General features: G+C 44.7%; 1 protein-coding gene across 3 annotated transcripts; it reads right to left on the reverse strand.

The window, feature by feature from the left end:
- Positions 1–1,113: 1,113 nt before the first annotated feature.
- Psen1 (presenilin 1) lies at positions 1,114–49,561 on the reverse strand. 3 transcript variants are annotated; one of them, XM_052739361.1, is made up of 12 exons: positions 49,431–49,560; positions 38,866–38,936; positions 38,639–38,778; positions 24,021–24,274; positions 21,856–21,997; positions 18,613–18,680; positions 15,188–15,408; positions 10,561–10,659; positions 10,055–10,141; positions 7,385–7,558; positions 3,935–4,053; positions 1,114–2,241 (listed from the first exon to the last, which is right to left on the reverse strand). In XM_052739361.1, the coding sequence occupies exons 3-12, from the start codon at positions 38,723–38,725 to the stop codon at positions 2,086–2,088; spliced, it is 1,407 nt and encodes a 468-aa protein (XP_052595321.1). In that variant the 5' UTR covers positions 38,726–38,778; positions 38,866–38,936; positions 49,431–49,560; the 3' UTR covers positions 1,114–2,085. The 3 variants fall into 3 exon arrangements, with proteins under 3 accessions (XP_052595321.1, XP_052595322.1, XP_052595323.1); XM_052739363.1 differs by lacking the exon at positions 1,114–2,241 and adding an exon at positions 2,248–2,357; XM_052739362.1 differs by lacking the exon at positions 38,866–38,936 and having other exon boundaries at positions 49,431–49,561.
- Between the last annotated feature and the right edge of the window lie 1,107 nt (positions 49,562–50,668).

Genomic DNA, 50,668 nt, shown 5'->3' on the forward strand with positions numbered 1-50,668 from the left:
TGTGCACAGTAAAATGGACAGAACCGTTGACCACAAGCCCCCTTTTCTCCCTTGTGTGGCCTATTTCCCTTTCTTTTCACCAGCTGAGATGAGCCTGTTTGGGCTTACAGTCTTTAACTACAGTCTGGGAACTGAACCAGGGCCCCGAGGATGCTGAGCGCATCATGCTTTACCAAAGAGCTACGCCCTCAGCTCCTCTTTTCCGTGTGTGTATGCACGGGCACTGCTCCTCAGGAGCTGTCACCTTGCCTTTGGACACAGCGTCCTTCATTGCCTAGACCTCATGAGGCTCGGCTGGCTGGCCAGCTAGCCCAGGCAGCCACCTGTCTCCACCTCACCAGTGAGGGTTGTTAGGCCTGACTCCTAGAGTCAAATTCTTACTAGGATTATCCGGGCCCAGTGAAGTGTGAAGTGTAGCTCGTTAGTGGAGCACTTGCTAGCATGCCCCAAACCCCAGGTTTGTTCAACAGTCACACACACACCCCAGTACTATTGTGTGACCCCAAATCTCTAAAGAGAAGCCCAAACTGGTTCATAGGCTAGTCCGGGAGAGAGCCAGCAGGCCTCCTTTCGAGGTTTCTGACGTTTCCCAGCCCATCCCCTGGCTGAGGCAGCTGCCACATGCACTGGGAACTCCTATTCAGTCTGTGCATGCTGCCTAACTGACCCACAGCACCCGAGCTCACCTGTAACCTCCACAGCCTCCACAGCACGGCCACCGCCCACTTCACACAGTGGTCGCTTCTGAGGTTCCTGAGAGCACACCTGGCCCTTCACACCGGTCTGTGTGGTGAGCACACTGCCCCACGGCTGTGGGAGGCCCTGCTCTGGGCAGCTCCAGTCGACTCCAGGGTCTCCCATAGCTAACCAAGAACCAGCTTTTCTCCAGATTCTTGCTCTGGTACAGACACAACTGGTTCATGAACTGACAAGCTACCAGAACTGGACATTAATTCAAATTCTGTACTTTTATTTTTTTCCCCCAATGCTGGGGATTGAACCCAGGGCCTTGCTAGACAAACATTCTACCACTGAGTTATATCCCAGCCCCTAGTTTAAATTCTGACCCCGACAGTGGGCTGTAGTGATAAAAGAAAAACCAGGACAGAGCGCTTCACCAGCCACTTTACGCTTTAATTCTTTGGGAACACATCCTATTTGCCACCAAAGGAGTCACGACAGGCAGGCTGCGGCACTGATTAGAAATGTATTATTTGCATCGTATGAGGATGTGACTCTGGGTCATCAGGGCCACTTATGCCCCAGAGCTGCCTTGTCTGCTGTCAACGAGAACTGCTGTGGGGACAAGAGAGGGGAAGGGAGAGGAAGCATCCGGGGCAAAAGTAAGCTTGCAAGTATGTCTGAAAACGAGGAGATTGTGGAAAATCCAGAATTGACTTAAGGATGACAGGGGACTGTTGAACAAGTTCCATCATTTCTAGAAATTATAAACTTTGGAACCTGGGGTTGACTCTCAGGATAAAGCAACTCCAAATACATCCAGACTGGCCTTGGGAAGAAGTGATAACCACAGATGATCATGAGCGTCAGTGCTTGAGACAGAAATGGGGCTTGTGGGGTGGTGTCCTTATTTAAAACTTACAAGCGGGCATCAAAAGAGGCTCAGAGTGAGGCCCAGGCCCAGTGCCACCTCCTCACAGAACCTCCTGGACAGTGCAGGATTCAGCTAACACATGTTTTATTTCCAACATGGTGTGCATGACGGAAGTTCTGTTCAGCCTCCCGAGAGTTCCCAGGATTGGTAGAACCTCCGTGCCCAGGGTCACACCCGCTGGCAGAGCACAACTTCTTGGTGCAGCACGTTTTCTGGTCCTTGTCCCTCCAATCCGGTAGTTGCTGCACTGAGGGACATCTGTCCACCTAATGATGAATGTTGGAAACCGTTTTCTGTAGACACCTCCTTCCAAAGTCCAACAGTGCAGGTGGCCAGGGAAATTTGGAAGGAAGCTGCCAAAGTCCAGCTGGAGTCTTGATGTCGTTAGAGGACACGGAGAAGTCACCCTGTCCTCCTCAGGTATTTAATCATCAGAGAGGAAACATCCGCGGGTTCTAACTGCAGACGGGCTAGATATAAAACTGATGGAATGCAAGCTGGTCCATGAAGGGCTGCACGAGATAGTCTGTGGCGAAGTAGAAAACCAGCCCAAAGGTGATGGAGATGGGAAGAGCCGGCAGCGCCTTCTTGAAGATGGCGAGTAGCAGTAGCGTAAGGCACAGGCCCTGTGGGACGGAGGGTGCACACTCAGGACTGTCAGCATCCCACCCAGAGCGGTTCAGCACCACATGCGGTGAATACCCTCTCAGGCTTAACTTTGACCACACAAGTTTCATGAAATCTAGAAGCATGAGAGAAAAATGTAGCTTCGGGAACTGGACCTGCTAGCACATGCCAGCTACTAAGGAGGCTGAGGCAGGATTACCTGAGCCCAGAAGCTTGAGACCAGCCTGGGCAACACAGTGAACACTGGTTCAAGAGAAAGGGAGGAAAGGGGAGCTGGGAGGGGGTGGGAGGGGCCGGGAGGGGAGAACCAGTCTGTGCTGGAGATGGCCATGGCCCTGTGCATGCCGAGTGTGGTCCTCTATGGAAATGCAGTTGCTGCTTTTTTTGTTCACTTATATACACAGCCCAGACTGGCCTCAAACTGTCTATCCTCCTGCCTCAGTCTCCTAAGTGCCAGGCCATAAGTGTGCACGATGCCTGAATTAAATAGAATTTATTTTTTAGACCATCACATGTAACCTTGGGGGGGGGGGCTCAAATCCCTATACAGCTAAGAATAACCTTGAACTTCTGGTCCTTCTCCTTCTGTCTCCACAGTGCTGGGATGTGCCACCATGCCTGTTTTATGTGGTCAGGGACGGAATGCCGGGTGTGGTATATGCCAGGCAGGCACTCTAACAACTTCACTATGTAGACATCTCAACGCCAAGCAGTAAGAAAGAGTTCTCCATTATTAGTTCAGTCGGATTTTGTTTTGAGACAGGATCTCACTATGTAGCCTAGAATTTAACCAGGCAGAGATCCACCCACCTTTGCCTCCAGAACACCAGGATTAGAGGTGTATAGCAACACACCCAGCTTTCTGTTTTGAAAGGCACAGGCATTAAGCATGATGGGGTCATGCACTGGGCTAGCCTCTCTCGCTCCACACCTGCTGCCCAAAGCAACCCTGTTGCAGACCGAGCATCAGTGGAAAAGCACTGAACTCCACGGCTCAGCACACGGGTCAGGAGAGTCCTTCTTGACCCCTGTGCTGCTGGGCTCTCGACGTGGTGTCCAAGACAAGTACGATTTCCTGGAGAATCTTTAAGAACTACTCACAACAAAGCAGCTATTCTATCTCGGGGGACAAAGACAAGCAAGGACTGGTATCAGGAGCTAGTGCAGGAAGAGCGCACAGCAAGTGCACAAGGCCTTAGCTCATTAGACTCAGGCGAGGCCTAGCTAGGCTGGAAGCATCCAGCGATTTTAGTGTGTGGCCAGAGTGGACAACTACTCAGGTCTAATGATCCATTTTTAAAAAGCTTCTCAAGGGACTGGAATTCTCAGCCTATCTGGAGTCTAAAGAAATTGTTAGGGCCAGGAAGATGGTTCAGCAGGTGAAGAAGGCACTAGCCACGTGAGCCTGACGAGCTGTTTGACCCGGGGGAGCTCGGTGAAAAGCTGGGGGTGGGGGGCACACCTGCAGTCCCTGCACTCCTATGGAGAGATGGAGGTGGAGACAGGACAGACAGGAGGACAGACAGGAGTGCACAAGTCGGTGGCAGACACTAGAGCGCCCTCCCTCAGCTGGAAAGAAGGCCCCAGCTCCCCAACACTGCTCTGCCCTGCACTCGCACAACCGCTCGGGGAAGACACTTCTGCAGGTGTGCAGGGCCCGCGCTCGGCCCCTCTTCTGCAGGGCATACTTACGATCAGTATGGCTACAAAGCAGGCGATGGTGGTGTTCCAGTCCCCACTGGCGGTCGCCGAGGCTTTACCAACCAGAACACTGTAGAAAATGAAATCCCCCAGTCCCAGTTTCACGCCCCCTAAAATGAGAAAGAGCAAAGATGTCAGGAAGTCTGTCATTCTTTCCCAGGCTTTTCTTTTTTCAGACAGGGTGTGTTATGTTGCCCACGCTGGCCTTGAACTTGTGAACCTCCTGCCTCTGCCACTCAAGCTCTAGGACTACGAGTATGTGCCACTACACCCAACTGCTGTGATTTCATAATTCAGATGTATGGCCCCAAGCTGGGCATGGTGACATGCACCTGCACTCTGAGCTACTTAGGGACTGAGTGGGATGGCTTAAGACCAGGAGCGTGAGGCCTGCCTCACATGGTGAGACTCTGTCTCAAAAACCAAAGCCAAATGAATCAAAAAACACAGTCCCACACTAACTGAGAAGTCAGTAAACGATATACACAATTCAGGCTTCAGAAAGATTTCTTTCTGTCTGTTTTTTCTACACCAGGAGTTTTAAATTCTTTATGACTGGAGTCCCAAGTGATGCTGCTGTTCCATCTCAGTAACCACAAAAACTTAATTAATAATAACATAACTGACTTCTACTTAATGCCGAGCTTACCCAGAATGTACATCACTGAATTCTTATAGGACCTCGTATACACCTGATGGAGGTCCAACCCATGAAACCCTTCTGTAAGGACGTGACGCAATGACCGTGAAAGTTCAGAGTGAATGACTGTCATCACAATCCACACTGGACCATGCCCTAAGGCACCACATGCCACTGCCCCAAACCCAAGACCCTTTTTTCTCTTTTCTTTGTGAGACAGTCTCACTCTGTAGTTCTGGCTGTCCTGGAACTCACAGAGATCACCCTGCCTCTGCCTCCTGAGTACTGGGATTAAAAGTCATCATCTTTTTGGTTTTGGTTTTGTTCTCTTATTTTCTATTTGTATGAATTTGTATTTCCTAGACGTTTCATACACATATAAAATGATGTTTTTAGTGATTAGATTACATACTGACCTTTAAAAAGCTGTTTTGAGCTGAGCAGTGGTGGGACACACCTTTAATCTCAGCACTCTGGAGGCAGAGGCAGATGGATCTTTGTGAGTTCGAGGCTAGCATAGTCTACAGACAGAGAGTTCCAGGACAGCCTGGGCTGCACAGAGAAACCCTGTCTTGAAAAACCATCAAAAAGTTGTTTGGAGCTGGAGAGGTGGTTCAGTGGGTAAACTGCCTGCAAAGCAAGCACGAGGACCCGAGTTCGATCCTCAGCGCCCTGCAAGCTGGATGAGGTGCATATCCGTAACCCCGGTGCTGGGGGAAGGAGACAGAGACAGGTGGATCCTCGGTGCCCTGCAAGCTGGATGTGGTACGTATCCGTAACCCCGGTGATGGGGACGGAGACAGAGACAGGTGGATCCAGGAGCGCACTAACCAGCCAGCTTAGCCAGCATGGCCAGCCAGCTTCTGATTCAGTTAGAGACTTTGTCTCAAAAAAATAAGACTGTAAGCCGGGCGGTGGTGGCGCACGCCTTTAATCCCAGCACTTGGGAGGCACAGCACTTGGGAGGCAGAGCCAGGTGGATCTCTGTGAGTTCGAGGACAGCCTGGGCTACCAAGTGAGTTCCAGGAAAAGGCGCAAAGCTACACAGAGAAACCCTGTCTCGAAAAAAACCAAAAAAAAAAAAAAAAAAAAAAAGACTGTAGATGCCAAGAACCCAGCAGAGAAAAGAAGCTGCATAAAGTACTGAAGCCTGCTTCATCCGCAGGACAAATAGAGACCGCCCATCTCAGCAAAGAGTGCTCAGAGGTCAGTGAGTCGGAGAGAAAGACACCTCACACTGACCTTCAGCTTCCATCTTCACTCCCACGGGGGGCACGTGCGCGCACACACACACACACACACACACACACACACACACACACACGCACGCATACCTCCCCCCCACATGCATACCTCCTACACACACACACACACACACACACACACACACACACACACACACGCACGCACGCATACCTCCCCCCACATGCATACCTCCTACACACACACACACACACACACACACACACACACACACACACACGCACGCACGCACACCTCCCCCCCACATGCATACCTCCTACACACACACACACACACACATGCATGCATACCTCCCACAAACACACCTGCACACACACACACATACATGCATGCATACCTCCCACACAAACACACCTGCACACACACACACACACACACACACACACACACACACACACACACACACATGCATACCTCCCACCCCCACACATGTATACTTCCCACCCCCCCACATGTACACCTGCACACACACACATGCATACCTCATACACACACACAGGAAAAGCTTGGGAAGACATATGTATGTGCCTTTTAGAATCAAAATTCTAGAGTAAACAGCCTTTTGTAAGTAACCATGTCTGCTTTAACAAACTATCACAATCAGATATGGATTAAGAATGTGCTGGATACTTGGTTGTTCAAGAATGTGTCAATTAGCTGCCATAAAATAGGGGTCAAGGGAGAATTAAAAATCCATGAAGGAGGCTGGAGAGATGGCTCAGCAGTGAAGAGCAATGGCTGTTCTTCCAGAGGACCTGGGTTCAATTCCCAGCACCCACATGGCAGCTCACAACAGTCTGTAACTTCAAGATCTGACACCCTCACACAGGCATACATGCAGGCAAAATGCCAATGCATATGAAATACAAATAAATAAAAACAAAAAACCACAAAGGGCTGGGTGTGGTGACGCGCCATTAATGTCAGAAGTCAGGAGGAAAAGGCAGGCACATCTCTGTGAGTTCTAGGCCAGACAGAGCTACACAGTGAGACATCCCCCACAAAAAACAAACAAACAAGCAAAAACAAAACAGAAAAAGTCTTAAAGGCCGGAACGTAACAATTAACAAACTTAGCACCTTAGCTATAAAAATCCACTGACTGTTGATGGCACCTCCCGCTAAGCGCTACAGCACCACCCAGCACTGTCTGCTTAGGTTCTCAATTCTCTGTACTCTCGCTTTCCTGTGTACGTATTCAAAGAGGGACCTGGGTGTGTGTGCATGTGCACAGGGTGTAGAGGCCAAAGGTGTCTTCTTCAGGGGTTCTCCATCTTAGTTTTGGAGACGGTCCCACTGGCCCTGAAACGACTTCAGTCCAGTCAGCAAGCCCCAGGGACCCTCCTGTCTCTCCCTCCCCAGTGCTGGGATCACGAATGTATAAGGCTGTGCTGACCTTTTTTTTCTGTTTCTTAAAATCTGAGTGTTGGAGAGGGAACTCAGGCCCTCCTGCTTGTGTGGCAAACACCCACATAAGCAATTTCCCCTGAACAATTCAATGAAGAAACCCATGACTTCAGACAGAGATGACTCACGTACTTTCCTCCGGGTCTTCACTAGTGAGGATACTGCCGGAGAGTTCCTGGACAGCAGCTCTTGACTCGGGAGTGGAGCGATGAGGCCCCAGGTGACTGTCCCTTTGGGCTTCCCATTCCTCACTGAAGCCACCATCATCGTTCCCAGTACTAGTGTCCTGTGTCTCACTTTCTGCTCCTTTAAGAGAGAAGGTAGCCGTTAGAGCTCTAACACTTGGAGCCATCTCCTCCATATTCCAGAGGGCAGAGTCTCGGTTAAGACACGCACAGCAATTCTTCCATTCTCTTTTCTCCAAGTTCTACAGCTGAGGAACTGTGACTTGGTACTGACTATGAGTGGTGACATTTCCCCCTTTCTTTCCTCTTTTTAAGGAAGGAAGGAATGGCTTCCACCTTCCCTGCATGCAGTCGGGATCTAATGCCCAGTACTCCAACTGTCAGGATCACAAGGAGATGAAAGCGGAGTATGTCAAAGGTGGCGAGCAGGAAATGGTAAAGAACCCGCTCCCTTGTGAACACCAACAGGGAATGTCTTGTTCAGTACACTATCCCCACAGCTTAGGAAAGCACCTAGTGATAAGTCAGCATTTGTTGAAAGAATAAAATCTTTTTTTTTTTTTTTTTTGGTTTTTTGAGACAGGGTTTCTCTGTGTAGCTTTGCGCCTTTCCTGGATCTCACTCTGTAGACCAGGCTGGCCTCGAACTCACAAAGATCTGCCTGGCTCTTGCCTCCCGAGTGCTGGGATTAAAGGCGACCGCCCGGCTGAAAGAATAAAATCTTAACACACCAAAAAATGCTCATACTTGTATAACATACAGTGTGCTGAATGCGTTTACGTCAACTTGTCACAAGCTAGAGTCATCAGAGAGGAAGGAGCCTCAATTGAGAAAATGCTTCCATAAAATTAGGCTGTAGGTAAGCCTGTAGGGCATTTTCTTAATTAGTGATCAATGGGAGAGAGCCCAGCCCATTGTAGGTGGTGCCATCCCTGGGCTGGTGGTCCTGGGTTCTATAAGAAAGCAAGCTGAGCAAGCCACAAGGAACAAGTCAGTAAGCAGAACCCCTCCAAGGCCTCTGCATCAGCTCCTGCCTCCGGGATCCTGTCCTGTTTGAGTTTCTGTCTTGAACAGTGATGTGGAAGTGTAAGCTGGATAAACCCTTTCCACCCCAAGTTTCTCTGGTCATGGTGTTTCTTCACAGCAATAGAAACCCTGACTAAGACATACAGTCACAACTTTTTCCTTTAGCTCAATGTGATACCCAGACTTGGGGCTGCAGAGATGGCTCTTCCAAAGGACTTGGGTTTGGCTCCCAGCACCTACATGGTGGCTCACAAACATCCGTAAGTCCATGGAATCTGACGCCCTCTGCTGACCTCCACGGGTACCAACCATGCATGTGCACATACATACATGCAGGCCAAATACTCAAACACATAAAAATTATATATATTTACATATACTATATAGATTTTAAAGTTAGGCTTTTAGCAACCATTTTTAATACTTCCTCTCTTGCCTTTGATCTGTTATTGGTCAAATGGCACCTTGCTCTGCTGCCTCACTCTGAGGAAAGGAGCTCTGACACTGGGAGCCTCAGATCTGAGTTCCCAGCCTCAAGTCTCCTCTTACAAGCACCCACATCAGTTCCTCTGCCTCTGTAACTAAACAGCAGTGCGGCCAAGGCCCACTGTTCTCTCTGAACTGTCATTTCTTCTTTCTCTTTCAACTTCCTAAGGTTAGCCCTTCGTCTTTTTAAGAAATCCCCTTTCTGCTTTACTTTTACACCACACCATTCTTCAACTCTTTTTATTATTATTATTATTATTATTTGTTTTATTTGTATTGGTGTTTTGCCTGCATGTATGTCTGTGTGAGGGTGTTAGATTTTGGAGTTACAGACAGTTGTCAGCTGCCATTTGGGTGCTGGGAATTGAACCCAGGTCCTGTGGAAGCACAGTCAGTGCTCTTAACCACTGAGCCGTCTCTCCAGCCCCTGTTCTTCAATTCTTTCTGACACAGCTTCTAACTGATTATCCTTAGTGTCTTCCGTAGTATTCACAATCCTTGGTCATCACCATCATCCAGTCCACTGAGGTACTTGACCTTCTTAGTGCAAGCATCACACCTCTCATCAGATATTTTCAGTCACCCTGGACATGCTGGACAAGAGTCCAGACCCCGCCCCCCTTTGGTGACAGGCTCTCCCTACACAGTCAAGGCTGGCTTGAACTCACAATCCTCTAGCCTCTGCCTCCAGTGCTGAGATTACAGACATTCTGACTACACCCAGTTAAGGTTCTCATTTTTTTTCTATTTGGAGGGTGGGGAAGAAGAGCGAGCTTCGTTTTTTAAAAAGCATTTTTTAAAAAATTACCCATTAACAGCAGCATCTTAGCCCAGTATGGACTGGTGACTTAGCAAGTATTTCAGCTCCTTAAATAGTTCTATGTGCATCTACTGGGGATGGCCAATTTTTCTGGGAGATTCTCTGTGACATCTTTCCTTGCCACACATCCCCCTATGTCCAGGGCTTCTCAAATGGCAGGCAAGTGCACTGGCCTAGAGCTCTAGCAAGACAGGGTTGAAATTACGGCTTTATAACCTCAACTATTTATCTACAAATGACAATGAACCTGTAAAGCTAAGACAATTACAAATGAGCGCCACCTACTTTGTGTGCTATACTTGGGGTTTTTGGGTACCCTTCTTTGGGCTTCTGGGTCTCCTTCAGCCATATTCACCAACCACACCATTGTTGCTGTTGAGAAAGACAAAACTGAAGGTCAGTTCTCCAAGCCCAGGACACTGTGTTAGCAAGCAAAAGGCCATTACTTCTGTACAGTTTGAAAACACTGGTCTTTGTGATGTTACCTCATATGCTAAAATAATCAGAAATAAATGAAGATTTAAAAAAAACAAAAAACGATAAAAGAACAGGTTAAAAAACAAATATAAAACTGAATGTACTGGGGCTGGAGAGATGGCTCAGCGGTTAAGAGCCATGGATGCACTGGCTTCTCTTGCAGAGGACCTGGGTTCGATTCCCAGCACCCACACAATTGCTCAAAACCATCCATAAATCCAGTTCCAGGGATCCAATGTTCTCTTCTGACTTCTGACCTCCAAGGGCACCTTAAAACTGAATGCACTAACACAGTATTGCTCCAGCATACTTACAGGAATAGATAAGAGCTGGGAAGAGAGTTTCATTTCTTTCCTGAGCTGTTTCAACCAGCATACGAAGTGGACCTTTGGGGCATAAAACAGCCACCAAATCTAGAAAGAGAAAAATAAAAAAGACACCCAATAAAATATATTGACTGAAATGTGTAAATGAGTACATGCTAGGGAAGACTTAATGTATTTTTACAAAAGGATGCTGGGAAAATATCGAAATACTTGCAGTTAAGAAACTAAGAAAAAGAGCAACCTAAACAAAATAGAATCCACAGAAGACTTGTGCAAATTACACTTTGGCCTTCCTGCTGTGTGCTCAGTCTACAGTGTATGATTACTGGGGTCTAGACACGACTCCTCTTAGTTGGAAGGAAAGAGGCAAGAAGAGCAAGACAGAACTACTCTAGAGTAGTTCTCAATCTGTGACGAACAGAATGGGAGGGAGTGCTTTTCAAATAATTCCACCTATAAATTACAAACGGACACTTGACTGGACCTACAAGAGCAGAGTGGAGACAGTGTGGATGGGGTGCTGTGGTGGCACACGTGCACAGCCTGGGAAGCCTGCACCCAGTCCCCAGCTCCACAAAGCAAGTACGCATAATGAAGGAGCTTGCAATAAGAGGGCAACACATTTAAATAAAATGATAGCTTCTTCGCATGACAAAGTTTCCATTTTTTCAGTTTCCAGTCAAATAGAGTACTAAGTTCACAAATATTTAGGTATCAGAATATATGTGGTGCTAAAAATTGACCTATTTCACAAAAATAGCAGCTCAGAGAGGAAGCAATACACCTAAATTATATCTGATTCTGACACCACTTTCTTCCATGAACTACAATTTTTCTTATTTTCTGTGTCATTTAAAACATCAAGCAGGGAGAGCTGAGACTGTAAGGAGACTTGAGAGCTGGCATCACTGACATCGGATGGCCTTCCGTGCTCATGTCCCTCTACAATAGTAGGAACAGGACAGCAGCAACTCTCCCCCACTTTTCCACTTAGATCTGTTCAAGTGAGAAAAGGGAAATGTCCTGTACTTGCAACTAATGGGATCTTCAGCTGGCTTAAAGCTCCACATCCTGCCACTATTTTGGTTTTATGACATGTTTCCCCTTATAGAATTTTGAAATGAATAGATTCAGTTATTTTTAGGGCAATTGAAATGAATGACAATTAGTGTACTTAGAAGTTTGCGGAGCACTTCTGACAAAACATCTTGATGAGAGTCACTCTATCTAAACCCTGGGTACCCAGCTTTTCCACACTCAGAAGACCCAAGCTCTGAGGAGCTCTCACCTGTGCTATGAGCGGAGGGTTGAGAGTCACAGAGAGAATAATACAGGCTTAGAATTCAGTCTAGGTCAAGCCACATGAGATCAGGCAAATATTTTACCTCTGTAACCTTCAAGCTGCTTAGCAATTAAAAAACAACAACAACCAACCTGTGGTGACTACATTGCTGACCTCTCAGGATGGTAGTTCAAATTACACTGTTTACCATGCTACCTTGCATGAGTGGACAGCTTGCGCAGGAACTGGTTCTCTCCTATCACCACGTGGCTTCTGGAGACTGAACTCAGGGTGTCTGGCTTGGTGGTAAGAGCCTTCACAGGCTGAGCCATCTCACTAGCTCAAAACTGGCCTTCCTGACCTCAGCTATGCAGGGACAGACGGCAGATTCACCAACATTAGTAAGATGAGGTTACCATGGGAGTGAAGCAGGGAGTATGTGACTTTCAAGTCTGACTAGTTGCTCGAGTAACCAACAGGACCAGCTGCGTTCTATTCCCACAGGCTACTCTCCATCAATTAAAGCGGATGACAGTTTCCAGTTACAGGTCACCACATATTTGCATGCTCTTTAGAATGGTGACCACTGAGTAATCTGTGAGAAGGGATCTCTTTTTGGCTTTCATGTGGGGCAAGAGCTGCAGGATAAAGCCAGTCCACCTGTTACTCGTTACTAGAGTATTATTGTGACTTTTTCAGGATCCATGTCACAGCAGTAGTTAAAGAATTGAAATCTTTAGTTGTCCAAAAGCATGCTTACGCCGGGCGGTGGTGGCGCACGCCTTTAATCCCAGCACTCGGGAGGCAGAGCCAGGCGGATCTCTGTGAGTTCGAGGCCAGCCTGGGCTACCACGTGAGTCCCAGGAAAGGCGCAAAGCTACACAGAGAAACCCTGTCTCGAAAAACCAAAAAAAAAAAAAAAAAAAAAAAAAAAAAAAAAAAAAAAAGCATGCTTACAATTTTTTAAATTTAAATTTCAATTATGCGTATGTATGTGTATCTATATGGCTGCATGTATGTGGGTGTTGTGAACTGAGCTCTGGGTCTCTGCAGGAGTAGTATGCACCTTTAACTACTGAGCCATCTCTCCAGTCCCAAAGGTTTGCTTTTATTATTGAAATGATAGGGGTTTTTGTTTGTTTTGGTTTCTCTATGTAGCCCTGGCTGTCCTGAACTCCCTCTGGAGACCAGGATGGCCTCAAGTTCAGAGATCTGCCTGCCTCTGCCTTCTGCGCCACCACATCTGGCTGCAAAATGATAGGTTTTTTTATTGAGAACTTTTATGCCAGTTATTGTTGGGGGCACAGAGGTCCTTGTACTCACAGAGAAGCACTAAGAACCAGAAATGTTAATCATACAAGGATGTCTACTCAATGGAGGAGATAAAAAAATCAAATGCCTGCGATTCCATCCAGAAAGCTGAGAGTGGATTTGTTAATGACCTAGTGACCTTTATCTGTGGCGGCAGACCACACCCTAATTCCCCAGAATGATTATTCCAGACTCTTCCCTCCTTAGACCATCACACACTATTAGCAGAGATGTCCTGAGTACTTTACGGCCTGCTGACCTCTATGCTATCAGTCAGAGAGCACACTAGATTCCAGGCCTTTTAGCTACAGAACCCACTCTCAGGGTCACACGGACTGTGTAAAAGTTTCTATGTAATCACACCTTAAGCTTCATTGGACACCTGGAATTAGACTGATTGTTGCCTGGAAACCTTTACCCAAAGTGTACTGTGTTCTAAATGAACTGGCATTAGACTCCCCGAAGTCTGACCCAGGTTGATGAAGTCAATCTGCACCGGGTTTTCATTCTCATCTCTTTGTGGTTCACTTCCGTGAATGACACCCGCAGGGACCCCTCCAGTTACGGTTCTATCCACAGGTCTTTCTGTGGACTTAACTTCAAATAAATAAAGAAACAGGTATTGGGCTTATTTTACCTCATTCTCCGATTTTGTTTTGTTTGTTTTTGAAAAAGGGTTTAAAGTGGCCCAGGTTGGTTTTAAACTTACTATATTGGCTATGGATAACCTTGAAACTGCTGGTCCTCCTACCTCTGCCCCCCCCCCCCCCCCCCCCCCGAGTGCTGAGATCACAGGTGTGTGGACAACAGTTATCAGGAAAAAATAAATCTTGAAAGGGGTGATGCCACTCAAGTTGCTGTATGATTTTGATTTTACAAATGAATTGAGGAGGGGCTGGAGAGATAGTTCAGAGGTTAAGAGCACTGACCGCTCTTCCAGAGGACCTGGGTTCAATTTCCAATACCCACATGGCAGCTCACAACTGTCTGTAACTTCAGTTCTAGGAGACCCAACACCTTCACTCAGACATACATGAGGCAAAATACCAATGTATATAAAATAAAAATAAATTATTTTAAAAAATGAATTGAGGAAGGGCTGAAAGGTGGCTGCTCAGAGGTTAAGAGCACTGCCTGCTCTTCTAGAGGACCTGGGTTCAAGTCTCAGGACCCACACAGCAGCTCACAACTGGATGTAAATCCAGTTCCAGAGGATACGACACCCTCTTCTGGCCTCTGTGGGCACAAAACATGCATGTAGTACATAGACATACTTAAAGGCAAAACATTCATACACATGAAATAAAAATCTGAAAGAACAAAAATGAATTGAGGGCAGTGAGATGGCTCAGTGAAGGTATCTTTATGCCACCGAGCCTGACCATCTGAGTTCATTCAGTCCCCAGCACCTACATGAAGGAAGGAGACCATTGATCTGTAAGTAGTTCTCTGACCTCTACACTCATGCCATGACACACGCCCTTGCCCCAAAAAATATTATACAAATTTTTAAATAAACTGAACATTCTACATGCGTCAGGTACTCTGCTAGCACGTCTCAGTATATATTCAATTCACTGAACCCTGCACACTTGTTCTCACTTACAGGAAATCAAAACTCAATAAAACTATTGACAAAAGATGTTATTTTTCTGTTTTGTTAAATGTGGTCTGGGGACTAAAGCCAGGGCCTCACATATGCTAAGAGAAAGTTTTGAATCTAAGTCTTCTGACCAGCAAACTATGGCTCCTCCCATCAATCCAGCGTTGAGTTAAAACTGGAAGTTGTAATAAACATTTTACAAGTCCTCACTCGCAGGGCTGGAGATGGGCTCATGGCATAGTACTGGCCTAGCACCAACTAGTTCCAAGTACAGTCCTCAGCACTGTAAAAGGAAAAGCACTAAAGAGCTATGGGAAATAACCAGTAAGAGTTTCCTTAAATCAAGAGAACTAGAAGAGGAAGGAAAACACACCAGTGAGTATTTCTGTGATGAACAAAGTGTCAGTCTTGAGTTTTACCATATACTGAAATCACAGCCAAGATGAGCCATGCGGTCCACTCAGGGAGGTACTTGATAAATACCAGGGCCATCAGGGCACTGATCATAATAAGATACGCCTGCTGCAGTCGAAGTGGGCCTTTCCAGTGAATGGCAATCATCCCCACCACACCAAAATTCCAGATCAGGAGTGCAACTGTAATGTAGTCCACAGCAACATTGTAGGTCTTAAATACTTCCCTGAAAAAGATTAAACAAGGATCTGAAGTGACTTCTGTGCAATAATTCTCATGTGCATGTTGTTTAGAACTAAGATTCTGAAACATTATTCAAACCCCGTGTTTATGTTTTTACTATGCCTATGCTGTGCAGTTATTTATTTTTTTAAAATTTTTAAAAAATCACATTTTCCTCAAGCAGAACTTATTTTAACAGGTACTACACTGTCCACATTAATGAGTGAATTTTTACAGGTTATACCTGTACCTATAAAAATAAAAACAAAAACTAAAAAGAAGTAAGTCATATCACCTACAATACCATACTATACTGTATGAAATCCTAGTTTAAAGTAACTAAAACTAGAAAAAAAATGGACCAATAAGCTTTATAGCAGAAACATAAATATTTTCATAATGAAACTTAAGGTATCCATTACAAAACCTAATTTTTATACACACACACACACACACACACACACACACACACACACACACACATGCGCGTATAGAATAGTGTGACACATTGTTGCTACAGAAACAAAGAAACAAACTCCAATCCCACTGATGAGAATCTTGTCTAAGAATATAGCTAGAAGCCGGGCAGTGTGGTGCATGCAAACAAAAAAACAAAACAAGCAGACAATAAAGAATAGAGCTGGAGATTTATCTATTAATCTCTAGAAGGATGACTGGACTCTCATTCATTCATTCATTCATTTATTTATTTTGGTTTTTTGAGACAAGGTTTCTTTGTGTAGCCCTGGTTGTCCTGGAACTCACTTTGTAGACCAGGCTGGCCTAGAACTCACAGTCTGCCTCTGCCTCCCAAGTGCTAGGGTAAAAGACGTGTGCCATTACGCCCAGATTACCTTTATTCTTATAAAATGCCTTTTATTTAGTGTCTCTGTGAGCTCGAGGAAGCTCACCCACTCTGGACTGACAGCTAGGGAGCCTGCACAGGACCGACCTAGGCCTTCTGCATGTGTGTAACAGTTGTATAACTTGATCTGTTTGTGGAACTCCTAGCAGTGGGATCAGGACCTGTCCCTGGTGCTTGAACTGACTTTTGGGAACCATTCCCCATGCTGGGTTGCCTCACCCAACTTGATGCAGGGGGAGGAGCTTGGTCCTGCCTCAACTTGATGTGCCATGCTTTGTTGACTCCCATGGGAAGCTTGCCCCTTTCTGAATGGAGACAGGAGGAGTGGATTGGCAACGGGGGAAGTAGAAGGGAGGTAGTAGGGGGAGGGAATGGGAGGAGAGGGAAGAGAAACTGTTGTCAGTATGTAAAATTAATAAAAATTAATAAAAAAAATATAATAGTGTCTGTGTGGTGCCGGGATGAAATGTAAGGCCTCATGCATACTAAGCACGTACTCCACCACTGATTTAGAGCCCTAGCCCACTCTAATAAAAAGAATGTTTAGCACTCTGTGTGTGGTGTGTGTGGGTGAGTTTGCCCACAAGGGCATAAGTAGAGGCCAGGAGCTGACCTTATTTTTGAGACGTCTCTCTTTGAACTTGGTGCTTGTTGTTTTGGCTAGCCTGACTGGCCAGTAAGTCCATGGGATCTGTCTCTTTCTGTATCCCACTGCTGGGGTTATAGGAGCTTGCCACTGTATCTGGCTTCTATGTGGGGTCTGGGTATCCAAACCCAGGCCCCCATGCTTGACCAGCACACACTGCCACATGAGCCAACTCCCCAGACCCTGCTTAACATTTTTAGATGAAGAAAACTACCATTTTAACTTCTGGAGAACAAAATCTATTAGCTAAAGAGACTATAACCACGGGAGATGTCCTAAGTAGCTATAGAGAAAGAATATATTTAAGCACAAACTGTGGGCCAAGAGGACTATCCAGGAAGATGATTTTTCTATTTAGAAATTCTAAAACAAAGTAAAATGTCGAAATTTCTGAATGAGGTTGAAATGTATATTATACTAAACATTTCAAGTATACTAAAATCAAACTAACCTCAACTCTTAGGGAGGTATGCATAAATTAATGACTCCATCCCTTCTGCCCTACAGTTCTGCTCTCCAGGGAAAACACTGCAGTAGTATATATTTTATGTTATCCTTCCCTGGTCTGTCTAATGTATACTTCTTTATTTTCACACAGGGTTGAAGATGGGCCCCAGAACTTCTGATCCTCCTGCTGTACATCAGGGTCATGTGGTGGTAGAGATGGAACCCACGGCTTTATGCATACTGAGCAAACATTCTAACAACTGAGCTACTTCTCCAGCCCCAAATACATGCATTCTGTATTAGATATAAATGACAGTCTATTACACACAGTTCTATGACAAGGGTTTTTCTCTAAATAAATTATGTGTATGAGTGTTTTGTCTGCATGTATGTTATGTGTCCTGGTATGTGGACCTGGTGCCTGAGGAAGTTGCAAGAGGATGGTGGGTCCTGGGAACGGTGTTACAGATGGCTGTGAGCCACCATGGGGATGCTGGGAACCAAACCTGGGTCCTCTGCAGAAGAGCCAGGGCTACTGACTGCTGAGACAGCTCTCCAGCCCCAGCTGTGAGTCTCCTTACTGCAAACAGGGCAGGACAATCCCCACTGAAGGGCTGTTGAGATAACTCGGCAGATATGGACCTAATCGGTGGAAGCAGAGGACTGACCCCCAAGTTGTCCTCGGACTACCACATACACTGGGGCACGAGGTTCCCACCTCACTATTTGGCCAGCACGATGGCTCAGTGGGTGAAGGCAAGCCTGACTACCTTAAGTTTGACCCACAGAACCTGGCTGGGGTGGAAGGAGAAAATGAACTCCTAAAAGCTGTCCTCTGGCCTTTATACGGGTGCTTGCACTCATGTACATACAAACAGTAAGTTGTTGTTGTTTTTTTTAAGAAGATATCCCTATCAATCAACTCATTTAAAAAAATGACTTATTTATTTTTATTTTATGTGCATTTGTCTCTGTGAAGGTGTCAGAAGGCCTGGAACTGGAGTTATATTCAGTGGTGAGCTATGTGGGTGCTGGGAATTGAACCTGGGGTCCTCTGGAAGAGCAGCCAGTGCTCTTAACATCTGAGCCACCTTTCCAGCTCCCCAACTCATTTTTTATATTCCAGTTAAGACATAGTATGTGGAAAAAATGGTTAACTGAAGAGTAACTCACCAACAAGGTACACAGCTCTAAGGGTAGTGATGGATGCCAGAGTGAATGAAAAGAGACCAAAACACTGTATTACTTACCCTAAGTAAATGAATGAAAAAAAGAACAGCAACAGCAGAGATGAAACAATAAGCCAGGCATGGATGACCTAGAAAAGAGACAATTCAAATATAACCAATAGATTCTCGTTTATTAGCCGTCACTATCCCTCCTAACCTCTCTGTTCAGGTATTTCTGAAAGAGGGTAATGGGAGGGAGTATTAAAACTTTTATAAAATAGGCCAGGCATGGTGGCACATGGCCTTTAATCCATGTGAGCCTGAGGCTAGCCTGGTCTACATATAGTGACCTACAGGACAGTCAGAGCTATAGAGTGAGAACTTATCTCAAAAAAAACAAACAACAATAAAAGAAACCAAGAGATGGAGTCTCTTTGTTTTTGTGGTATATGAAATCAAGCTAAGGGAGTGAACAGAAAGGGCTGGCCTGGAGGAGCCTGCAAAAGGAAGTGACTGGTAGGAAAGAAGGCAACAGATGAACATGATCACTACATTAAAAGCTGGCAAAGAAGAACTGCTGAGGGCAAGGGGGTGGGAGAAAGGTAATCAGTTCAATGTATATGTTCTCAGGATCCGAGCAGAATTATGTGTTAAGGAAAACAACCAACAAACCATGGGTCCAGTAAGCAATGACTTCTAGGCTTAAATACTGAACTGAAAGTTGTGTTTGAGATAGCAAGACAGCTTGGCTGGTGAAGGCACTTGCTGCCAAGCACGACAGTAGAGTTGGATCCTCTTGTATGGAATTACTTCCCTCTGATTTTAAAGGTTCCCTTAAGAGGCGGGTGATTGATGGGTGGCAGTGGCGCACGCCTTTAATCCCAGCACTCGGGATGCAGAGCCAGGAGGATCTCTGTGAGTTCGAGGCCAGCCTGGTCTATTGAGTGAGATCTAGGACAGCCACCAAAACTACACAGAGAAACCCTGTCTTCTGTTCGAAAAACCAAAAACACAAAACAAGAAGTGGGTGATCATGAACCACAGAAAATAAGTCAAAGGCTTCATATCTGAGAGAACAGAACTTGCAGATTCGTGGGGGCTACCCTCCAACAATATAAAAAGGAGTAAACAATTGCTTGGGGGTGAAGATTCTGACCAGCCCAAGTACAGAAAGAAAGATATTTGGACAGCGGCCCACAAGTTGTGCAAGGAGCTCCAGGGTTGCAGCTCTGAGAATCGTCACCTATGCTGGGGTGGCCTTCTCAGCGACACATCTGCTTTGGAATCATCGCTGTCCCTTGTAAGTAACCTCTCAGTATACTACTGTTAGTGACCCCAGTAAAAACTCACTGGTTCACTAAATAGACATTGGCTTGTTATTTTGGTATGTCATAGGTCCCCTCTGCGGTGAGCAGATGTGTGTTGGAGGAAAAGTCTGTCACACAAAAGGAAGGAGAGAACTTACTCCCGCAAACTGACCTCTGACTTTTCCACATATGAGCCATGGCACATACATGCCTACATACATACCTGTACATACACATACATACAGACATACACTAAGTAAACATGATTTTAAAGTTGTATCTGAGGGTACAAAATTATGCCTGAGATTAAATGATTTTCTTTTTTAAAGATTTATCTTCACTTTATGTGTAAGCATGTTCTCCCTGACTGTGTATGTGTATGCAGTAAATGCACTGGTGCCTGGTGCCCCAGGAGCCAGAAGAGGTTGTTGGATCCCCTGGAACTGGAGTTAAGGGCGACTATGAGCCGCAATGCAGGTGCAGGGAACTAAACTCACGTCCTCTGAGAGAGCAGCCAGTGTTTCTACTGATGAACCATTTCTCCAGCCCTACTGGGATTTTCTAAGAAATCAGGGAAAGGAGAAATTCCAGTGCCTGGGACTGGGGTTGATGAGCTTTAGGGGACTGTGAAGGAATGTAACCAAAGTCAGAAAGCACAGTAAGAGAACAGAAGCCAATGGCAAGAAGGTCCAGAAAGCTAAGTTCTACAGGGGCAGCAGATATAACCAGGAAGGACTGTCGAGCATGGGCAGTTTCCACGAGGCACAGAAAGAGAAGGCACAGTTGTCAGGAATCGAGGACTAGATTGGAGAAGATTTTTACATGATGGCAGTCACTCAGAGAGAGAGAGAGAAAAGGAGGGAGGGAGGAGAGGCTGGAGGTTGGCCCGAATCACTGCTGCGCCTTCTCCCTGTGCCCAGTGGCCAGGGCAAAAGACCAATCACATAAATGATACTGACAGTTCTCAGGTGCACTGGCCAGTCACTGCTGAGTTCAGCAACAGCATCTGAAGGCGGCTTTATGGGACACTTACATCGTATAGTGCTATTTGTCAGGAAGGATATACACAAAAGCCTTAGGGCACATCCCTGTGGAATGCCACAGGCACAATATAAACTGAAATACTGAAACTACATCATCTTTTGTTTTTGTTTTTTTTTTTTTTTTTGGTTTTTCGAGACAGGGTTTCTCTGTGTAGCTTTGCGCCTTTCCTGGATCTCGCGCTGTAGACCAGGCTGGCCTTGAACTCACAGAGATCCGCCTAGCTCTGCCTCCCGAGTGCTGGGATTAAAGGCGTGTGCCACCACCGCCCGGCTTCGTTTTGTTTTATTCTTTTTTTTGAGACAGGGTTTCTCTGTGTAGCCCTAGCTGTCTTGGAACTCACTCCGTAGTGAGTTCAGGCTGACCTCAAACTCACCGAGACCTGCCTGCCTCTGCCTCTGCCTCCTGAGCTGGGATTACAGGCACGTGCCACCACCACTGTGCTACATGATCTTACATGAAAACATTTGTTTCTCAGTTATGTCTTCTGGTACTTTAAACATGCTCCAGAATGAAAGGAAAAACAGCCAAAACTTAGATCCAAATATAAGGCACTTTTTTCTTTACTAGACCAAGTCAAGTATATAACAAGACAAGAAGGCTGTGGGGCAGCTCGTGAGGCAAGTGTTCACAACCCTGAGGCCTGGATATCTAGAACCCAAGAAAAAAATGGAGAAAACAAGTTATCCTCTCAACTGTGCATGAAGACTCTGGCAAGCACAGGCCTGCTCTTGCCTCTTGCGTGCTCTCTCTTTCTGGATCTCTCTCCCTCCCTCCCTCCCTCCCTCCCTCCCTCCCTCCCTCTCTCTCTCTGTCTCTCTCTCTCTCTCTCTCTCTCACACACACACACACACACACACACACACACTCTCCCTACCTCTCTCTTCTCCTCGCATATATAATAACAACAAGTCTGGAAAAGGAGGACAGTCGACAAGCAGGTCAAGGCGGAACCCAAGCGGCCTCCCATGCTCACCTTGTAGCACCTGTATTTATAGAGGACCACCAGGAGGATGGTCATAACCACAATGACGCTGATCATGATGGCCGCGTTCAGAATGGAGTGCAGGGCTCTTTGGCCTACGGTTTCAGTGTCTTCCGTGAATGGGGTGTAGATTCTAGAGGGAGGGAGGGAGGGAGGGAAGATAGAAAACAACAGTACAAGAAACATCAACAGTGTTAATGGATATCTCAAACCAGATGCTCCCTTTAAAAGGGTACTTAATTGTGAGGTCTTTGATTTACTGAGTGCCTTAGAATGTACCTTTCGCAGTTAGTCAACTAAGAATTTTTTTTGTTTGATTAGTTTTTTGAGACAGAATCTAGTAAACAACCCCAAGCTAGCCTGGAACTCACTATGCAGCCCAGGCTGTACTTGAACAGGTGACCTTCCTGCCTTTGCTTTCCAAGTGTGGGGATTAAAAGGCTGTACTACCCTGGCTCTAACTAATAATTTTTAAAACTACACACATATACACTATTATTTTAAATTGTATGTGCATGTGTGTGCCCTCATGCATGTGTACAGACGTCCATGAAGGGCAGAGGCCTCCAATCCCCTGGAGCTGTAGCCTGATGGGGGTGTTACGAATCACACTCAGGACTTCACAAGAGCAGTACAGTCTCTTCACCGCCGTGCCGTCTCTCCACACCTCTGGCTAAGAATGTTTAACCTAAGGAAAATGCTGCCCTCTAAAATGACTGCTCCAAAGTAAAAGGAAACAGCCAGACTCCGGAGAGACAAACTCACACCGGAGACAGACGGGCACTTGCTCCATCTAGTGGATGATTTGTACTGAAATAGTCATCTCACCCAGTGTTTTCCCAGAGCTCATTAGGATCTGTTAAATAACTGGATTTGCACATAAACTCCCCAGGCTGAACAACATCATCAGAGGGAGGTGACAGGGTTGGAACTATTGTCTTTTATCTGTGGAGTGATTACAACTGGAGCTATCCTCTCCTTGCTTTTCATTTACATAAAAATACCTTTATTCCTGGTGCCAAGGCTCTTGGCCCAATGGCTTTCCTTCTGCCCCTTACAGCAGGTGTGGTCATGAGACTAAATAATGGCCAAGGAACTTTGAATACATGTTTATAAGGAAGTTCTTGAAAGGAGTGCCCTCTGCTAAGTGATGACTAAGTCCTTCTCAACTCCCTCCTGCTGTCCGAATGAAGGCTGAGGCTCTAAGTCTGGACCCCCTAGGAACCTAGAGGACAGAAGTGGAAGAAAGGAGGCAAGGTGCTTCATGAATAGAAGACTAGTAGACCAATCTGGACTTCTCCCCTGTACTACTCTGTGGGAGAAAGACAGAAAAGTCTGTCGTTTGAGTTTCTATAACAGGGTCATAAAGCTGGGTATGGTGACACACACTTGGAATCCTAGCACTCAGGAGGCTGAAGCAGGAGGATCGAAAATTTGTGGCTAGCCAAGACTACACAGTAAATTCCAGACCAGCCTGAAATATAGTGAAAACAACTAGGAAGGATCTAGTTCTAGAAGAAGATGCAGGTAGTTAGAGTTAAAGATTGAATAGGCAAGCCAAGAGGAGAAGGACAGTAAGAATTTTGTTGTTTTCAGACAGGCTGGCCTGGAATTTGCATAAAGCAGAAGATGGCCTTGAGTTCCTGACTGTTCCTTCTCCACCCACAAGTGTTAAGATTACAGGCATATGCCACCATGCTTGTGTCTCAAACACCACATGCTGATCCCCCACATCCAGGCTTCCTCAGTCTCTAAACTCCCATGAGCCATTTCCCAAGTGCTAGGATTTCAGGCTCATGCCACCATGACTGGGCAAAAAGTAAGCATTCAATTCAAAATAGAACAACAACAAAAAGGCTCCTGCATTCCAGGAGGAAGGACGACGGCCCCAGTGGTCCTGAGACAGGAAAGAGTACTGCCACCCTGCTCAGTCCACATCAGTTCAACCCTACCCATGACCGCATCCTGGGAATAATTCCACGGCCTTCTTTTCGTCACTTCAGCATCAAGTACCCAATTACCATCATCTCCACTAGCCCAGCCATCAGAGAAGAGGGATCTACCGTGCTCTATGACCACAGAGGTCTCAAGAGGATAACAACATGCTACGATGTGGAAAAGCCACACTGGCCTTGAGAATGAAACATTATACATACAGCTGTCCGTCTTTCCGGGTATAGAAGCTGACTGATTTGATGGTGGCCACGACTACCACCATACAGAGGGTCACAGGGACAAAGAGCATGATGACATGCTTGGCTCCATATTTCAATGTCAGCTCTTCATCTTCTTCCTCATCTTGTTCCACCACCTGCCGTGAGTTACTCTGGGGTCGACCGTTAGATACCGGCTGCTCAGGGTTGTCAAGTCTCCGCCTGTCATGGTGCTGGTGCCGTTCTTGACTGTCACTCTAAAAAGCACAGGAAAACCATTCAGTGAATCCCTCTCAGCACAGCCAAGGCAGTCTGTATAGTAATGGGTCCGTCAGTACTCAGGTTAGCTTACAGACAGTGTAAGGGTGTAAGGGCTTTCTTTCTAGGGCTTCTCTTTATAACCTCGGTTGTTCTAGAACTGCTTCTATAGACGAGGTTAGCCTCGAACTCCCGTCTACCTCTGCCTCCCAAGCACCAGGATCCATTATTAACAAGATTTTAAATTATACATAGTAATGTTCAAGTATCTCTCTGTATCCTTTCTCATACTGCCACATAAGACTAAAATCATTTAAAAATATTTAGTTGAGCCGGGCGGTGGTGGCGCACGCCTTTAATCCCAGCACTCGGGAGGCAGAGGCAGGCGGATCTTTGTGAGTTCGAGGCCAGCCTGGTCTCCAAAGCGAGTTCCAGGAAAGGCGCAAAGCTACACAGAGAAACCCTGTCTCGAAAAACCAAAAAAAAAAAAAAAAAATATTTAGTTGAAATAAATTCTTCCAGTCAGGCCTAATGCTTAAATCTGGCACTTGAGAGTTCATGCTGGCCTATTCTATGTATGAGTTCCAGGCCAGCCAGCATTACATAGAGGAACTCTGACTCAAAAACAAATAATCAAGCAATCTCATGGACAGCAAATGGTCTTACACAATTCTGACGTTCCATGTCCTCACCTTCCCAACCTTCACTGAGCCTGATCCAGCAGAGAAAACACGGCCACTCGATGAATGGACAATGAGTTTGCAATCTTCTAAGATCCCACTGTCCTTGGTTAAACCCAGGCAGGGGTCATCTTGTTATGCTTACTTCTAGTCTATGCTTAGGGTTAACAGCCCCTTTCTTTTGTCTGTGATGCAGGAGACTGAACCCAGGGCCTCACACCTCACACATGCTCAGCAGGTGCTCTGCCATTACCACGCCACAGTCTCAACTCCTGGCTTTACTGTGATTCTGTATGTTCATGCGTGCACATGCATGCGCGTGTCTGTCGGTCTGTGTGTCTGTGTATGTACAGGTACAAACTTGGGTCATCAGGCCTGGAGGCATGTGCCCTTATTCAATGATCCATCTCATTGACCCCTGGCTTTATTTTCTTATTTTTCAAGTTTTACTTTTGTTTTGGTATTTCCTGTTTATTTTTAGCAAATGAACTTAAATTTTGTCAATGGTAAAATGACTGAAAAGAGCATTCACAGACAGGCGAGATGGCTCAGTGGGCAAAGGCACTTGTTGGCAAACTCAACAATCTAAATTCAATTCCCTGAGACTACATGATGGAAGGGAAGAGCCAACTCCCACTGTTAATATAGTCACTGTTGGTAAGTGAAGACTGACTAAGCCAACTTCTCGCAGGATGATGATTTGAAAACAAGCTACCCTCAAATCTCAGTTCCAACTACAGAGTGTGTATTACTGTGGAGTATTACGACCATTCATTGAAAACACATTCCATGGGCAAGATGACTCAGCAAGTAAAGGGACCCGCCACCCAATGAAGCAAGCCTGACAAGCTGACTTTCAACCCTGGAACTCATGGAAAGGTGGAGGAAGAACCAACTCTACAACACTGTCCTCTGACCTCCACAAGCATGCCACGCCACGCATGTTCACACACAGTGCAGAGTAATAATAATACATCCCACGTTGAGTAACAACATCCAACTATTCCTGTGAAACAAGAACTACGACCTGTGCAAACCTTTAATTTCCAGTCACTCTGTTTATTACCATCACTTCAGAGCCGAGGAAACAGACAGCTAGTGAGTGTCAGAGGGTCTCAACCCAGGTCAGCGTGCCACCAGAAAAAAAGTTCCCCATTGCTGGGCGGTCGTGGCGCACGCCTTTAATCCCAGCACTCGGGAGGCAGAGGCAGGTGGATCTTTGTAAGTTCGAGGCCAGCCTGGTCTACAGAGCGAGATCCAGGAAAGGTGCAAAAAAGCTACACAGAGAAACCCTGTCTCAACCAAAAAACCAAAACAAACAAACAAACAAACAAACAAACAAAAAACAACCCCAAAACAAAACAATAAAGTTCTCCTAATCTACCATTTGAGAGCCAACATGGGAGTTTGGAAGACTTTGTAGACTCAGGTTCTCTTTTACTTCACTTGAGCATACCTATCTGCGGTGGTGTGACTGAAAATGTCCCCCACAGGCTCAGATGTTTGAATACTTGGTCCCCAACTGATGGTGCTGTTTGGGAGATTTAGGAGGTGTGGCCTTACTGGAAATGGTGGGGGGCAGGGTTTGAGTTTTTAAAAGCCTCTCCATTCCCACTGAACGCTCTCTCTGCTTCCAAATCCAGCCACCAAGTCTGTCTACTGCCATGCTTCCCTGCCATGATGCTGACAGACTCTAACCCTCGGGAAGCATAAACCCAAATAAACCCTTTCTTCTATAATTTGCCGAGGTCATGGTGTTTTATCACAGGAACAGAAAAGTAGTAGCTAAGATACCATTCCATAAGTCATCAGGAGACTCCGACTACATCCCAGGTACTCTCCTGTGGCAACATTGAAATCAGTAAGCGCTGGACTCTGAGCTGGGTGTGGTGGGGCACACCTACAATTCTAATTACTCAGGAAGCTGAGGCAGGAGAAATGCAAGTCTGAAGGCAATGTGGCAAGCCCCGGCCTCAAAATAAAATTTAAAAAGGTAATGTAGCTCAGTGGTAAAGCATTCACCTATCATGAGCGAGGCCTTGGGCTCAAACCCAGTACCACAAAGAAAGTCCTGGTTCTACACCCTCTGCTCTCTAAAAAGCTCCTGCTGGGCAGGGCGGTGGTGGTGCACGCCTTTAATCCCAGCACTCGGGAGGCAGAGCCAGGCGGATCTCTGTGAGTTCGAGGCCAGCCTGGGCTACCAAGTGAGTTCCAGGAGAGGCGCAAAGCTACACAGAGAAACCCTGTCTCGAAAAACAAAAACAAAAACAAAAACAAAACAAAACAAAAAAGCTCCTGCTGACTGTAGGGACAGGTCTTAAGAAAACTTTATTTGCCCTATCAGACTTGAGACTTTATCCTGTGAGCAATACAAAGTCATAAAGACTAAAGCACATGCAGAATAATAAACTTAGAAAATACAAACAGATAAAACTAGGCTTCCATTTTCCCAGAGAAGGAAGTCATCAAGCCATCAGCTAAAACTATGATGTCTGTGTTTAGCAATACAATTCTATCCAACCTGATGGGTTAATGTTCACCATGAACTAAAATAGGTGTGACTTTCTTGGCACCACAGCCCTAGCTAGCATCAGTCTGCACCAACAGTTTAATTAGGCTAAAGCTGGCATGACAGATCAAGAACTCACTCCTGCACTGGATATTCTGATTGATGAAGAGCATGACCCAAGCCTGCCCTGTTTCAAGCTGAAAATGGTCTAGGAGAGTGTGGTTTAACTTAGCAGTGAATAATTGTTTCTCTCTGTTTCTCTCTTTCTCTCTCTCTCTCTCTCTCTCTCTCTCTCACTCTTTCTTTGTATTTTCAACTTTTAGAAAAGTGCAATGTATTTTAAAGGTTAAATGGTTTTAAAGGAAGAAAATGTGAAAAAGTGTACAACCAGTTTCTCATTTTCTTTTTTAAGATTAAGGTCTCCCACCAGTCAGTGGTGACACATATCTTTAATCCCAGCACTCAGGAGGCAGAGACAGGCAGATCTCTGGCGCCCAATGTGGTGCCCGAATTTCCACATAGGGCCCGAGGAAGCTGGAAACAACAACAACAACAACAACAGAATGGATGGGGCTCCTTTGAGAGGCACTGCTGTGCAGCAGAGCACCTGAGCAGCCGGCACGCTAAGGAAGAACAGCACACTAAGTAAAAATACTTGCCACAGTGAGGACACCAACTTTCTAGAGTTGGGGAAGTTGAATGCAGCTCCCAGTTAAACAGAGCTCCCAGTTAAACATTCAACCAGGCCCACAGGCTTAAGGCTGAGGATCGGGCAGAGCCAACCACAGGGCAAAGGCCCTAGCTGCTGCTTAGCCGTTTGGCTCATGAGGTCAGAGAACGGTCCAGGTGCACAGTAAAACGGGTTACAGGGTGCATAGGTCTTGCAGGCCACAAGAATATATTATAGAGATTCAGCTGTGCATTAAAGCTATACCTTGACCGGTTAAGGGTCCTGTCAAGAGGCAAGCCATTTATTATGAATATTTGGTGCTATCCAGCCTTTAATATTCCAGCTGTCTTCTGTGAAATTCCTGCATGCTCAAATGTTTTCAGAGCTGCTGAACTTCTAGGTAACTCCCCTGCTGGAGCCAGTACCTGGATAAGGTCAGGTGGGCAAAGACAAGCTGGTGGGAGATGCATAGCTTACTTTCTTGTGCTAATGAAGCTCAGACCATCCCCCTGACCCAAGGCTCTCCAGAGCAACTGACTGAGAACAAAAGAGGTTTTTACATATCAAGGTGAGAGGTAGAATAACATTCCTGAGGAGGCCAGGGAAAGAAAAGGGAGGCATTTTCTGTGGAAACAGACAGAATGGCATGGCGAGAAAGAGAGGAGGGCAGAGGTTCCACAGGCAAAACGTAGATGAATAGAAACAGGCTAAATTAAGTAAAAGAGCTAGTGGGACAAGCCTAAGCTAAGGCTGAGCATTCATAACTAACAATAAGTTTCCATGTCTTTATTCGGCAGATGGTTGGCGGCCCAAAGAAAAGTCCAACTACAGATCTCTATGAGTTCAAGGCCAGCTTGGGCTACAGAGTGAGTTCCAGGACAGCCAAAGTTACACAAAGAAACCCTGTATCAAAAAAACAAAAACAAAACAAACCCAAAATACAAAACAAAACAATCTTAAAAAAATAAACTCTATTCAAGTCTTTTACCATTTTTCTATTACATAAATTTGTTTTGGTTTCTAAGTATTAATTTCTACTTTTGTGGCAGTGGGGGAAAGAGAAAATCTAAGCCATGTGTAGACAGGACACAGAGCAGGAAGAAAGCAGTGAAACCGGACAGACAGGTCCTGTTGTCCTGAACTACTCTGACAAGGGACACAAATAAACACGACTGCTACAGTCTGGGGTCATTCTGCAAAGAATAAACAGGGAGTAAAGAAGCCCAGGATGTGATTACTTTGGGGCAGTATGACACCAGAAAGCCAATCCAGGTGGATGAAAAGATTTACGGGTCTGTTGAGCAGTAAGGCTACCAACTTAGCACCTCAGGGTTTTCTAAACCCTGCACCTGCCAAGAAGATTCTGGCCCACCCAGGTCCTAGAAGATATCTGTACACCCTTGGAATATCCTATTAGGACTGTTAATGAGAAGCTTTGGGACACACCAGCAATGTAGACTGTGGTGATATTTTATTTGTGCTTTAATAAAGCTTGCCTGGATTTCCAGGGGGAAAGGCCAGCTATTTTCAGTAAACAAGAAGTCAGGTAGCACACCACCTTAATCCGATCACTTAGCAGGCGGGGTCTCTGTGTGTTCAACCCATACTAGGGAACACAGTCAAGCGTGGTGACACACGCCTTTAATCCCAGTGCCAACCATAGAGACCTGGATGTCTGTGCAGATAGACAGACAGTGACAAGGAAGTAAGGTAGCTGGGCTAAGATAGCCAATGAGAGGGCAGAACAGCAAGGCAATGAAGGCGTGGGTAAGACAGGAAGTAGCTAGCATTTGGAAGCTGCAGAGTTGGTGAGGTAAGGTTGGCTGGTGGCCTCCCCTACTTCCCTGATCTCTCTAAGGCTTTCACCCCTACATTTGGCTCCGTGTTTTTTTATTTAATATGACCATTTAGAAATCCGTCTACACTAGACTGTTATCTATGCCGAGGACAGTGTTAGCTTGGCCTCTGGAGCGGGAGAAGAACTAAGGCAGTCATGTTTGTATGGACCATTACCAACAAAAACCCTGGACACTAGAGTTTGTTTCCCTGGTTGCAGTCCAAGTGTGCTGCCGCATGTGTAGCCAGGAGAATTAATCACTGTCTGCACAAACCCACTGGAATCCCATGCAAGTGTCCTGTGGCCTGCCTGATGTGCTTTCTTCTATTACCAATGATAATCTGTATTCTTTTACTCCAATCAACTGTAACAGTGAACACAACACTTTTCCTGAGGTCCATGAGACCTTCCAGGAACAAGAGAACCAAGGGTAGTCTACAGACTGCTGCCCCAAATGTACACCTGAAATTACAAAATGCTGCGAAGAATTAAAGAACAGAAGCCAAACAAATAGGACTACACCAACCATAAAAATGCATCAGAGGAACAAGTAGTAGAGTGAACAAGTAACCTACAAATACAAGAAACTATTAGCAAATTCCATTTGCAGAACATATCAAAGCTTATCTCACAGCATTAGGATAGCCATCATCAGAAAAAAAAAAAAATCCCACAAAATAGAGACCAGGTGTAGCTCAGCCTAGAATGCTTGCCTAGTTAGAGCAAAGCTAGGCAAGAAAAACCAGCACAGCAACCAAACAGGAACTAACAAGCAGTGGTGACGTGAAGAAACTATGACCCTTGTACTTTATTATCTGGAACATAAAATGACACAACTACTAAGGAAAGCAACAGGTAGATTCCTGAGGGGGTTAGCCATGGGTGGGCACGGCCCTGTATTCCCAGCACTCAGGACACTGAGGCAGGAGGACAGCAAGCTTGAGGCATAGCAAGACCCTGCTCAAATTAATTAAAAATAGCCTATGATCTAGTGACTCCATTTGGATATAAACACTAAATTACTAATTGAAAACAGGATCTTAAGAGATATACACCCTATATACTCCTAGAAGCACATTATCCTCTACAGACAGGAGGCAGAAGTCTCACAGCCCAAATGATCACTGACAACTGGATACCAAATAAAAAAAACAACCGAAACATGCAACAGAGCATTACATGGCCTTAAAGAAATCCTAACCAGACAAGGTGGTGCGCAGCTGTAGTCCTGGCTACATTGGAAAGGAGAGAGAGGAGGGAGTAGGAAGGAAAAAAATAAACAACAAACAAGAAAATCCTTTCCCGTTCTATAATGTGGATGAGTCTTGAGAACACTATGCTAAGTGAAATCAGCAAGCCACAAGAAGACAACCATTAAAGTAGTCACACTGAGAAACAGAAAATATAACCGTCATTGTGCAGGTGGGGAGACAGTTCAATGGATACTTAGGTTTTGCAAGATGAAAAGGCTCTAGAACACAATGTAAATGTGCTTAATATTAAGCTATGAGTAAAAAGTTAAGATTGTAGAGCCGGGCGGTGGTGGCGCACGCCTTTAATCCCAGCACTTGGGAGGCAGAGGCTGGTGGATCTTTGTGAGTTCGAGGCCAGCCTGGTCTACAGAGCAAGATCCAGGAAAGGCGCAAAGCTACACAGAGAAACCCTGTCTCGAAAAGCCAAAAAAAAATTAAAAAAAAAAAAAGTTAAGATTGTAAATTTAAACTGTGTGCTATTTACCACAATTGAAAATTTTAATTAAAAGACCTAAAAAAAATTGGAATATATTACTCAGACAATGGAGAATGGTATTATGAAGATACCAATTCCACAAATCCTCTATAAAACATATGAATGGATTTAATGCAATTCAAACTGCCAGTTGACCTTTTAAAAGAAAGGATAGGAAAACTGATAGGAAAAAAATACTAAGGACTTAAACAAAACAGACCAGCTGGCCTTGAACTCAGAGATCTGCTGCCTTTGTCTCCTTCATGTTGGGATTTAAAGGTGTGCACCATCAGACCCAGCTGATTAAAAGAAGACCAAAACCAAAATAACAACCAGTTTGTTAAGTAGTGACATCAAAACTTATATACAATTACCGTAATAGTGGAAATGTACCACTGGTGCAGAGACGAGTGACCAATGGGACAGAACAGAGCCCAAAATCTATGAAGGGATGCGTGTCGGGGTGCAAAGACACTTTACTGCAAACAACAGTTTTCTTCAAAACCATAGTGCTGATACAACTGAATGTTCACATGCAGAAAGACGGAACTCTGACCCACACTGGGTTACCATATACAAAGCCAACTTAAACTGGAACACAGATCAAAATGAAATCTGTCTTTGAGCCTGGGTTGTCTAGGCTTTTCTCAAGTGATTCTCCTGCCTCAGCTTCCCAAATAAGTAGCTGGGATTACAAGTGTGTGCCATGATGCCCAATAACAGATAAATGTAAAACATAAAACTATAAAGAAAAAAAATGTGGACAAAAACTTGGGACAGGGTAAAATTTCTAATTAGCTAGTAACACACACACAAAAGCTCACACGCACACACACACACACACACACACACACACACACACACACACACACACCAAAGACAAAAAGTATTTCTTCAATATTCAAAACTGCTGTGCAAAAAGCACCATTACTAAAAAGAGAAGGCCAAGATTAGGAAAAATATTTTCAAGGTGTGTATAGTATAACTTACATACCCAGAATATAAAGAGTTTTCACAACTTGGTAATAAAAAAAAAATTTACTTGAAAAACCAAAAACCAACCACCCAAACAAACAATTTAAAAATAGGCAACAAGGGTCGGGGATTTAGCTCAGTGGTAGAGTGCTTGCCTAGCAAGCGCAAGGCCCTGGGTTCGTCCTGAGCTCCGGAAAAAACAAAACAAAACAACAACAACAAAATAGGCAACAAATTATGACACTTCACCAGAGAATGTAGCACCAGAGTGACAAACCTAAAAACAGTCAACACCATTGCTCACTAGAGACAGGCAGATTCAAGCCTCAAGGAAATACTACCACATACCTTTTGGAAGGACGCAAAGCTTAGGACTTCTTGAGTGCTGACAAGGACGGATGACCCGGGACTCGAAGACACTGATAGGAACCCACTTTGGACTGGTGGTAACTCAGTACCGCCTGCAATGCTGGGTTATGTTCTGTCTGCCCTTAGGCCTTTACCCCAGATAAATGAATACATGTCCATTAAAGTTTTGTAACTGAATATCCTCAACACCTTATCTGTAGTATGTCAAACTGAAAATCCCCCCAATATTGAAGCAGTAAATGACCAAAGAACTACACCTAAGCACACAGTGGGATCCAACTCAGTAACAGAAAGGAGACTACTGACAAAACACACCCACTAATTTCAATATGCTAATGAGAAGACAGACAAAAAGTCTGTATGATTCTATTTATGTTTGATAAGAGCTTAGTCTTTAAAGGCTGAGCCATCTCTCCAGCCCAGCGGGATTCTATTTAGATAAACTTCTAGAAGAGTGAAACCAGAGCGCAGTGACAAAAATCTGGTTGGTTGTTGCTGTGCGTGGAAGAGCAAGAGGAAGAACACAAAAGGAACTTGGGGCAACTTGGGAGTGATGTGGTCTGTTCATTATCTTGACTATGGCGGAATTTTAAGAGTATTTATACATGTTCTAAGTCAGCACATGGAACGCTCTATGTATAGTTTATCACATGCCAATTATACCACATAAAGCCATTCTTAAAGACTGTCAGCCAGGGACAGTGGCACATGCTTATACATGATGTTGAGGCCAGTCTGGGCAACACAGCAAGGCCCCATCAAAATAAACTGAGCATAACGGCACTCACCTGTAATCCCAACACTTGGGAAACTAAGGCAAAAGATTTGTGAGTCCAGTCTAAATTACACAGTATGATTGATTCTTTTAAAGTAAATGAAATAAAATTTAATCATTTTTTTTTTTTTTTTTTTTTTTTTTTGGTTTTTCGAGACAGGGTTTCCCTGTGTAGCTTTGCGCCTTTCCTGGAACTCACTTGGTAGCCCAGGCTGGCCTCGAACTCACAGAGATCCGCCTGGCTCTGCCTCCCGAGTGCTGGGATTAAAGGCGTGCGCCACCACCGCCCGGCCAATTTAATCATTTTTTAAAGGGATTTTAAAATTTACTTTGAGTTCCCAGTATAGCCAGAGCTACATAAAGAGACTTTATCTCAGAAGGAAAAACAACAACAACAACAAAAAACAGCTTTCAAAACTGTTAAAATGAGGAGATGATACTAAAATTACTTAGGGGTTTCCAAAATTAAGAATCTTGTTAACTACTAAAATGATTAAACATAGACACAGAAAAGATAAAACAAGATTATTTACATATTGGTAATTATTGAAACTTAAGTACATTTCACTTAGGGCTTTATTATTATATATTTCTGACACTGTTTAACTTTTTCCAGACAGTGGTGGTACACGCCTTTAATCCCAGCACCTGGGAACAAGAGGTAGGCAGATCTCTGTGAGTTTGAAGATAGCCTGTATCTTCACAAAGCGAGTTCCAGATGGCCAGAGCTGTTACCCTGTCTTAAAACACCACACCCCTAGGCCAGGTGGTGGTGGCACACGCCTTTAATCCTAGCACTTGGGAGTCAGAGCCAGGTGGACCTCTGTGAGGTCAGCCTGGTCTACAGAGCTTCATGACAGCCAGGGATACACAGAGAACCCTGTCTCGAAAAACAAAACAAAACCCTTTTTTTAAAAGTATACCTTTTTTCTTTATTAAGAAATTAATTTATTTTACTTACCAACCACAGATTCCCACTCTTCCCTCCTCCCACTGCCAACAACAAAAACTTAAAAACAAAAAGTCAAAAAGAAGAGTCAGGTATGGTGATAAATATCTATAATCCTTGCATTTGGAGGCTGCAGCAGAAAAATGACAAGGCTGAAGCCAGCCTAGACTACATCACAGGCCTGTACCTCAAAGAACAACAAGGTAATTACCAACTGCTTCTCCAAACTACAGCCAAATACCCAGTGCTTTTATTAGAGCTCCCAGAATACCTGATATATAAGATAATTTAGAACACAAACTTTAGTTATTTGTAGATTTGAAGCCTTGTTCTTTTTTTTTTTTTTTTTTTTCAGAAATAGGTGAACCATTACTCAATTAGACCATCTTCTAGTCAACAGTCCACACACACATAGCCAATCAACGGCCTCAACAAACATGAAAGCCATGTCCACATTGAGGAGGGGGGGCAGTAAAATGATAGAAGGCAGTAAAGTAGGGTGTGGGTGGGTGGGTGGGGAAACCATAAAATCTCCACTGGACTCTTGAGACAGACAGGCCATGCTAGTTGTTCTACTAAAAATGGCAGATCTGAGATAGGCTACACAGGCATAGGAAAAAAAGACAGACAAACTGCTGGTGGCTTAGAGACTAATGCAACCACAGAGCTGTGTTTTATCTATCACATCACTGCTCAAACTGACTGGGACCAGCAGGGCCAACCCATACTCTGCTTTTTTAAAATGGATTTCTATTCATTTAGCCTCGCAAAACTGGCTGTTGCCATCATGCATCTGACAAACCCAAAAACTTCGCAAGGACAAAAAAAAAAAAAAAAAAAAAAAAAAAATGGTAAGAAACCCTACAGAGGAGGAACCCAACCTACTTGGATTCCTATCTGGACAAACTCCCCATTTAATCCAGGAACAATCCCCTTCCATTAACGCTCACCCATGAAATAAACTACCCAGAATTCTCCCCTGAGAAGCCAGCACACTCTTGAGTGTACTTCTGCTCTAGAGTAAAACTTCCTTTCAGTTCCCTACTGTCTCATCTCAGCACCACTGGGTGGGCAGAGATCTCAATCTGGTCTGTCTCTGAGACCTCTCAAGCCTCCACCACAGGCAACAGATCTGCTCAGCGTGTTGAGAAACTAGAAACTACCAAACATTTGTAAACAAAGTTTTTTTTTCCCCCCAAGACAGGGTTTCTCTTTGTAGCCCTAGCTGTCCTGGATCTCGCTCTGTAGCCCAGGCTGGCCTTAAACTCACAGAGATCCACCTGCCTCTGCCTCCCAAGTGCTGGGATTTTATGTTCACAAAAGAAGAGAACATAGGAGCTAAGGCGGGCAATACACATAGTTCCAAAAGTCTGTCTTTGTTGCATGTAAACATGCTAAGAGCCAAATTTAGAAGAGTGACTCCTAAGAAGAGAAGGTGGGGTAAGGAGGAGGTACTGAAAGGACCAAGCAGATGTCATAACAAGCTGCTCAGTCTTCTCTCAGAGATCAGGCCTCAATTTCAGTTTCCTGAGACTTGAGCAAGCAGTTTCTGGGAGGGCCATGAACAAAAGACTGCTCAAAGTTTAGCCAGATGTTTACTTTCTGGGGCCCCTCACCAATTTAGAGTTATGTGCAGTACGTGCTTGGCCAGCCAGCCCCCATGGTGGCTCAAGGACAAAGCCTGGGACTTGTGCTGGACTGCCCCCAAAGTAATAAATTGTAACCACCAACCAGTAAATTCAAAGGTTACATACCCTCACCCAATTAAAAGAGAACAGAGATAAAAATAAACCAATCCGAGTTGCACCCGTGCAAAATTCCCCCAACCCCCCTGAAGGGCTTGTGGATTTTGCCTTTAAAAAGCTAGCCACACAAAGAAAAAGCAAGTTCCTCCTGGCCTCACGACTACAAGTGAGTGCTTTGGATCGAGCTTCCCTGTCCGCGGCTTGTAAACAAACAGAAATAAACCATGCTAATTGCATTCTGAACCTAAGGTCTGTGGTGGTTTGTCTTTGGGGTCCCAATCTGGGCATAACAGTACTTCCATTTTTTTCTGTGTTGTTTGTTGTTGTTGTCATAAAACCAGTTCTTCTTTCCAAATTAAATGTAGAGATTTCATTTATTTGGTTATAATTTCATTGAGTTTAGGATCAATAAATAGAAACGGGAGAGGGTGTATGTAGCATAACTATCATGTACAATATCTGGGTCTGAACTGCCACATCACAGAAAATGTGTTGTTTAGCCGGGCGGTGGTGGCGCACACCTTTAATCCCAGCACTTGGGAGGCAGAGGTAGGCGGATCTCTGTGAGTTCGAGGCCAGCCTGGACTAAGAGTAGTTCCAGGAAAGGCGCCAAAGCTACATAGAGAAACTCTGTCTCAAAAAACCAAAAAAAGAAAAAAATAAAAGAAAATGTGTTGTTGTTGTTGTTGTTTTTAAGACACAGAAACAGAAAATCTTAATGAAAATGGCCTTTACAAACAAGGAGTGTACGCCAAATAAGGCAGCCTTTATAAAGTTGGTTACTTATTTGCTATGCTCTAGATCAGCAGTTTTCAACCTGTGGGTCACAACCCTTTTGGGGTCAAGTATCAGATATCCTGCATATTAGATATTTATATTACGATTACATTACATATAATGGTGCTTAAACTTATACAAGACTGTCAACTATCTGAGTAAGACTTGGCTAGTCTTTCAAAAATTACTTCAATTCGTTATACTTGTGGTAAGAGTAACCAGTTCAATCTTGAACCTGTTTGTTCAGGGCTATATTGGTTTTAAAACTAGAAGTCCTACTTTCTAGTCTCAGGCTACCCCAAATCCTTGTGCTGCCAAAACATTTAAGTTAGAAGGTAACAGACTATTTAGTAAATCATCTAACTTTACTGGTGGGAAAGTGAGGAATCTAAATCTTCAGGGCTATTGTGGAGTCTGCACTCCATTAGCAATGATCAGCTAACAGCGTCACAAAGAGCACAAAGAAAACCTGGAGATTGTTTGTGTATGTGCATGCTGGAGCTGCAGTTAACAGGCAGTCGGGAGCCACCTCATGTAGATGCAAGAAACCTTGGGTCCTCTGAAGAGTAGGAATTGCTCTGAACCCCTAAGCCATCTCTCCAAGTCCCTAGTAGTCATTGGTGACTTGCCTTTAATGACAACCTTTAGGAACAAGTGCACACTAGCCCCTAAGGCCAGCCTTGCAGAACTTAGACTGGCCTTGTCAAGGTTTTCCTCCGTCCTGGCTGTGCCTCAGGAAATTCTACCAATTCCCTGGTCACTTCACAGGCCCACTGTGGAGTCTGCACTTGGTCAGCAATGGCTAGCTAACAGGGTTACAACAGGTAGACTTCTGTGTGTGTACGTAGTCTGGGGAGAGCTTATATACTGTACCGTGTATCACACCCTATCCTGACTCAGAACTTCCATGCTTGACCTTGTATTCTATAATACTGTCACTAAATACTGAACACTCTCAGAAACTGGCCCAGAAACTAGAAAAAGTAATAAAATGTACTCACTTCTTCCTATAAAAGAGTAGGATCAAGACAAATAATGTGGATCATGAGGTCCTTATACCTCAGGAAGTTGGACAAAGTTTCATCTGAGGTGGTATGATGCAGGTAGACCTGCATCAACACTCATGTGGTCACAGCCTTATGGGCTGGGGGAGTAGCTCAGTACACTAGGATCAAACAGGCCTGTGGGACAAGACCCCAGCACTAAGGCTATGATATCTACCTCCCCCCTCCGCTTAGTGTTCAGAAAATAAAGATGTCAGCGAAGTAGAACAAAGCTGCCCCAGCCTCAGCACCTTCCAGAGGTGCGTAAGGAGGATGATGGGAAAGCTTCAGAAGCCAACACTGTACCTGGCTACGGACGGTGCTGCTGGAGTGGCTGTCCTCAGACATCTGAGCATTCTGGAAGTAGGACAAGGGTGCAGGTATCTCTGTCATTGGAGCAACTGTACAGAAATACCCTTTCAAAGAAAACAGAGCCGCTTGGAATTCTGAAAAGGGAAAAACAAAACAGAACTTCAAGCTTTAAGATGACTTATTTTGAAACACTCTCATGAATTACATCTGTAAAAACAAACCTTTCTCTCATGTGTTCTCCTCCAGGCCGAGCTGCCGAGGACCTCGAAGGGCTGCCGTCACGTGATGGCTCCTGGATTCAGTATGAAATAGGATTTTACCAAGCCACTCATAATGAGTCCAATCCACTCAAATACTGGCAAGCCGTAAGAAATGTGTTAACTTGCCACATATGACTTTGGCTGACAGAGTTACTGCGTTGGGTATAGCAACGAGACCTCAAGCACTGCGATACTTTAACTTCAAAACCAGGGTGTCACATGATTTTAAGAGAAGGTCTCAAATTTCCTTTGTTGTTGTTGTTGTTTGTTTTGTTTTTTTGAGACAGAATTTCTCTGTGTATTCCTGGCTGTCCTGGAACTTGCTCTGTAGACCAGGCTGGCCTCAAACTCAGAGAAACCCGCCTACCTCTGAGGCTTTCTTGAGTGCTGGGATTAAAGGTATGCACTACCCCCGGCTCAAATTTCTTTTTCTGGGCTGACAACTCTAAATTAATTATCGCATCTCCATAACATCACTTGTGTGGTGCTTTCACCTCACAATCCTCTAGCAGTCGCATTTCACCCTCCCCGACTGCCCCACCACTGACGGCTTATCGTTTATAAAAGCAGAAGAAAGAGGGGGGTGGGTGCTGACTTCAGTGCATGCCTGGCATGTTTGAGGCTCTGGATTCAATCCCTAGGGGTGGGGGTGGGGACAGAAGAAGCAGATTCAGAGTTCTGTGTCTTGCTTAAGAACACACTTAGGAGGCAGAGGCAGGTGATGTCAGAGATTCTAGCCCAGCCAAGGCTACACAGTGAGACCTTGTCTCAAAAACAGTAACAACAAACCACTCCAACATAGAACAGGAGTGCATCCTACAGGCAGACACCCTTCATATTCCCATTTACTTTATCAGCTAATCCTTTCAGATCGACAGCTCCTTTTATAGAAAGCCTTTAGAAATATAGAAAAGATCTGTTTTATAACTAAGCAATAATCTTACCAAGATATAGTATCAAAAAATAGTATCTAAATATTATCATAGGGGGTGAGGCTATATCGCTCAATAGCAGAGCACTTGCTAAGCCATAGGTTCAAAGCCAGCACAGTAAAAATCAAACAAAAATAAAAACCAAATATGCATAACCGACATTTTTTTTCAATATCCTGTTTCATGGTCACCTTTGTTTGTTTTGTTTGTTCTGTTTGAGACAGGGTTTCTCTGTGTAGCCTTGGCTGTCCTGGAACTCACAGGTTGGCCTTGAACGTACCAAGATCAGCCTACCTGAGCTGGGGAATTATAGTCGTGGGAGACCACGCCTGGCTGTCAGGTTTACATTTAACTTCAGGATCATCCACCTTCTAAAATACATATATTCCAGGCCAGGCTAGGTGACATATACCTTTAATCTCAGCACTAGGGAAGGAGAAGCAAAAGGATCTCAGTGAGTTCAAGGCCAGCCTGCCCGGTCTACATAGCCAGACAACCAGGATACATACATCAGAGAGATCCTGTCTCAAAAAAAACCAAGAACAACAACAAAAAATACATACTCCATTTTTTTCTCCTAGGAAAAAATACATAAGCAGCTTTCTCCATTAGTAAAAGTATCTGGTTCAAATTAATCATTACTTAACTATATTCAGACAATGAAAATCACGACAAACGGCTTTTCTATGAGAGGGTTTCCTGGGAACGCAAGGCCTCACTCATGTTAGACTGGCCCTCTACCAACCCACACCCAGCCTTCTCGAGACAAATCTCTAACCACTTTAGGCTTTCTTTCATGTTCATCTTTCTTCTCCCTTTCATGCCAATTTTAAACAGGAAGTGAGAACATTTAACTAGTTTATTATGTTCACTTTATCCACTCATTTTACAATAAAATCAAGGGCTGGGTGTGATGACACATGACTTTAATCCCAGCATTCGGGAGGCAAATCTTTCAAGAGTTTGATGCCAGCCTTGCCTGCATAATGAGACCCTGTCTGAAAAAAAGAAACCACAAAGAAGTCAACTATTTCGACCAACGTCATATCTGGTAAACAAAGGAATCCAAACCCACAAACAGTACACTGTCCCTGCCTAAGGCTTTTACAGCAATGCAGACTAGGTTATAGGAAACACTTCTTTGGGAGCGGGGAGGTTGAGAGAGGGTCTCACTATACACAGCTCTGACTATCCTGGAACTCAATCTACAGACCAAACCAGCCTTGAACTCACAGATATCCACCTGCCTCTGCCTCCCGAGAACTGGGATTAAAGGCGTGCGCTACCACCTCAAGGCTTACTAAGCTCATTTTTACTACCAGCAAAACCATTGCTTAAAGTAAACAAGATCTTTAACATCAATAACTGCTTTCAGTATAAAGTGAAACCTGACATGTCTAAAGTATTTTCCACAGACAGTCCTAGCATTCATTTTTAAAAAGGACAAGCTATGATGGGACTCTGTCATTTTAACTTGTTTTTTAATGCTCATACAGTCTGTTTAGCCATTAGAAGAAATCATACTGGAGCTCTCTCAGACAAATTTGTAAGAACCAGCAATAACACAGCCATCACTTCAGCATATTCCCAATGCTATTTTTCAAAGTTCTTTTCATAATCATTATTCCATTTGACTCTCTAAAAGTTCCCATGGGGGGGCTGGAGAGATGGCTCAGCGGTTAAGAGCCCCGACTGCTCTTCCAGAGGACCTGAGTTCAATTTCCAGAGCCCACATAGTGGCTCACAACTGTCTAACTCCAGTTCCAGGGGATCCAACAGACTCACACAGACATACATGCAGGCAAAACACCAATGCACATAAAATATAAATGAATGAATGAATGAATGAATGAATGAATGAATGAAAAAAAAAGTTCCCATGGGGGCTGCAGAGTTGGCTCTGCATTTAAAGGGCCGCTTTTGCAGAGGACCCAGGTTTGCTTCCCAGCTCCTACATGGTGGCTCATGACCATTCATAACTCCTGTTTCAGAGCATCTGGTGCGTTCTGACCTCCACAGGCTCCAGGCACATGGATGTGCACTTATTTACATACAGGCAAAACACTTACACACATAAATCTACAAGAACTTCTAAAAATAATAAAAATTCTCTTGGAGGGTCATCTCTTTTGAATCCTCCACTCCCACTCCCTATTCCAGGGAGCTCTTTCTCTACCTTTCAACAAATCTCACTTGCTTGCCCTTCCAAAAAAAAAAAAAAAAAAAAAAAAAAAATCTCACAAAGACCCTGCACAAACAATAAACACCTCAGTCGAAGGCAAATGGATCTGCCTGTGCAAGGTTAAGGAGTAACACAGCCAATCCAGAGCCCAGGGGGTCAGGATGCTCAGGCCAGGGCTCTTCTGGTCACTTAGGGAAATCACAGTGCATTGACAGAACTGTCCTCAGAGGGAGCCCAGAAGCAGAAGCAGGCATGCCAGGTCAGGAGAACAGACACACACTGCTGGTACAAAGAAAGGGTAGGCTGAAACAGAGTTGATTTTGATCCAGGAACAGCTGGACACAGTGGTGGAAAAGGTCAGTGAGCCCACTGTTCAGGCAGCATGGCAAAAGACACTGGCAAATTGGACAACATTCTCAGCGGAGTGATGTGAACCCCGAAAGCCAGTAGCTGGGAAGTGCCCCTGCATTGCAGGAGGAGGGGGGAAGGCGTGTAGATCTTGGTGCTTTCCACTCTGGACACCTGCTGAAGACAGACACACTGCAGCACTTTACTGCCTTCTATTTCCTTTCGCTCAGACACTGTGTGGAGACAAAGAGGCTAGAATAAAAACAAAATCCCTCACTAACAATCAGATCCTAACTATGGAGCCTGTGCTGCTGACCTTATATATACAATTGAGACTAATTAAGTTATCAGAGTGCTTACCTGACATGGTCAGTCTACAAATTTACAACTGAAGACAGTAGGCTAGCCCTCACCTCCTCAAATTGGACCTCATGCAAATGGCTCAGAAGGTAAGGCCTGGTAGTCAGTCAGTCCTTGACTGCTATGAAAGGACCACATTCCCTTTCAGGGACACCCCATGTTTCTATCCATGGTATATTTTCTTTACTAGAATTTTCATATCAATTCTGATCTGGTAAATACTTTTACCCTTTGCTTTGGGCTTGTTCCTAGCGTGACAACTTAGGCAGTCAGACAAAGGAAAAAGAAATCATTGTTCTGATGAGCAACTACAATTTCTATCAGACAAAGACACTAACAAGTGGGATGCAGCTCTGTGGCAGACTGCTTGCCTAATATGTGCAGATTCTGGGGTCCATCCCTAGTACTAGGGGAAAAAAGGCAGTTATACAAAGGGGAAAAAAGGAATCCCAGAACTCCGAATAATCTCAAAGCTTACACATGCTCCACAGAAAAGTCTATGCAGGGTCTGGGGAGATGCCTCAGTGGTTAAAATGATTGCTGTGCAATGTGAGGACTGGAGATCCGATTCCTCAGAACCCACTTAAATACTGGGTGGGTCTGGCAGCTTGCCTCTAATTTCAGAACACAGAAAGCAGAGACTGGGTATCCCCAAAACAAGCTCGATAGCCAGACTAGCTGTATCAGTGAGCTCTGGGTTTGTTCGAGACCATACCTCAGTGAATACGGTAGAGAGTGATCCAGAAAGATACCAGAAATTAGCCTAGGCACACCACAAAACAGGCATGCACCCATGTACACATTCCACATGTGAGGAAAAAAAATAAAAAGGTCTATCCAACTAGAAACCTTCTCTATACATTGAAACTTCAAAAACATCGCAGAAGCAATGTTCAAAGTTTCAGAATAGGTTCCTAGAAGAAAATCCCATTCAAGGAAGCACCCACAGGGTTGGGGAGGTAGCTTGTTCATAGAGTACTTGCCTAGCACACGCCAATCCCTGGGTTCAATCTCCATACACATAAACCAGTATGGGTTTGAACATTTGGAATTCCAACACTGAGAAGAATATAAGCAGGAGAATTAGAAGTTCAGGGTCATCCTTGGCTACACCGTGAGTATGAAACCAGCCTGAGCTACAAGAGACCTTAATTAAAATTTAAAATCTTTTAAAGAAAAAAAAACATGAAAAGTACTGTCTTCCCTCTCACTGTATTCAAAGGTAACAACTAAACTTTTGAACTCATTTCCTAACTCTTGAGAGAAATGTAAACAAAACTAGCACACTACAAAAACATCTTCATGATACATAATCATGACCTGAACACCACAAAGGGCTTTTGGCTTAATGTCCCTAAGCCACCTGTCCAGCTTCTTTCACTTTGGAAACCACTACAATTATTTTTGCTATTCATAAATGCACTGTAGTGCTAAAAGGCTTTCAAGGTGTGGGGAAATAAATAAATATGCAAAAAGTTTTCAAGGGTCAAAGACCTCCTAATTTATATTCCTACAAAAGTGGGTAGTGTTGCCATGACCTGAAGTGGGGGTCTTATTTCTTAAGGGGGGTGGGAATCAGTACACACACACACACACACACACACACACACACACACACACACACACACACACACAAACACACAGTATAAGCCAAAGTTTATTTAGCAATGTACATATTCCAAAGAGAGACCTGAACGGGCTACAAGGAGGCAGGAGGAGCAGAACAGTGGGTTCTGAGGTACTAATTTTAGAGATTTTGTGATGAGTATTTATGAGGTGGTTGGCATATTCACGGCAAGGTGGGCCTTTTTAATCTCATAAAGTGATATTCTGACCCTAAGGGGATAAGAGTTATCAAGATCCATCTTTTTGTTGTTACCACATAGCTACCTCCTTTTTGAGACTGCTGAAGGTCCCAGGAGCTCAAAGTTGCCTGTTAAGAAAACAAAAGCTTTCTCATGAAAGTTGGGGCCAGGGTCTCACAACTGACCAACAGGCTGCACAAAGAGGCATAGGGCACTTAGGCGGTTTTTAGGATCCTCCCCCACCCTGCACACACACTTTTTTCCACTCATATCTATCTTCTACTTGTCATTTTGACAGCTGCTCCTTGACAGGCAGCCCAAATTCTGATTAGTTTGATTGATTTATTTTGGTTGGGGGGAAGCAAACAAACTAGGTAAGTGTTTCAGCACTGAGTCACACTCTCAGCTCGCCCTTTGGTTACTTGTTTGTTTGTTTGTTTGTTTGTTTGAGACAGGGTCTCACAATGTAGCCTGGCTGGCCTGGAATCTGCTATGTAGACCAGGCTGGCCTCAAACTGACAGAGATCCTCTTGCCTCTGCCTCCTGGGTGCTGGGACTAAAGGTATGCCCTGGTATTTATGTAGTTATCCGAACAGGGTCTTACTGTGCTGGAACCTGAGGTTCTCCTGCTTCCAACTCCCATGTGCTAGGATTACAAGTGTTTACCACCAAACCCGGTTCTGCTTCGGTTTCTAAAGGCTCACAGTCAATAATAAATGTAACCAAACGCTAAACCGTATTCTATAACTGAAATAAAAATCACTCAACTTAGGAATAGCCAAGATAGACTCTTGATTTTTAAGGTATAAAGAGCAAATCATTTTCCCAGCCCTATAAGAGCTCTTTTGAAAGTGATGGAACTAAAAAGAGCAAGGGTGGTGATGCATCTTATTGAGGGTGTTCTCCCCCCTCTTTTCATCCCACTCCACCTCTGTGAGCCATCTGTGGTAGATAAAATTATTATTCAGTAAATATTCTCTCCTCCCCGCAGTACCCCCAAGGGAAGAATGGTCAGCCTTCGTAACGTCTGGTTCAGGATTTAAGCAACTGAAGACTGAAAATATTTGGCACGTAGTCTCCCTTGTTCTTCCTTAATCGACACAGTGCAACAATGATGTACACAGTATGTGCATTATTAGATAGTCTAATGGAGAGATGATTTAAAGTATACAAGAGGATTTGTGTATAGATTATAAGCAATAAATAGATTTTTGTTCAGAATTTTTTCTTCAGTGCTCAGGATCAAGTGCAGGTCTCTGTATATGACTACATTCTCAGCCCCAAATACTCTACCATTTTATATAAGGACTGGAGCCTCCTTGGATTTTGGCTTATTGATGGGCGAAGTCCATTATCTACTCTAAGCCTTTAGGTGAGACCCTATAATGTGCCTTTGCCAATGCACTCTTAGCTGATGGACACTGGCAGATAGATACGTGACCTATGCTTGTGCAGTTGGCCTTGACTGCTTCTACATCTGGCATCGTATACGACACTCGCATGGACTGGTAGTCCTTGCCCCCTCAACATGGGCCCCATACTAAGATGCTCAAATCAAAATGGTCCCAACCGCCCCACACATTTCCACCTTGAAGCAGAGCCCCGAGTGAGCTCTACCTGCTCTGAGCTGCTAGCTTAGGAGGAGGTCTGCTATGGAGACTTACTGTCGCAACTTGTTTAAAAACAATGGTAATGCTGGTTGGCTCAGAAGACGCAATGAAGATGAGCTAAAATCAGCTGAGGATTTCTTATCTCAAACCTTCAGGATTAAATGTTTTTAGAATGTAGATCTTTTCTAGATTTTATAAAGGCAATGTGATGCAAATATATGTGCTTGGTAGTACTTCTAAGAGCCTTGGAATCACAAAAGTCAAATACATCGAGGTCTACAGTGAAACAGACCAACAGTCTCAAAGTATATTAAGACAGTATGCAGGATCCGGGAAGATGGTTCGGTGGGTAAAAACACTGTGAAGGTAAAAGGACCAGAGCTCAAATTCCCAGCACTACATAAAAGCAGGCATGCTACTGTGTCTATAATCCCAACACTGCAGGGTAGAGGCCAGGATCCCAGGAGATGGATGGTCAGCCCATCTAGCTGAAATAGCTTCAGGTTCAACAAAGAAACCCTGGCTTAAAAGATAAGGTATAGGGCCGATGAGCATTTGCTGCACACATCTGACAATCTTTTTTTTTTTTTTTTTTTTTTTTTTTTTTTTTTTTTTGGTTTTTCGAGACAGGGTTTCTCTGTGTAGCTTTGCGCCTTTCCTGGAACTCACTTGGTAGCCCAGGCTGGCCTCGAACTCACAGAGATCCGCCTGGCTCTGCCTCCCGAGTGCTGGGATTAAAGGCGTGCGCCACCACCGCCCGGCTACATCTGACAATCTTAATTCCATCCCCAGAACCCACATAAATGTAGACGAGAATGATTCCACAAAGTTAGGCTTTGTATTATCGTTTGTATCACCGCACACAAGATCCCAAATATGTGCAAACACACACGTAATTACGTTTTTAAAAATTAAAGCTGGGTGTGGTGGAGCATTTCTTTAGTTCTGGCAGATCTCTGTGAGCTTGAGGCTAGCCTGGTCTATCTAGTGAGTTCCAGGTTAGCCAGAGCTAGATAGAAAGAAAGACCCTGCCTCACTCAAAAAACAAAACAAACAATTAAGTTTAAAAGAAATAATAAGGGGCAATTGAGATGGCTCAGGAAGTAAAGGTACTTGCCCCACAAGCCTGGAGACCTATGCTCAATCCCCAGTACCAACATAAAGGTAGAAGGAGAGAACTCACTTCAGGCTTCCACACATGCACCATGGCACCACCACCACCTTCCCCTAACCCTGCACACAAAATAACACACACACACACGTTTTTTTAAATAAGGTTGTAAGTAATAGAGAAAAACACCCAATGTCATTCTCTGGCCTCTCATTTGCATGCATGGATGCATGCAGTCACATATATAGACAAAGACTGTAGTTTTGCATATAAAGTACACAAGTGTACGCATACACAGGCCCACACAATAAGACCCTACATCGTCTTTATACACACACAGTATGCACTGTATGTCCTACCTACCTACACAGCCTATAAATAAACTATAGACTGTAATAGGTTCAGGTCAGATAGGACTAATCTCATCTCATTTATTCTGTCTCTGTGTCATCAAGGCTGGCCTTGATTTCTTGCCCAGCCTGCCGAAGCTGGAACTCCAAATGCATGCCACCGTACCTGCACACCTGACAACCACACTCTTTCCCTCAATGTTATTTTAATTTCAATAACCCTGTAATCAAGTTATAATTATTGTGAGTCACCATCTCAACCTTCTGTGGAAATGGATAGAATACAACTAATTTTTAATTTAAAATGAATATTTACATCTAATTAACTTGTAAGCTTGTGATATTTATCATTGCCTAAATTCTTCTGCTTTTCTCAACTTAAACAAGGAACTGGACAAGGCATTAAGAAAACCAAACAAGAATTCTTCTAGCGTCAAAGAGGAACTGGGCTTCCTTTACACAATGAAACACTGTGACACGTGCCCGGGATAATATAGAATCAGATATTGCTTCTGTTCACTTAAGAGCCTCCTATTAGAGAGGAAGACAAGTTAATTTTTACACTGATTACATGTTAAAATAAAACTGTTAGCTATTCTGGATTAATAAGTCATTAAAACTAATTTCACCTGTTTCTTGTAAGCTTTAAAAAGGTGTCTGTTGGGACATTTAAATCTAACATTTGTGGTTCACGTTCGTCTTTCAACAACACAATGCTGCTCCAAATTTTCAGATTCTTCTACACCACCAGGCCTTTCATTCCAAGTCACTGACCATGCTTTCCCCTCCCTGAAGGCTCCCTGCCTTCTCAGCTTCTGTGACACTGCACTACTGTGGTTCTACACTCATCCTCAGCTGCCTCCTCGCCCTCCTCCTTCCACCCGACTCCTTGTGAGTTCCTAAGGTTCACCCAGTTCGCTATTCCAACACCAAGCAGTAAATCTATTTAAGTGACCCATATTTACAATTTACAGTTCTGACCTCAGGCCATCTTCAACCGCTGACACTTCAAAAGTGGTATTTTCAAACCACTTCCTAACTTCCTTACTTCCTTATTTCTCTCTCTTTCTCCAAACCTGAACTCAGTCAGCCTTACACTTGAGCTGAACTGATCTCCTGTCTTGCTCACGTTTCTTCTACATTCCTGTTACTATAACTCTCATCTCTCCCAATTATATAAAAGTTACCTCAATTCTCTTAGGCACTCCAGCCTCACTACCAGACGGATGTGCCTGAAGCAAACCTCTGTCCACGGCAGTGCCACATTTGAAAACGTGCAAGGTAAGAAAAAGCAAGCACTCAGGGCGCCTACAAGCGTCGGGCATACATATGCATCGTGACAGTTCTGATGAAGGAACAAGCGCCATACGACTCTCCGCTTGGCAATGGAGACACTGAGAAGAAGTTAGCGCCGAGTGCCACTCACTTCTGGACCAGGACACACTCGGGGCAGGAGACGCGGAGTTTCACCAGTTGCTCAAGCAGACCCAGCCTAGGGCGCTTCCTCTATCTCGGGCTCCACTCCCGTCCAGAGGGCCACCCCCGACGGCAGCCACCTGCTCCGGGCGGCCGGGGAAAGCCAGCACTTCCGGACCAGAGCTCGGAGGGAGTCACTTTCAGCCTGGCCGCACCGACCCGGCCCCGAGAAACCTGCCGCCCCCCGTTTCCCATGCGGGGGGTCCTCGGTGTCCGCCCGGCCGGACCCCGCCCCTCATCCTCGAGGACGCCCGCTGCGCGGCCCGCAGAGACTCAGGCCCCGGCACTCGGCAGGGACCGGCGGACGCAGCTGGCAGGGACACCGTCTGTCCCTCACATCCCGGGCACGCACCTTCTCTCTCCGCGCCGGAGCGGCCGGCTCGCAGCCCGGGTTTCGCCTCAGCCGCCGCTGTTTTGTTTCCGACAAGAACTCGCGGACCACAGAGCAGGTCGTCCTAGGCCCCGCCCTAGAGGCCTCATCGGTGTCGTAATTTCCGGCCTCCGCAACGTTGGCCACGAACCCCGGAAGGGGACGGAGCTTCCGACAGAGCGCACAGAGGGCGAGGGTTGGGGGCCGCAGCTGGTCTTGCTCTTTTGTAGCTACAATGCTGGGGGTCTAAGATGGTACGCGATTTGAGGCATCTGTATGGCTTGAGGAGAGTCTAGTGTTCTCCCAGGCTACAAGCGATGACATTTTCCCCTTGTTTCTTGGTTGAGACTGAGATTCGTGTGTTCCCTGCCTGTATCAAACATATCATGTAGACAAAGATGATCTTGGAAACCTATTCTGCCTCCAGACTATGGCCCGTTTTTGTGATGACATTTAAAACCGAACACTTTCTATTTCTTCACAGGATTTATTTGTACAGTTCCTCAACATGGATATAACTTATCGTTTGTGCCCTCATAAATCAAAGCGATTGGTGAAAGGAACCTGAGAAACTTCTCTAATATTCTAGGCTCCAAATCTGAAAGTCCTCCAAGAAGCAAGCATATGGAGAGCAGGAAATGTTCCTATTTTGATTTTGCAACATAAAACTTTATGTAATTGCAAAGACGATTATCAACAGTTATGTCTGTAATACTAATTAATACTCAGGAGATGGGGCCAGGTCAGTGAGTTGAGGTAATACTGACTTAACAAATTATAGAGCAAACTGGGCTACACAGGGTGAAATTACCTTTTTCTATTTCCCAGAATGCCTAGTTCTAATACTAGAGCATCCATGTCCATTTTCTCCCTACATTCTCAACCCTGTTTCAATACAGATCACATGCAGCATTTTTTAAGTCATCTTTCCCATCAGCAGAATGGTAGCAGGGACGAGACATACCATACATACCTCATACAATAAACTTCTTTTAGGTAGTCCCCCCCCCCATTGTTCATTTATATGGGAAGAATGTGGAAAATAGTGCAATAATGAAAAAAATGACACACTACTTATTATTGCAACAATGAAAAAATGACACACTGTTTATTAGTTGGATTGATGGTCTTTCTTTTTTTTTTTTTTTTTGGTTTTTCGAGGCAGGGTTTCTCTGTATAGCTTTGTGCCTCTCCTGGAACTCACTTGGTAGCCCAGGCTG

Source organism: Peromyscus californicus, unplaced genomic scaffold, assembly GCF_007827085.1.
Source record: "Peromyscus californicus insignis strain IS unplaced genomic scaffold, ASM782708v3 Scaffold_15__1_contigs__length_86483966, whole genome shotgun sequence".
Classification (NCBI taxonomy): domain Eukaryota; kingdom Metazoa; phylum Chordata; class Mammalia; order Rodentia; family Cricetidae; genus Peromyscus; species Peromyscus californicus.

Bases quoted from the DNA above. Each gene is read 5' to 3' on its own strand.
- Psen1 (XM_052739362.1), bottom strand. From the start codon at position 38,725: ATGACAGAGATACCTGCACCCTTGTCCTACTTCCAGAATGCTCAGATG. The intron at 24,275-38,638 runs GTACAGTGTTGG...TGTGCTTTTTAG, and splicing joins GCAGCACCGTCCGTAGCCAG to AGTGACAGTCAAGAACGGCA. The intron at 18,681-21,855 runs GTGAGCATGGGA...TCTCTTTTCTAG, and splicing joins ATAAATACAGGTGCTACAAG to GTCATCCATGCCTGGCTTAT.